Source organism: Hyla sarda, chromosome 9, assembly GCF_029499605.1.
Source record: "Hyla sarda isolate aHylSar1 chromosome 9, aHylSar1.hap1, whole genome shotgun sequence".
Lineage (NCBI taxonomy): Eukaryota > Metazoa > Chordata > Amphibia > Anura > Hylidae > Hyla > Hyla sarda.
The window spans coordinates 160,790,497-160,862,585 of NC_079197.1; the positions used below are offsets into that span (position 1 = coordinate 160,790,497).

The 72,089-nt window shown below is 41.5% G+C and overlaps 3 protein-coding genes across 3 annotated transcripts; 2 read left to right on the top strand and 1 right to left on the bottom strand.

Moving 5' to 3' along the window:
• The first annotated feature begins 8,918 nt into the window (after positions 1-8,918).
• Positions 8,919-9,857, top strand: LOC130291962 (olfactory receptor 150-like). Its single transcript, XM_056541393.1, has one exon. It carries the CDS (start codon positions 8,919-8,921, stop codon positions 9,855-9,857), a length of 939 nt encoding a protein of 312 aa, XP_056397368.1.
• A 25,447-nt stretch (positions 9,858-35,304) lies between these two features.
• LOC130291963 (olfactory receptor 8I2-like) lies at positions 35,305-59,501 on the top strand. The gene is made up of 5 exons (XM_056541394.1): positions 35,305-35,391; positions 38,421-39,336; positions 42,240-42,385; positions 59,231-59,353; positions 59,493-59,501. Exons 1-5 carry the CDS (start codon positions 35,305-35,307, stop codon positions 59,499-59,501), a joined length of 1,281 nt encoding a protein of 426 aa, XP_056397369.1.
• An 8,166-nt stretch (positions 59,502-67,667) lies between these two features.
• Positions 67,668-68,591, bottom strand: LOC130291964 (olfactory receptor 5B12-like). The gene has a single exon (XM_056541395.1). The coding sequence runs from the start codon at positions 68,589-68,591 to the stop codon at positions 67,668-67,670; it is 924 nt and encodes a 307-aa protein (XP_056397370.1).
• Between the last annotated feature and the right edge of the window lie 3,498 nt (positions 68,592-72,089).

Below are 72,089 nucleotides of genomic sequence, written 5' to 3' on the forward strand. Positions count from 1 at the left end.
AAGGTATCATCTTCTTCCCCCCCAGCCACATACAACACCACGGGAACCAGATAGGTGACAAGGAGCACCCTGGGATGCCTGCTGTGGTTGGTCTTCCTCCTCCTCTTCAAAGCCACATTCCTCCACATGACTCCTCTTCCTCACAATCCTCTTCCAGTGTTGCCACAGGTCCAGCAAGCGATGCTGATAAGGCTGTTTTTGGTGGTGATGGTGTCCACAACTCTTCCTCTTCATGCTCATCTACTGCCTGATCCATCACTCTTCGCAGGGCACACTCCAGGAAGTAAACAAACGGTATGATGTTGCTGATGGTGCCTTCGGTGCGACTGACCAGGTTTGTCACCTCCTCAAAAGGACGCATGAGCCCACAGGCATTGCGCATGAGCCTCCAGTAACGTGGCACAAAAGTTCCCAGCTCCGCAGATGATGTCCTGGCACCCCGGTCATACAAATATTCGTTGACGGCTTTTTCTTGTTGGAGCAGGCGGTCGAACATTAGGAGTGTTGAATTCCAACGTGTCGGGCTGCCGCAAATCAAGCGCCTCACTGGCATGTTGTTTCGCCGCTGGATATCTGACAAGTGCGCCATGTCCGTGTAGGAACGCCTGAAATGGCCACACACCTTCCTGGACTGCTTCAGGACATCCTGTAAGCCTGGGTACTTGAGCACAAAGCATTGTACAATCAGATTACACACATGTGCCATGCACGGCACATGTGTCAACTTGCCCAACCTCAATGCCGCCAACAAATTTGTTCCGTTGTCACAAACCACCTTGCCGATCTCCAGTTGGTGCGGTCAACCCCAAGATGGCGTGACACTGCCGTATCCGGGATGTGGAATAGCACCTGGGGAGCTGGGGAGGGGGGGGGGGGGTGCCGGTGATGTGGAGCAAGACGCAGCAGTGGAAGAGGCCTCGGCCGAGGATGTTATGGAAGAGGATGGAGTAGGAGGTTGGGGATTGCCTTTTGTGCAAAAAAATTTCGTCCGGGTACCTTCCACTGCGGTGTCCCAATGGCTACAAATTTTTTAAAGGCCTCAGACTACACCAGCTTTAATGGTAAAAGCTGGCAGGCTAGCAGTTCCGACAAGCCAGCTGTCAGACGCTGGGCTAGGGGGTGACTTTGAGACATTGTCTTCTTGCGCTCAAACATCTCCTTGACAGACACCTGACTGTGGGCAGATGAGCAGGAACTGCTCAAGGCAAGAGACGGAGAGGCAGATGGTTGAGAGGGGGCAAGGAGGGCAGCAGTGGTTGACCTGGCTGAAGATGCTGGACCAGGAGGAGGATGGCGGCTTTGACTTTGTGTGCTGCTTGTACTGACGTGTTGATCCCATAGGCGTTTGTGATGTGACATCATGTGCTTTCGCAAAGCAGTTGTGCCTAGGTGGGTGTTGGACTTCCCACGACTCAGTTTCTTCTGGCACAGGTTGCAAATGGCGTCGCTGTTGTCAGAGGCAGACACATAAAAAAATGCCACACTGCTGAGCTCTGCCATGACGGCATTCTGGTGGTGGCAACAGCATGCGTTGATTGGCGTCCCGTCTGGCTGACCCCGGGTGCCGATGCATGTTGTCTGACTGTGCCACTAGATCCTTGCGACGACCTCCCCCTGCTTCCAACTCGTCTCCTCCTCCTCTCTGTCTCCCCATCTGAACTTTCCCCCTCTTCTTCTCTTCTAGCGGGCCCCGACGTGGCATCCACGAACACATCGTCATCAACACCTTCACCGCTATCTGACACCTTAAGAAAGGAAGCAGCAGCGGGTACAACATCATCATCACACCGTAAGTCCATGTGTGTAATGCTGTCTGACTGAGATATATCCCTGTTAACTACATCCTCTGGCAACAATGGTTGCGCATCACTCATGTCTTCAAACTGATGTGTAAATAACTCCTCTGACGGATCAAGTAAAGCTGCTGTGGTGCTAGTGTTGGTGGTGGCGACAGGCGAGCAAGTGGTAGCATGAGAGGTGCCCGAAGCTAAGCTAGAGGAGGAGGACGGTGCATCAAGGTTGCGAGCGGAAGCTGTAGTAGATTGGGTGTCTTGTGATAGCCAGTCAACTAAGTCTTCAGAACTTTGGGGGTTCAGGGTACGTGGCCTCTGAACACTGGCCATTCTAGGGCCAAAGGGAATCCCAGCACCACGACGGCCCAAATTTTTTTGGTTAAATTTGCACAAGTGTCACACCAAATGTGATTTGCACTAGGCTGACACAATTTGCCCTGCAGGTAAAAAAATGGCAACTGTGACGTGAACTGACAGTGACGACTGATTTTATTTAACAGTCAAAAAAGTTTTTTTTTTTTATCTGCACAACTGTCACACCTAATGTGATTTGCACTAGGGTAACACAATTTGCCCTGCAGGCAAAAAAACTGGCAACTGTGACGTGAACTGACAGTGACGACTGATTTTATTTAACAGCCAAAAAAGGTATTTTTTTTAATTATTTGTACAACTGTCACACCTAATGTGATTTGCACTGGGCTGACACAATTTGCCCTGCAGGCACAAAAAAATGGCAACTGTGACGTGAACTGACAGTGACGACTGATTTTATTTAACAGCAGCCAAAAAAGTTTTTTTTTTTTTTTATTTGCACAACTGTCACACCTAATGTGATTTGCTCTAGGGTAACACAATTTGCCCTGCAGGCAAAACAAAATGGCAACTGTGACGTGAACTGACAGTGACGACTGATTTTATTTAACAGCCAAAAAAGGTATTTTTTTTTTATTATTTGTACAACTGTCACACCTAATGTGATTTGCACTAGGGTGACACAATTTGCCCTGCAGGCACAAAAAAATGGCAACTGTGACGTGAACTGACAGTGACGACTGATTTTATTTAACAGCCAAAAAAGGATTTTTTTTTTTCAATTTGCACAACTGTCACACCTAATGTGATTTGCACTAGGGTAACACAATTTGCCCTGCAGGCAAAAAAAAATGGCAACTGTGACGTGAACTGACAGTGATGACTGATTCTATTTAACAGCCAAAAAAGGTATTTTTTTTATTTTATTTGCACAACTGTCACACCTAATGTGATTTGCACTAGGGTGACACAATATGCCCTGTAGGCAAAAAAAATGGCAACTGTGACGTGAACTGACAGTGATGACTGATTTTATTTAACAGCCAAAAAAGGTATATATTTTTTTTTTATTTGCACAATTGTCACACCAAATGTGATTTGCACTAGTGTGAAAATGAGCAAAAAAGCTTGCCAGCGGAGTTCCCCTTTTAAGCAGTGGTCCCCTACCAGGGTGCCTCCAGCTGTTGCAAAACACACGGACTGATATATTTCAGCCCTTTGAATACTGTAGTAGTTAGTTGCTTTAAAGAAAAAAAGCTTGCCAGCGGAGTTCCCCTTTTATGCAGTGGTCCCCAACCAGGGTGCCTCCAGCTGTTGCAAAACACACGGACTGATATATTTCAGCTCTTTAAATACTGTAGTAATTAGTTGCTTGAAGGAACTTAAGTTTGATTCTGGAGTACCCCTTTTAACCAGCGGTTCCCTCCCAACCAGGGTGCCTCCAGCTGTTGCAAGACACACTGACTGATATCTTTCAGCCCTAAAAAGGGCTTTTTTAGGTGCTGTCCTTAAAGCAGATGTTACAGTAGTGCTTTAGAAGTAAACTGGACCCTGAATACACCACCTAGCAGCAGCCTAGCTATCGCTTTCCCTATGCAGCAAGAGCAGCTTCTCTGACCCTCCACTTCCTAAGCCTGCAGCATGCTGAGTAAAATGGCATCCGTGCAAGAGGTAGGAGGGTCTGGAAGGGAGGGACTGCTGCTGATTGGCTGTAATGTGTCTGCTGACTCTGACTCACAGGGTCAAAGTTTACTGCAATGTTAAAGTATAGGGGGCGGATCGAACTTCACATATGTTCGCCCGGTGATGCGAATGCGAACATGCTAAATTCGTCGGGAACTGTTCGCAGGCGAACAATTCGCGACATCTCTACTGCAGTATGTGTACAATTAGTGCACTACAAATCCCAGGCTCAAGTAAACGAGCCCAAAAAAGCTTTCACATTACAAATACCTGACAAACTGAGCAAAGCAGTGGGATGACCTGTGTTTTAGCATTAACAGGCATTAATAGAGTAGTGAACATGACATAGTCATCTAATGCTCAGTTATGTGTATTTTCTGGATTTTATCTATCACTTATCACTTTACGGTATCCTTTACGGTATCCTGCATGTGGAAATGATTTTCTTACCAGATTGAGCAAACTATGGAACAAAGAAAGTAAGGCATAGCCAGGATCATGGCTCTACGTAAGTACATGGAGCAGCATCCCAATGGCTACAATTATTAGTAGTCCACCAATGACTGCTGTCCGTTGGATACTGCTAACACAAGTTTACCAATGCCTGCTGACACTGACAGGCATATTGTGTGCATGAGGGAAAGAAATATAGCCAGGATAAAGACAGAAATCGTTTTTTTTTTCACCTTTTGAGAAGAAGGCTAAACTGGATAATAGGGACAAGCTATGCAGCCAGCTTGCCACGGCTTTCCAACAGCAAGCATGTTCCAAAAGGGGGCCATTATCCGCTCTTTGCTAAGTCAACGCTTTGTCTACGCTACCCCTAAGAGGCAGGTGCAGTAGCAGCATCTTCATGTTGAAGTCCATGATGGTGAAGAAGTTTTAAAATCTATTATTCCTACCTGACATAAACCGTCTCCAAAGGGATGTACTGCTACTTCCAGCCAGACCAGGCCTACACAACCCACTATGATCCCAACAAAAGCAATCATTTTATATATATATATATATATATATATATATATATATATATATATATATATTTTAAATGTCAAAAAACTATTTCTACTGTGAACAGGTTTATTATCTATTCTTTAACATCATATTGCAACTCCCAAAAGGAGAATTTTGTATATATTTTTTTAAATGTAATGCATAAGCAAACACAATTATCTGCCAGCAAAAACTCATAATTGTTAAAGGGGTACTCGGGTGGAAAACATTTTTTTTCAAATCAACTGAAACAGAAAGCTATACAAATTTGTAAATTACTTCTATTTAAAAATCTTTAACCTTCCAGTACTTATCAGCTACTGTCTACTACAGAGAAAGTTCTTTTCTTTTTGAATTTCCTTTCTGTCTGACCACAGTGCTCTCTACTGAAGCCTATGGGGTATGTATACTACATTTATAGGGACAGAACGTTGATGCAGGGATTTATTCTGATGCCATATTTGGAGTTAGGAGGAAATTTGTACTTCTAGTATGAGGGTTTTTTGTCTTCCTCTGGATCAACTCAGTAGGGACTCATTAGGGATATAGGTTGAACTTGATGGACTCTGGGCTCTTTTTTCAACCTTATGAACTATCTTACTATGTTACCTTTGTCCATGTTAGGAACTGTCCAGAGCAGGAGCAAATCCCCATAGCAAACCTATCCTGCTCTGGACAGTTGCTAACATGGACAGAGGTGTCAGTAGAGAGCATTGTGGTCAGAAAGAAAATAAATTCCTCTGTAGTATACAGCAGTTGATAAGTACTGGAAGGATTAAGATTTTTTAATAGAAGTAATTTACAAATCTGTTTAACTTTCTGGCACCAGTTGATTAAAAAAAAATCCACTGGAGTACCCCTTTAACCCTTTAAGGACCCGGGCTTTTTCCGTTTTTTCCTTTTCAATTTTTCCTCCTTAACTTAAAAAAAATCATAACTCTTTAAAATTTTCACCTACAATTCTATATGATGGCTTATTTTTTGCGTCACTAATTCTACTTTGTAATGACATTAGTTATTTTACCCAAATATCTACGGTGAAACAGTAAAAAAAATCAATGTGTGACAAAATTGATGAAAAAACACTATTTTATAAGTTTTGGGGGCTTCCGTTTTTATGCAGTTCATTTTTTGGCAAATTGACAACTTATCCTTATTCTGTAGGTCCATACGGTTAAAATGATACCCTACTTGTATAGGTTTGATTTTGCATCACTTCAGAAAAAAATCATGAATACGTGCAGGAAAATTTATACGTTTAAAATGTCATTTTCTGACCCCTCTAACTTTTTATTTTTCTGTGTTCAGGGCGCTATGAGGGCTCATTTTTTGCACCGTGATCTGAAGTTTTTAGCGGTACCATTTGTTCTGATCAGACTTTTTGATCACTTTTTATTCACTTTTTTGTGGTATAAAAAGTGATCAAAAATACGCTATTTTGGACTTTGGAATTTTGTTGCGCGTACGCCATTGAACGTGTTGTTTAAAAAGCAGTATCTTTTTATAGTTCTGACATTTCCGCACGCGGCAATACCACATATGTTTATTTTTATTTACACTGTGTTTTATTTTATTCTTGGAAATGCCGAGTGATTCAAACTTTTATTAGGGGAAGGGATAATTGAAAGGGTTAATGATTTTTTTACACTTTTCTTATGCAATATTATAGCTCCTGTAGGGGGGGGCTATAACATTGCATTAACTGATCTTTTACACTGATTGATCCATCTCCATAGGAATGGATCAATCAATGTTTTCGGCGATTGATTGCTCAAGCCCAGATCTCAGGCTTGAAGCATTCATTCGGCGATCGGACTAGAGGAAGGATGGTAAGAAGACCTCCTCCTGTGCTACAGCTGTTCAAGATGCCGCAATTATACCGCAGCGATCCCGAACAGCTCCCTGAGCTAGCCGGGCACTTTTACTTTAGTTTTTAGCCACACGGCTCAGCTTTGAGCGCGAGGCTAAAGGGTTAATAGCGCGCGGCACGATCAGTGCCGGGCCCGCCGCAATATGATGCGGGGTCACCGTGTGACCCCGCGTTATAGCGCAGGATCAGGACTCAGGGCGTAAGTTTAACAGGTTAAACTAAATCAGATATGGATTGACGATGAATTTAAATGTCCTGTGTCTGATTCCACTGATTAGACAATACTATCACCACCCCTGCTGCCTGCCTACTACAACACCACTCAGTTTACCACTACTTGCTGTATGCTGGATACTTCTACCCCCACCAGTCTGCCACTGTCTGCTGTCCGCTGGCCACTACAACTTCTACCAGTCCACCACAGTTTTCTGTCCTTTCCACTTGGCTACCACATCTTCTACCAGTCTGCCACTGTCTGCTGTCCGCTGGCTACTACAACTCCCACAAGTCCACCAACCTTGCTGCTACCGCTACTTCCTGCCAGGCCTGCACATACACAATTCACTAACTCCCTAAATAAGGGATACTTTTTTTGGCTTTTCATACAAAAGCAATTTCTCTCTCTCTCTCTTTTTTTTTTTTTTTTTTACAATTTTGGGACACAACTCCCAAAAGGGATAATTTTTGGAACGCTTGAAAAAAGCCATTGTGACTTTCAATACCTTCATGTTCATTTTAATGCTGAAACGTTTGCTCATCTCTATTTGTGACAATGTACACTTATACTAGAAACACTGGTTGACACAGAATTGAAAACTTTTTATGTTTCCTATACACTGACTTATATTTTCCCCATGAGAGAATAGGATTAATGAGCATTTTATTAGTGAAGATATTATTAGGTCTAGTGAGATTTGTAAATCTCAGAGGATATTTTCTGTGCTTGTCAGGCAAGGATATAAAGCGATGCATTGTAGAGTAAAGGATATGAAGACGCTGATGACATGACACCTGTAAGCAGTAACGTCTGAGTATATATTATGTATATGTATAACAGTATGAGGAACACTGCTTAGTATGCATGCATGTGTTCTGAAGCCAAAGGGTTCCAAGGGACACAGCAATTTTTTATTTTTGCATTTTTGTTTTTTTCTCCCAGCCTTTTAATATACATAACTCTTTAAATTCGTAACCTACAGACCCATATGAGGCTTGTTTCTTTTCATGGCACTTTTTGATCACTTTTTATAAATGACGCCATTCACTGTGAGGTGTGATTAACATTATATTTTAATAGTGCAGATATTCATTCACACCGCGATACCATATATATTTATGTTTATTTTTACATTTATATTGTACATTATATTTACATTTAAAAATTGGGGAAGGGGGGGGGGTGTTGATATAAACTTTTATTAGGGAAGGAGCTTATTCACATTTATTAACTTTTTTTCTAAATCACTATTTTTTTGTCTTTATGGGATGCTGTTACATGCAATATTTCAATTCCATGGCACAGCATTGATCAGTGTCATCGGAGCTCTACTTCCCTAGCCTGCAGAAACAGACTAGGCCGGCAACTGCATCTGAAGGGTTAATGCCAGGCAAGGCAAGTTTACTGATGCCTGGCATTAACGGTATGTGTCGGCTGCTAATAGCAGTCAGGACTTACTGAGTATTAGGCACACTTGCGAGCGTGCTTTATACACCCTGACCCTGACCAGGGCCTACATGTGTGTCCTTTGTTGTCTAATAATTGTTTATTATCTTATCTAAAAGTAGTCAACACATGACTGTAGGACCAGACTGCACATAGGGTTTGTTTATATTATGTATGGCAGTGGTCCCCAACCCACTCTTCAGGGCCCACTAACATTCCTTTTTTTTTAGTTACTCAATTGGAATGGAACAGAGAATAATTAAATTCCTGAATGGTTGGTGGGCCTAAAGGACTGGGTTAAAGTATGGATTAGGACTTTCCGAAGAAAGGGATTCTAGCCTTGGTGTCCATCCTTCTATTACTTTCTATGGTTCATGTGCATGAATTAATATTAAAAATATAATGTGTATTTGTTTTTGTCTATAGAATGTTTCATTTCTACCAGCTATGGTGTATAGTTACACCTTAATGGCAATGAGTGTTTACTCTGTTTTTTGTATATCATGTCTTATCAACAATGCAGTTGTGTTCTCTAAGGATATTATAAGTTTCTTAGTCATATATTAAACCATAAGATCACATTCTCCTATTAATCTTTAAAATGAATCCAGGACATATGGTCAACGTTACTAATTTTATCATTGTGGGAATTTCCAGTGTTCCGGAGTTACAGCTCCCAATTTTCCTTCTGGCCCTTGTCATCTATCTTCTCACTCTTAGTGGGAACATGATCATTCTTCTACTGGTCTGTCTGGATTGTCACCTCCATACACCCATGTACTTCTTCTTGGCCAATTTATCTATTTTGGACATGTCTTCTTCTACAATCACTTTACACATGGTGCTTATTGGCTTCATATCTGGAAGTATAATGGTATCGTATGGTGGCTGTATACTACAGATGTATCTTTGGGCATCGTTGATAGGACTTGAGCTGTTAATATTGTCAGCCATGAGTTATGACAGATATGTTGCCATATGTAAGCCACTGCAATATAACATGATGATGAGTTATAAGTTATGTGGTCTTTTGGCTTCAGTCTGCTGGGTTTCAGCCTTTCTTCAGAGTCTACCTCATACCATGGTCATCATCAACTTCTCCTGCTATGAGTCTATTGAAATCAACCACTTCTTTTGTGATATTCTGCCTTTGAAATATATCACCTGTAGCGACACATCACTTTTGGATCATCTGATCTTTGCCAGTGTCCTCTTTCATCTATTTTTCTCTTTTCCTTTGACTTTTACGCCTTACGTTTTCATTATTGCCACCATACTGAGAATACCTTCCACCATCGGTAGACGTAAAGCCTTCCACACGTGCTCCTCACACCTGACAGTAGTCATTCTTCTCTACGTGGTTCTTCTCTGTCAGTACCTGAAGCCTGGACAGAAGAATAACTTGGACTCCAGTAAACTTTTCTCATTGTTCAACACGGCTGCAGTCCCAATGCTTAACCCTTTAATATACAGTTTGAAAAACAGAGATGTAAAGCTGGCTATTCAACGGGAACTAAAAAGATTCAAAGGTGGATATTGAGAAGGACTATTTTTTTTTGGTGGGAAACCAATTAGGCTGCAGAAGCCTAGATTGTGGCCGAGCACAAAGGCATCATGACAGGGTGCAAATTATACATTTAAAGGTGTCACCCATAGAGGGAGTATAGAGCATCTCCTGATATGGCTGACTTAATGTTCTTCACCTCAATGGTCTATGTGATAATACAGTTACCTGTATGGGCTCACACCATTAGAGAGGCTGAAGGATACACCTGACCTCCAGTTCTGTGATGTAAAATGGCCCTCACCATTATCACGTGCCATTTAGAGATTTGCTACCTATGAAGCAAGACATCATATATAGGTCCCCTTGGGCACTAGGGTCTAGATACAACTGTACCCCTATGATTCACCCCTGCCTGCAGCTTAATTCTAAGAGGGGTTGTCCTGAGAGCATAACTAGTTGAATATGTGTATGTATTAATTTAACCCCTCCCTGCCACAGTGATTGGTGATAGAGTTTTACTTTTCTTCTCAAAGACAAAACTATTGTATCTTTTAGTTGACAGAGCTTATTTTTCATGGGACATGTTGCACCCTATAACTTTTTTTCTATATTTTTCCATTTATGGTCCCGTTTACGTTTTTACTATTATGGATGTTTAGCTGTAGTTTTTATTGATATGTAGATTATTTTGAAAATGGGACTTTTTTTTTAAGGGGTTATCCACTATAAGGTGATTGTAGTACGTACCTGCCAGACAGTAATGGACATGCTTAGGAAGGATCCGCGCTTGTCTTGGGGTTAAATGGCTATGTTATGAGATTACCATAACACTGTGGCTAGCTTTTTGTGAACTGGTATTTCCTGTTTGAGTTTTCTTCTTTGCCCACAAATCCCATAATTCCATTTCCTCCCTCTCACACATCAGCCACCCCACCCATTGAAACATAAGTGAGCAGCATCCATTCAAGACCTGTGTTTTTCAATCAGGGTGCCTACAGCTGTTGCATTAGTTGCAGATTGATCTCTCTCCCACCAAGCGATCGCTCCACCCATTGAAGCAGACAGGCTCCCTGTCATCAGCTGACTAGTGAGTCAGGTCTCAGCCGCATTGCAACCTGGGAAAAATCTGAGACAACAATAATTTTGTATGCTGTTAAAATAAATATTGGGGTAAAAATCACACAGTCACACACAGGTACAGACACTATATTATGAACTTCACTAACTTTACAGCCCCTGTAGCCTAGTCAAATAAAAAAAAAAAAAATTCCTGGAATACCCCTTTAATCACTTTCTGATTTTTTTGGTAGGTGAGATGACCAAAAAAGCAGCTATTCTTGCCCTTGTTATTGTTTTACTCTGAAGGCCTTTACCGAGCTTAAAAAATAAAAATATTTTGCCACCTGACTGTCATCCGAATTGCACAACACAACATAATCATTGTTATGGGGGTGAATGGATAACAGAGGGTGTCTAATCGCCAAGACAACCTTCACATCTAGGTAGTTAAAAGGTCAGAATAGGAGTTATCCCTGATCCCTTAATAGCAGCCGACAATTGTAACACTCAACCAGCGCCCGCTGTGGGTCGAGCAGGCCCATCTGTTGTCCCGGTTCCATACAACTTTATATACTAATTTCATGTGAAATGTGGAGAAGGGGTGTATATTTTGGAACTTATCTTTCAATTTTAATTTTTTCTCGAAATGTAATTCAAAATTGTGCATTGATGTGTAAGTTATCTACTCTATTTTAAAGCATTTGACAATGTAAAGATCTTTTGGGAAAATGTATCAAAACCTGTGAAGAGGAAGAATAGTGCAATTGCCCATAGCAACCAATCAAATTGCTTCATTAATTTTTAAAGAGGCATGTGAAAAATAGAAGGGCAATCTGATTGGTTGCTATGGGCAGCTGCACCACTCTTCCTTCACACAGGTTTTTATAAATCTCCTTATAGCGTTTGAACATTATGTAAAAGAAATATATTTGAGCTAAAAAGCAGATTGTGAAACATATTTTTTTTAAATAATCTGATTAATCTTTTTGTAAATCTATTCTTCCATGGTTATAGGGGTGACCATATTACCAGAGCTTCTGTTTTGAGCTGTGAATGGCAGTACAGAGGTCTAATTTAAAGTAGTCACTTGGAGACCTCAGGAAGAAAACAACCTATAACTTCTATTAGAGAGTGTTGTAGGCAGGCTCTGTGACAAGAGCGGAGGGCAATGTGCACAAAGAGGGCTGACAAGGGATGTCTCTTGTGAATAATGTGGCCATCTATTGTACAGGGTGGGCCATTTATATGGATACACCTTAATAAAATGGGAATGGTTGGTGATATTAACTTCCTGTTTGTGGCACATTAGTATATGTGAGGGGGGAAACTTTTCAAGATGGGTGGTGACCATGGCGGCCATTTGAAGTCGGACATTTTGAATCCAACTTTTATTTTTTCAATAGGAAGAGGATCATGTGACACATCAAACTTATTGGGAATTTCACAAGAAAAACAATGATGTGCTTGGTTTTAACGTAATTTTATTCTTTCATGAGTTATTTGCAAGTTTCTGACCACTTATAAAATGTGTTCAATGTGCTGCCCATTGTGTTGGATTGTCAATGCAACCCTCTTCTCCCACTCTTCACACACTGATAGCAACACCGCAGGAGAAATGCTAGCACAGGCTTCCCGTATCCGTATATACTGCTATATACTACTATATACACCGCAGGAGAAATGCTAGCACAGGCTTCCAGTATCTGTATACACTGCTATATACTACTATATACACCGCAGGAGAAATGCTAGCACAGGCTTCCCGTATCCGTATATACTGCTATATACTACTATATACACCGCAGGAGAAATGCTAGCACAGGCTTCCAGTATCCGTAGTTTCAGGTGCTGCACATCTCGTATCTTCACAGCATAGACAATTGCCTTCAGATGACCCCAAAGATAAAAGTCTAAGGGGGTCAGATCGGGAGACCATGGGGGACATTTAACTGGCCCACGACGACTAATCCACTTTCCAGGAAACTGTTCATCTAGGAATGCTCGGACCTGACACCCATAATGTGGTGGTGCACGATCTTGCTGGAAAAACTCAGGGAACATGCCAACTTCAGTGCATAAAGAGGGAAACACATCATCATGTAGCAATTTCGCATATCCAGTGGCCTTGAGGTTTCCATTGATGAAGAATGGCCCCACTATCTTTGTACCCCATATACCACACCATACCATCAATTTTTGTATTCCAACAGTCTTGGAGGGATCTATCCAATGTGGGTTAGTGTCAGACCAATAGCGGTGGTTTTGTTTGTTAGCTTCACCATTCACATAAAAGTTTGCCTCATCACTGATCAAAACCTTCTGTGTAAACTGAGGGTCCTGTTCCAATTTTTGTTTTGCCCATTCTGCAGCACCTGAAACTATGGATACTGGAAGCCTGTGCTAGCATTTCTACTGCGGTGTTGCTATCAGTGTGTGAAGAGTGGGAGAAGAGGGTTGCATTGACAATCCAACACAATGGGCAGCACATTGAACACATTTTATAAGTGGTCAGAAACTTGTAAATAACTCATGAAAGAATAAAGTTACGTTAAAACCAATCACATGATTGTTTTTCTTGTGAAATTCCCAATAAGTTTGATGTGTCACATGACCCTCTTCCTATTGTAAAAACAAAAGTTGGATTCAAATGGCCGACTTCTAAATGGCCACCATGGTCACCACCCATCTTGAAAAGTTTCCTCCCTCACATATACTAATGTGCCACAAATAGGAAGTTAATATCACCAACCATTCCCATTTTACTAAGGTGTAGCCATATAAATGGCCTATCCTGTAGATCTGTCATCTGTTCATCCTGCCTTATGATAATAGGGAAATTGCTCCATGCTCTTTCCTGAAACATTACCTGTAAAAAAAATAACAACTTTTGACATGTCCTAGGAACAAGGCAAAATTTTTTTTATCAGTTGGGATCTGAGTGTTCAAACCCAGAATGATAATAAAATTAAGCAAGGAGAGAAGTAGTGGCCACAGCTCCTCTCAACCCTCTGTGTCTATGAGACCTGGATAGCTCCATATAAGTACATTATAAGTCAGTCCAGGTCACGTGACACAGCAACCTGGATCACCACCTACCAGGTACTGTAATGGAACATGGCAGGTGGTGGATCCTCTGGGCCTGTGCGGATGATGACGTGAGCCGTGTCAGGGAGTGAAGTCTAAGGTGCCGCTGGTTTTCACCAGAGTCCGCCATAAAGCAGGATGGTCTTGCTGCGGCAGGCAGCACCCAGGTCGCTACCTCTGGCACGACTCGTCCACACAGGTAGCTGGAAGGTGGCGTGGCACAGAAGGAGACTGGCAGGACGTGGCAAGATGGCAGTAGGTCAGGGCAGGTAACACAGGTGCAGGGGAGGTAAGGTAACCAAAGATCCAACAGGAAAACAAGGGAGGAGCTGACATTTAAGGACAGTGGGCAGGTGTAGACACTTGATTAATAGAGCAATGGCCCTTTAAGTGAAAGAGCTCCTGCGCGCATGTGCCCTAGGAGGCGGGGCACGCGCACCAGGGCTGCAAAGACACGGAGAGGCGGAAGATGAGGGAGATGAGTGAAGGGCTGGGATTCGCATGCGGGTGCATCCCGCGATGCGAATCCCAGCCCCGCCGGCAGCGGGGACATAAGCAGAGAGTACTCATGGCCGGCATTCAGGTTTACAGGTACCATGTAAAATTCTACTATCTTCTTATGTAGCAAAGCTGCCCATGGGTCCCCAAACGCATCAAGGACCAAATGCAATTGCCTCTTCACCCTCTACACCTACAGCCTCTTTCTCTATTGATTTTTATAGGGAACTATTGCTTTCTAAGGCTATGTTCACATGGTGGAATGTCTGCATGGAAAATTTCCTTGCAGAAATTCCACCAACAGCAGAGCATTGGCAGAACATGGCGGCGCTAGGTCCACTCGGAAATTCGCTGACATATAGATGGCAATGCATTTTTGTGTGGACTTTGCAGAAAGAGTAGATATGTCTATACTTTCTGTGGATACCGGAATTTAATGTTCTGCGCCAGATGTTTCTGCTGTGTGAAAATTGCAGCAGAATTCCATGGGTGTGGGGAATCCAGATGATCCCTTGAAAAGTGAATACATATAATGGCACCAGATGGATATTGGTAATGTAGCTCAGTGTGAGTGAAATGATCGTAGGGTCAAACGCCTCTGTGGATGGTAAATAACATATGGCTGAATGCTTTCTTTATTTTTTCAGGTGTTGTTTATGCTGTATACAGACTGTCATACTTACTTATGTATGTATATGCCTCAATTTATATCGATTGTCACCTTTTCTGTATTGTTACCAACCCTGTGTTACTGCACAGCCCATACTTCTTGAGGTGTTGACTTAGTTAGGTGTTGCAATTACGTACATCCATTTTTGTGTGTTTTCTTGTGTGTGGGGAGGACAGGTGCTCATTATCTTTTTATGTGTTTATTTACATTTTCAATAAATAACTATTTTCAAATTTTTCTAAAATATGTTTGGCATTGCAATTTTTTCAGGACTATTATCAGCCTTGTTGCAGTTTGCATGGTAGATCACAATATTAGTTGATCTACGGGTTCTACATTTTTTTGTGATTTACTAAGATAAAGGTGCAAAAACTATCCCTATTTGTTGGCAGAATCCTGTTTGTGTAAAAATGCACACAGATGTATTGGAAGACTCATCGGCTTTTTCCAAGCGTTTTTGAAAGTAGCAACAGGATTTGTGACAGTGTTTCAAAATAGTGAAATAACATGTAGATTGTGAAGAAATTGCTTTTGTAAATATTGAAAATCTGAAAAAAAAATATAAACAATTCTTGGAAGTTCCAACAGGTTTTGTGGCTGGCAAGTGAGGAAGACGCATTGGTTTTTACCAAGCTTCCCAAAAATTCTCAGTTTTTGGAAGTAGCAATAGGGAATCAAAACAGGATTAGTGTCCCAAAATGGTGAAGAAGAAACAGCCTTTGTATGAAAAGCCAGGACAAAACTTTTTTTTTTTTTTTTGAATCATGAGTTGTGTAGGCCTGGCTGCTAGTAGCAGCAGCAAGGGGTGGTGGACTGGTGGTAGTGGTAGTAGCCAGTCAACAGCAGTAAGTGGTGGACTAATGATACTTCTAGCCAGGCTTTGAGTTGCCACTCCCTGTGTTTACATAGAGCCGTAATTCTTAAAGGGAACCAATCATCAGATTTTACCCTATATAACGCTTGGCAAAGCGTTATATAGGGTAAAATCTTTATTTTCACCATTCCCGGGGGATGCTCCTGCCCCAGGGATGGTGAAGATTTGAAATTATAAACTAGTCACCGCCGCCGTAAGTAGTCACCTGGGCGGGGAGCTCTTCTCATCTACTCCCGTTCTTCGGCCGGCAGCGACGCCCCCTCCGCTTGATTGACGGGCTGCGTCATCACTCTGCTCCGTCTGTTCACTGAGCGGAACGATGACGCTGCCCATCAATCAAGCGGAGGGGGCGTCGCTGCCGGCCGAAGAACGGGAGTAGATGAGAAGAGCTCCCCGTCCAGGTGACTACTTACGGCGGCGGCAGTGACTAGTTTATAACTTCAAATCTTCACCATCCCTGGGGCAGGAGCATCCCCCGGGAATGGTGAAAATAAAGATTTTACCCTATATAACGCTATGCCAAGTGTTATATAGGGTAAAATCTGATCATTGGTTCCCTTTAAACTCCGACCCTGTCTATGCCTTACTTTCTTTTTGCAGAGACGGCACTGTGCCTGGTTTTCTGCATCTGGTAAAATAGAAATTAATTGACACATGGCAGGATACTATGACATGCCATGACATTTAACTGTGGATGATGAGGAATCCACTGACATCTGGCTCACCCTTATATCATCAGATTCTTCTTTATCCTCCTGAGAAGACCTTAAATCAGTCAACCTGTCCACAAGGGCCATACTATCCTCCAAAACCACACAACTCCTGGAATAAAGTAACAACATTTGCTTGCTGATGCTTCTGCTATGGCAATCACAAGGCACTTGGTTGCTGCTGCTTCCTGTACTGGTGCTGGTACTGCCACCAACATTCTTACTGGTAGAGGACATGGCAGGGGTGCTCTGTCATCTACGCCATCCAACAATTACTTTACCAAAAATATTTTTTATTGAAAAATAGTTAAAGGTTATTTTTATGTTTTTGAGATAACTTTAACTTGCAATGCTAGAAATGTGAATTTATGTGAAACTCGGCTGGGTTTAGCATAAAAATTATATGTTTTTTTTTTCTTATTAAATTCAGAAATGTAACTTTTAAATTACCGTATTTATCGGGGTATACCACGCACCGGCCTATAATACGCACCCTCATTTTACCAAGGATATTTGGGTAAAAAAAGTTTTTTACCCAAATATCCATGGTAAAATGAGGGTGCGTGTGTGCGCGTGTATACCCCGATACACTCCCAGGAAAGGCAGGGGGAGAGAGGCCGTCGCTGCCCGCTTCTCTCCCCCTGCCTTTCCTGGGGTCTAGAGCCCTGCTGCCGGCCCTTCTCTCTCCCTGGCTATCGGCGCCGCTGCCCGTTCTGTCCCCCTGACCATCGGTGCCGGCGCCGATAGCCAGGGGGAGAGAAGCGGCGCCGACAGCCAGGGGGAGAGAAGGGGCAGCGGCACCCATTGCCGGCGCCGCTGCCCCGTTGCCTCCCCCCATCCCCGGTGGCATAATTACCTGGGTCGGGTCCACGCTGCTGCAGGCCTCCGGCGCGCATCCCCTGCATCGTTGCTATGCACGGCGTGGCGCACTGACGTCATGCGCCGCGCCGTGCAGCGCATAGCAACGACGCCAGGGATGCACGCCGGAGGCCTGCAGCAGCGCGGACCCGACCCAGGTAATTATGCCACCGGGGATGGGGGGAGGCAACGGGGCAGCGGCGCCGGCAATGGGTGCCGCTGCCCCTTCTCTCCCCCTCGCTGTCGGCGCAGCTTCTCTCCCCCGGGCTATCGGCGCCGGCAATGGGGCGCCGGCACCGATAGTCAGGGGGACAGAACGGGCAGCGGCGCCGATAGCCAGGGGGAGAGAAGGGCTGGCAGCAGGGCTCTAGACCCCAGGAAAGGAAGGGGGAGAGAAGCGGGCAGCGACGGCCTCTCTCCCCCTGCCTTTCCTGGGGGGTGTATCGGCGTATAACACGCACATAGACTTTAGGCTAAAAATGTTAGCCTAAAAAGTGCGTGTTATACGCCGATAAATACGGTAAATGCACATTTATATTAAATCCAGAAAATATGGGTAACTTAACATAAGGTGGCTATTCCATGTTTAATCTCAAGGCTTTTAAATGCATTGTTAAATTTAACCTATTTAGAAATAATATGTTTGATTAAACCCAGAAATGGGTTTTGTTAAAATACAGGTCTGCCCACTGCTTTGCTCAGCTTGCAATGAAAGCTTTTATTGGCTCATTCACTGCACCTGTACACAGTCCTGCAGGTGACAGGAAGTCACAGTCTGAGGTTAGCCCAATGAACAATGTTTTGCTTTGCTTGTTCACTGCTGGCTGAGATTAGTAGTGCACTAACTGGACACAGCACTGCAGGTGACAGGAGGTCACTGTCAAAGATCAGCCCTCTGATTAATGCTGTGCTTAGCTTCCTTTGAAATTCAATTGGTTTTGTGAAGGCTTTCTGGGATCATAGAAACATAGAATATGTCGGCAGATAAGAACCATTTGGTCCATCTAGTCTGCCCAATAATCTGAATCCTATCAATAGTCCCGGGCCCTATCTTATATGAAGGATAGCCTTATGCTTATACCATGCATGTTTAAAATCCTTCACTGTATTTGCATTGACCACTTCTGCAGGAAGGCTATTCCATGCATCCACTACTCTTTCAGTAAAGTAATACTTCCTGATATTACTTTTAAAACTTTGCCCCTCTAATTTAAAACTATGTCCTCTTGTGGTAGTTTTTCTTTGTTTAAATATGCTCTCCTCCTTTACCGTGCTGATTCCCTTTATGTATTTAAAAGTCTCTATCATATCCCCTCTGTCTCTTCTTCTTCTATACATGTTAAGGTCCTTTAACCTTTCCTGGTAAGTTTTATCCTGCAATCCATGTACTAGTTTAGTATCTTCTCTGAACTCTCTCTAGAATATCTATATCCTTCTGGAGATATGGCCTCCAGTACTGCGCACAATACTCCAATTGAGATCTCACCAGTGTTCTGTACAGCGGCATGATCACTTCTCTCTTTCTACTGCTTATACCTCTCCCTATACATCCAAGCATTCTGCTAGCGTTTCCTGCTGCTCTATTACATTGTCTTCCTACCTTTAAGTCTTCTGAAATAATTACTCCTAAATCCCTTTCCTCAGATACTGAGGTCAGGACTGTGTCAAATATTCTATATTCTGCACGAGGGTTTTTACGCCCCAGGTGCATTATCTTGCACTTATCCACATTAAAGTTCAGTTGCCAGAGTTCTGAACATTCTTCTAGTTTGCCTAAATCCTTTTCCATTTGGCAAATCTCTCCAGGAACATCAACCCTGTTACATATCTTTGTGTCATCAGCAAAAAGATCAATACCGAACCATCGAGACCTTCTGCAATATCACTAATGAAGATATTAAACAATATTGGTCCCAGTACAGATCCCTGAGGTCCCCACTGGTAACAAGACCTTGCTCTGAATATTCTCCATTGACTACAATCCTCTGTTGTCTGTCACTCAGCCACTGCCTAATCCACTCAACAATATGGGAGTCTAAGCTCAATGACTGTAGTTTATTGATAAGTATTCTATATGGGACAGTGTCAAAAGCCTTACTAAAATCTAGATATGTGATGCCTACTGCCCCTCCGCCATCTATTATTTTAGTCACCCAGTCCAAAAAATCAATAAGATTTGTATGACATGATCTCCCTGACGTAAACCCATGTTGTTTTTCATCTTGCAATCCATGGGATTTTAGTTGTTCCCCAATCCTATCCTTTAGTAGGGTTTCCATTAATTTCCCCACTATTGATGTCAGACTTACTGGCCTATAGTTGCTTGATTCCTCCCTACTACCTTTCTTGTGAATAGACATTTGCTAATTTCCAATCTTCCGGGACGACTTCTGTTACCAGTGATTGGTTAAATAAATCTGTTAATGGTTTTGCTAGCTCACCACTAAACTCTTTTAATAATTTTGGGTGTATCCCATCAGGCCCCTGTGACTTATTTGTCTTCACTTTAGACAGCAAACATAGAATCTCTTCCTCTGTAAAGACACATTCATCAAACGATTCATTAGTCTTCCTCCCTAATTGAGGTCCTTTTCCTTCTTTTTCTTCTGTAAAAACTGAACAGAGGTATTCATTGAGGCATTTGGCTAGCCCTTTATTCTCTTCTACATACCTTCCTTCCTTTGTTTTTAATTTAGTTATTCCTTGTTTTAATTTCCTTTTTTCATTTATATATCTGAAGAATGTCTTATCCCCTTTTTTCAAATACTGAGCTAGTGTTTCTTATGCCTGCGCTTTAGAAAAAATAGCTCAGTCTGTGAAAAAGGGGATAAGACATTCTTCAGATATTTAAATGAAAAAAGGAAATTAAAACAAGGAATAACTAAATTAAAAACAAAGGAAGGAAGGTATGTAGAAGAGAATAGGATCAGCAGTCCTTGCTTTCTCTCTTCAAAATTAAGGCCACAATGCAGTTCTTAGGGCTTTATTGGCCTCTTAAACCCACCCCTATATTGTCTCCTGATTGGCCAAGGAGCCGTATGACACAAAAATACAAACAATGATTGGAACACCTGGGGCCATGTGATCATGCTAAAACTGAAAGGTTTGCTGGGCTACTCTGACATAATTTCCGTTATCCCCCAAAAGTTTTGAGTGACACCAGGTTCACTAAACTCGAAACGTTCATCTCTACTTTGGATATTTTTATTGCTATAAAAGTATAGGATCGCTCATCCCCCAAATGCTGTGTCAAGGACTGAATGGTGAAATATTGTCATTTTCATACCTTTAGTTTTAAACAGCACATTTTGATCACTTCCTTTTAATATAATAAAATCATAAAATATTCATTGTCAATCATATGTAAGCTGTTATCCCTCTCCTGGGGTATGTGAGCTCTACAAACAACAAGCATCTACTAATGAGTTAAAGTTTCCCATCTGCCCCGTTTAGTACCCAGGGGACCTCATTAATAAATAAATATATATATATATATATATATATATATACACACACACTTTGTGCACCGACTTAATTGAAAGCTCTGTAACTGTCACATAATTTGTTGGCTTCATCTGCCATTTGGTCATCTCTGGGTCTGGTAAGTAACATTTTAAAGATTGCACACATTGCAGTTCATCTTCACAGTGGTCCTATCAGCAACTCGTCATGGTGTTTTCCTGCTATGGAGATGTGTCCTGCAGTGACTGTTCAGTAGGAGACAGGTCCTTTAAGTATACATTCGGTTTGTCAGTGTGTGGAGCCCCTCTGGTTGAAGCAGCATACTAGCATGGACTGTGTGGATCAGGTGGTAAAGCTCTTGGGGGTCAATGCCGCTCACACAAAGTAGAAGTTGACGAGGCACTAAGCACTCCTAGAAAAACATAAAATAGGTGGAAACCCCCTTTAAAACCACTTGAACAACACGGTCGCCTTGATTTTTATTCCTACCAACTTACTTTTCAACCAGTCACTGTCTGATCCCATCACTCTACTGAAACTGATATAACTAAAATTTCTATTGATTTCCTCTCTGCTAAAGCTTTCTAGTCCTAACCACTGCCTGAAACAGCTGACTGTTCTTTCATCCCATGTGATTACAGGCTTGGCCCTCATCAGGATCTTCTCATACTTTACCAACAAACATTTAATGTTACCCAGTCACACATAACCTCCTCACCTTGCCCTCTTTATACATAGAAACATAAAAGGTGTCGGCAGATAACAACCAATTGGCCTGTCTAGTATGCCCAATATTCTGAATACTATGAATAGTCCCTGGCCCTATTTTATATGAAGGATAGCCTTATGCCTATCCCTTTCTTTTATGAAGGATAGCCTTATGCCTATCCATATCTTATATGAAGGGTAGCCTTATGCCTATCCCTATCTTATATGAAGCATAGCCTTATACCTATCCCCATGTTATATGAAGGATAGCCTTATGCCTATCTCTATCTTATATGAAGGATAGCCTTATGCCTATCCCTAACTTATATGTAGGAAAGCCTTATGCCTATCCCTATCTTATATAAAGGATAGCCGTATGTCTATCTCTATCTTATATAAATGATAGCCTTATGTCTATCTCTATCTTATATAAAGGATAGCCTTATACCTTTCACACACACCTTCTATTCATGAGGGGGGTAGTTGCCTAGTATTAAAATTGCACACAGATAAGGCATATACAGGGTGACAGTAACATGATAACATGTAGTGCCCTATGCTGGCTTACAACCTATTAGTGACGCCCATACTATTCGATCAGGCGGGCTGCCCAGCATCTTCTATGTGCACCCCACAACACACTGACACCCTGGGTTCCCCCAGCATCAGAAGGCCAGGCCACCTGATCGAATAGTATGTGTGTCACTAATAGGTTGTAAGCCAACAGAGTGCACTATACATTATCTGTCACCCTTCTATATGCCTTATCTGTGTGCAATTTATATGAATAGAAGGCGTGTGTGAATAGTATTTTGCACCTGTGTGACTTCCTCTTATATAGCATTGTGGCTGATCTGTATCATAATGGGAACAGGAGCCTAACCTACCCTTGTATCAGTAACCTTTAATCAGCAAGTGTGGGCTTTTTTCTGGGAGTCATTCAAAAACCTGTTTATTTCCCTATGATTTGGAACAGCTCATATAATTTTTTGGATTGAGGTGCCACTTTTACGCTGCTGACACTCAAATTTACCTCTCTGTTCAGATGTCCCCCCTCTGTTATCCAGAGTGTCTTTTGCCTACATGCTCATTTTTCTTCCCCGGCTTTCTACAACTTAAAGGGGTAATCCACCATAAAGTGATTTTAGTACGTACCTGCCAGACAGTAATGGACATGCTTAGGAAGGGTCTGCGCTTGTCTTGGGGATAAATGGCTATGTTGTGAAATTACCATAACACTGTGGCCAGCTTTTTGTGAACTGGTATTTCCTGTTTGAGTTTTATTTTTTGCCTACAAATCCCATAATTCCATTTTCCTCCCTCCCATACATCAGCCACTGCACCCATTGAAACATAAGTGAGCTGCATCCATTCAAAAGACCTGTTGTTTTCAATCAGGGTGCCTACAGCTGTTGCATTAGTTGCAGATTGATCTCTCTCCCACCAAGCGATCGCTCGAACCATTGAAGCAGACAGGCTCCCTGTCATCAGCTGACTAGTGAGTCAGGTCTTGGCCGCATTGCAACCTGGAAAAATCTGAGACAACAGTAATTTTGTATGCTGTTAAAAATAAATATTGGGGTGAAAATCACAGAAGAATTGTGAGAAAACCATCACACACAGGTACAGACACTATATTATGAACTACACTAACTTTACAGCCCCTGTAGCATAGTCAAATAAAAAAAATTCCTGGAATACCCCTTTAGTATAGAGGAAACTGAATTTATCATCTTTCTTCCAAACTCACTTTACCTTCTCTACCAGGATTTTTCATCTCAGTTATGAGTTCCTTTGACCTTTGACCCTGCCCTGTCTCTCTCAAACAGCACATTCTAGCACCTACTGCTGCCTCAGAAATATTTTTGTAATCCACTCAATTCAAACTTAATACTTTTGCCTGTTCTCATGATATCCTGTCTAGACTATTAGAACATCCTTCTCTGTGGACTCTCATCTGAAATTCTTTCACCCCTTCAAATAACCCTCAACTTTGCAGCCCAGCTGACCTTTATTCTTGTTGCTCCTTGGCCTTTCCCCTTTGCCAGCCCTTTCACTGGAACCTCTTCCAAAGGACGGGGTCATGGTGAACTAAAAAAAAAAAAAAGAGAGCCCAAAAGGGGCCTGTACGCATATCTGGAGAATAATAATATACAGGTTATGGATAGTAGATTAATAGGGACAGAACATTGATCTAGAGATCACTAGAAAGGAAAAGCAGGGTGGCACTACTGGGAACAAATAACAGGATTTCTATTGGTCCTCCTCACACATATAATATCACTGTACCCTCCAAAACTAGCAATGGCATAAAGTGGCAAATCAAATCAAAGGTAGTAGATTTAGGGGTGCAGCAATGACAAAAAATAGTAAATAGTAGCTAACGTTGTAGTATCAAAAGTAGAAAAAACGTATCATTGGCACTCACCTAATAAAAACATAATTTATTTCATCCATTTAAAATCACTCATACCGAGACAGGTGAACAGAGCGCACCACCAGCAGCGAGCTGAGCTCAGAACAGGCTACGGCAATGAAATAAAGGTTGTATTTATTAGGTAAGTGCCAGTGATATGATTTTCTACTATTGATCTAGAGATATATTCTGATGCCATATTTGGAGTCAGGAAGGAATCCCTCCCCCCCCCCCCCCCCAGTATGGGGCAATTGGTACCAGTCTCTGAGTGGGTCCACACTACGTTTTGTCCCATACGGGAGCGCATACGGCAGGAGGGAGCTAAAACCTCGCGCTCCCGTATGTGACCGTATGCGCTCCCGTATGTCATTCACTTCAATGAGCCGACCGGAGTGAAACGTTCGGTCCGGTCGGCTCATTTTTGCGCCGTATGCGCTTTTAAACCGGACCTAAAACTGTGGTCAACCACGGTTTTAGGTCCGGTTGTAAAAGCGCATACGGCGCAAAAATGAGCCGACCGGACCGAACGTTTCACTCCGGTCGGCTCATTGAAGTGAATGGCATACGGGAACGCATACGGTTACATACGGGAGCGCGAGCTTTTAGCTCCCTCCTGCCGTATGCGCTCCCGTATGGGACAAAACGTAGTGTGAACCCACCCTCACAAGGGTTTCTTGCCTTTTTCTGGAATAACACAGTAGGGGCACAGTCGGGTTATAAGTTGAACTTGATGGACTTTATGAACTATGTTACTATGTAACTCCCTATTGCCTAGTCAATTCAGTCCTAATACAGTGACCCCCCGACCTACGATGGCCCCGACAAACGATAATTTCAACATGCGATGGCCTCTCAGAGGTCATTGCATGTTGAAGGCAGCATCAACATACGATGCTTTTGTATGTCGGGGCCATCACATAAACGGCTATCCGGCAGCGCAGACTGCTTCAGCTGCCACCGGATAGCCGTTTTGCGGTGCCCTGTGTGGTCCGCTGACGATCACTTACCTGTCCTCGGGGCTCCGGCACGTCCTCTTCGGGATCCCCTGCATCGTCGGCGCTCTCCATCGTCTCCACCGTCCTGTCATCCAATAGGAGCGGCGTGCGTAGCGACGTGATGGCGGCGACGGAGAGCGGCGACGGAGAGTGAGGGTGCCGGAGAAGCAGAGGCATTGCCGGATCATCGGGACATCCCAGGGACGCGGCAACAGCGATGGAAGGCGACATCCAGGGCAGCGGTGAAGAGCGGTGACGGTCCAGAGCGGCGGGGACAGGTGAGTACAACTTCCTATACCAGTGGTCTTCAACCTGCGGACCTCCAGATGTAGCAAAACTACAACTCCCAGCATGCCCGGACAGCCGTTGGCTGTCCGGGCATGCTGGGTGTTGTAGTTTTGCTACATCTGGAGGTCCGCAGGTTGTAGACCACTGTCCTATACTTTACATTGCACAGATCCCTCAACAAATGATGGTCCATTTGGAACAGATTACCATCGTATGTTGAGGGACCACTGTATTAAGATTTTAAGAATTACGTGGCTCTCCATAACCTGTTCCCTTTATACATCTCTGACCTAATGTCCCATTACCTCCCCACACTTACACACTTAATCTTCCATCCACCAGTGTTGTCTGTAGTCTATGTGGTCTATTGGGACCGTCAATGTCCCTGTGGTCCTGATTCAGTTGGCTCCAACCACCCTTGGAGACTCCAACCGGATTATTTCTGGCCAGAGATATTTCAGTCTGAACCTATCCTAGCTGTTCTGCCACACTGCCATATAAGTAGCTTCTTCACCCACCTTCTGTCTGCTTCCCTTGTAGATTGTAAGCCCTCGTGAGCCAGGACCTCTCCCCATTATCCAGTCTGCCAACTATTTAGTTCTTGATAGTTTTGTAGTTGTTTTTTGTCTTATGTTCTGCATTTTGAGATATAACTGGTGACTTTCGCAATGCGTAAAGGTGACTTCAGTAACTTATGATGACTGTGCTTCCAATCTGTATGCCGATTACGTTTTGTAGAGTTAGATTTAAAAGAACCAATGACTGATCTATTAATAATAAAGCATCTTTGGGGTTTAGAAATTTGGTCCTACAGATGTACACGAACAAGACAACTGTTGAATATTTTATCCTGAAAGGATTCTCGGATACTCCAGAAATGCATATTCTAGTTTTTGTTATAGTTCTCCTTGTATATCTAATGACTTTTGGAGGAAATATAATGATTCTCATCCTGATCTGCCTGGAACGTCATCTCCACACTCCCATGTACTTCTTCTTGGCCAACCTGTCCATCATTGACATCTCTTTAACCACCACCATGCTACATAAGATCTTCACCAGTTTTATGACGGGGGATAAAAGGGTTTCATTCTATGGGTGCATGATACAATCTTTCATGTCCGGATCCTTCTCAGTTCATGAGTTATACATACTGACCGCCATGAGCTATGATCGCTATGTGGCCATCTGTATCCCGTTGAGGTATAAAATGATTATGAACCAAAGAATGTGCGTAGTGTTGGCTTCTCTCTGTTGGGCCTTGGGATTTTTCTTTGTAAGTCCTCTTGTTTGGATATTATCAAGTTTCTCATGTTATTCTTCCATTGTAGTTGACCACTTCCTTTGTGACATTGTCCCTTTGATGAAGATGACCTGCAGTGACACCTCTTTACTGGATTTATTATTCTTCTTGGAAGGATTTTTTCTCTTCATTGTTTCCCCATTTCTTCTTACATTTCTGCCTTATGTTTTTATAATAGTTGCGATAATGAAGATCCGTACCACTGTGGACAAACGTAAAGCCTTCTACACGTGCTCCTCACACCTCACAGTTGTCACCCTTCTCTATACAATTAATATTATTCAATACATCATTCCAAGTAATCTAGAATATAAAAAAGGTTATACTTTGATTAACACTGTTGTGGTCCCTTTGCTAAATCCACTGATATACAGCTTGAAAAACAAAGAATTGAAAAATGCTCTAAGGAGAAAAAGAAAGCCATGGTGCAACATATGAGTTTAAATGGGTTCTCCACCATAAGTAATATTAGTACTTACCTGCCAGACAGTAATGGACATGCCTAGGAAGGATCCATGCTTGTCTTGGGGCTAAATGGCTGTGTTGTGAGTCGACCATACTGCTGCTTATTTCTTTTTGTGAAATGGCTATTTCCTGTTGGAGTTCCCTCCCTCCAACTACAAGTTCCATGACCCCTTGTTTGTAAGTTTGAGTTCACTTTTCTCCCTCCACACATCTGCCATCCCGTCCATTGCAGCACACCTGGGACAAATCCCTGCAGCCCTGTAGAGAATGATCTCTCCTCCACTCAGCGGTCGCTCCACCTATTAAAGCAGACAGGCTCCTTTTCAACACCAGAATAGTGATGTAAGGTCTCGGGCACTGCAACCTGGGGAAACCTGACAAGACGTTCATTTTGTATGCTGTTAAAAATAAACATTGGATGCAAAGATCACATAAGAATTGTGAGACCGGCTGTCAAACATACAGACACTATATTATGAACTACAATAACTTTACAGCGCCAGTAGCTTAGTCAAATAAATACAAATCCTGGAAAACCCCTTTAAGAACAGTTCAGCTCAGACTTCACCGAGTTTCCATTGTGATGGCAATTGTCTCTTTTCCAACTTGCTTTTCTCCTGTTTCTTCATATCCGGTCTTCAATACATATTATCAACTACACTTACTTTACAGCCGCTGTAGCATAGTCAAAAAAAATAAATAAATCCTGGAATACTCCTTCAATTTATTCAGCCTTGTATGAAATAGAGATTGTTAATGCAAAGTGTTATTTCTTTTTTTTTTACAAATTTGTATAGGAAACTCTAAAACTCATATTTGCAATACATGTGTATTTTCATCTTTCCATTTATTTGCTTTCAGCAGTGATGTCTTCCTTGATCGCCTTTCATTAATGGGGCACGCTAGTACTCCAGGTTCTGAACATTTTGTTCAGAACACTTGGAGCCGGAGGCCGTGATCGTGATGTAACAGCCATGCCCCTTGTGATGTCATGCCACGCCCCCTCCATTCATGTATATGGGTGAGGGCATGTCACAGACACGCCCCCTCCTATAGACATGGATGGAGAGGCGTGGCATGATGCCACAAGGGGGTGTGGCAGTGACATCAAGACCACTGCTGCAGAAAGCCGGCTGTTTTTTAGAACGCCGGGTGCTGTGATAGATTGCAGGGGCCCTAGCAGTAGGACCACCCACAATTAGACATCGTTTCCCCTATCCTTTGGAGAGGGGATAAGATGTCTAGCAGTGGAGTACCCCTTTGAGTCCACTTTGGCTCGAAGAATGACAAATGGTGCAATCTAAAACCGATGTAGCTTGAAGATGTAAATTGTTCTGGGCTCTTTGGGTGCAATTCTCATTTTCAGTCTCTTCGATTTGTCACTCATTTTTCTTGAGAATGGCAACAGTCCTTCTAAATAATATGTGCAATTGAAGTCACAGGAACATCAAGCTGTTCAGAGATGGACTTATAGTCTTAAGGGGGTATTCCTGTTAAAAACTATTTTTTTAACAACTGGCTCCAGAAATTTAAACAAATTTGTAAATTACTTCTATAAATAAAAAATCTTAATCCTACCAGTACTTATCAGCTGCTGAAGTTGAGTTGTTCTTTTCTGTCTAACAACAGTTCTCTCTGCTGACACCTCTGTCTAACCAACCAAATACTCCTAAGTGTCTCAGGGCCAAACAGTAAAAATTTAAATTTTAGGGACAAGTCCCCAAGGACTGCCCTAAACTAGAGACCACTTAACTAAATTATTAAAACTTAACTTTTATTACAACTATTTAAATATAAATTGTTAAAAAGTCCGGTCATCCACTCTGTGACTACAAATAGATTAATACTTCCAATGTACTTTGTGACCAGTGTCACTGTGGGAAAGTCTAGTTCTTACAGACAGTGCTACCACCACTGACTAGGAAGAACTCCCACCCAATTGCAGTATTACTCTTGTGTCACTAGGATGCCGTTTTTTAAAAACATTATAGCCCCTCCTGCTCAAGCAGGATCTGTCTATTAATGCAGGTACTACAGCTCCCAGCTGTCCGCATGGAAAATCTCAGCACTTGGAATAGTGACAGGGAGGGCTCTATTGGGGGAGGGCCATTGCCCCGTTGTTCCTCCTGGATCCACCACTGGCTAGGCGGTAGGAGGTCCCTCTCATTCATCGGCAGCACTGGGCAGATAAAATTCCTCCTCTGTGTAGTTCCTGTGTAGTAGATGGGGACATTAGTATGGCACACCAAAGCAAAGTTAACCCATGATGAGGAGTTTAGCACACACTCTTCACTAGAGTCCAAGGGGTGGTTCCACATTAGATAGACCGCTTCAGTGTGGCAGGATAGGCGGACAGCAGTACCTTGTTCATCATGCCAGAAGTAAAGGGGATGGAACCTGTGGGCAGGCTGAGCCTTGCAGTGCCAGAGGATGAGAGCAGAGGCTATGCTGTGGATTGTGTGGGAGCCAGGTGGGGGCTGTTGCTACTGCTTCCTAAAGGGGGATGCTGCCATTACTACCTAAAAGTGGCTGCTACTACTACTACCTAAAGGGGGCTACTGCTACTACTCCTAAAGAGAGATGCTGCTACTACTACCTAAAGGGAGTTTCTACAACTACTACTACTACTACCTAAGGGGGGTTGCTTTCTATGGAACTACATTGATCTGTGTGTTCTGCGCTCAATTGATAAAGCCTGGTCCAGCCAGGCTTTATCAATCACAGAGCTAGGACCTGCACAGGATGAGATGTAAGCCATCTGGCTACCTCCACATTTGATCGCTCCCCCACGATCATGCTGCAGAGGGTGGTGGTGCGATCCACCCCATTGAACCACTAGGGACTGTTTAACCCCTTAAGAACCAGGCTAATTTTTGCCTTGAGAACCAGGCCAATTTTATTTTTGCATTTTCGTTTTTTCCTCCTTGCCTTCTAAGAATCATAACTCTTTTATATTTCCTTTCACAGACCCATATGAGGACTTGTTTTTTGCTTCACCAATTTTACTTTGTAATGGCAGCACTTATTTTACCATAAGATGTACAGCGCAACCCAAACAATATTATTTGTGTGGGAAAATTGAAAAGAAAATCGCAATTCAGCAAATTTTTTAAGGCTTTGTTTTCACGGTGTGCACTTTATGGTAAAAATGACATGTTTTCTTTATTCTGTGGGTTAATACAATTAAAATGAAACCCAAGATATATGCTTTTCTATAATTGTACTGCTTTAAAAAAATCTCAAACTATTTGAACAAAATTAGTGTTTGAAATAGCTCTAAATTGGCCACCTATAACTTTCTCATTTTTCCGTATACTGTGCGGTATGAGGGCTCATTTTTTGCACTGTGATCTGTAGTCTTTATCGGTATCACTTTTGCTTAGGTTTTACTTTTTATTATTTTTTTTATACTTTTTTGGGGAATAAAATATGACAAAAATGCAGCAATTTTGGACTTTTAATTTTTTTTTACGTTTATGCCATTCACCCTATGGGATAATTAACAATATATTTTGATAGTTCAGACTTTTATGCAGGCAGTGATACCAAATATGTTTATTAATAATTTTTTTCACGCTTTTTTGGGGGTAAAATGGGAAAAACGGAGGGGATTTTTCACATTTTTTTTTACTTTTTATTTTTTACATTTTGTAACTTTTTTTTTTTACACTTTAATATTCCCCATAGGGGACTATTTATAGCAATCATTTGATTGCTAATACTGTTCAGTGCCATGCATAGGGCATAGCACTGATCAGTGTTATCGGTGATCTTCTGCTCTGGTCTGCTCGATGTCAGACCAGAACAGAAGACCCCGGGAGACAGACAGAGGAAGGTGAGGGGCCTCTGTACGCCATTATCGCCATTGCGGGCGATCCAATCATGCATTTGAAGTACCGCACTGCAGCAGATGCGGTGATCTGTATTGATCACGGCATCTGAGGGGTTAATGGCGGACGTCCGCGCGATCGCGGATGTCTGCCATTAACGGCAGATCCCTGGCTGCTGATAGCAACTGGGACCTGCCGCGCATGACGTTAACACCGGTGTGGTGCTTGCGGTCATGGCGGAGTGTAAATGCACGTCATGGTGCGTTAAGTGCCACGGCACCATGAACTACATTTATGTCCATTGTCGTCACTGCTAGAGATGAGCGAACTTACAGTAAATTCGATTCGTCACAAACTTCTCGGCTCGGCAGTTGATGGCTTATCCTGCGTAAATTAGTTCAGCCTTCAGGTGCTCCGGTGCGCTGGAAAAGGTGGATACATTCCTAGGAAAGAGTATCCTAGGACTGTATCCACCTTTTCCAGCCCACGGGAGCACCTGAAAGCTGAACTAATTTGTGCAGGAAAAGCCATCAACTGCCGAGCCGAGAAGTTTGTGACGAATCAAATTTACTGTAAGTTCGCTCATCTCTAGTCACTGTTGTCAGCTTTCATAGTGGCGATCTAAAGGGTTAATAGCTGGCAGCGGTGAATCAGCTGAGCCAGGAATAAGAATCAGCTGAGGGCCGCCCGGTATGGTGCAGGCTCAATTCAGGAGCCGCGTCATACACTGTTTTGCCATCTTAGTTAATGTATACTGTATCTTAAAATACAAAGGACATGCATATACCATATAAGATAGCTCACAAAAGGTGTTCACCCACATAGCTAGTAGGTTACATAAATGTAGGTTATAACAATGAAGGAAGGAGAGGAAGCGGAGAGTGACTCCTATTGTCCCTCTGTCCCTATTGTTTGAGGTACCCACCTCCTTAATAGGGTGGCATCAACCACTGTGACCGTCCCTGACTTATATAAAGTGAGGGAGAAAAACAACAAACTAAAAGAGTTAGTGAAAATATAGTAGTATGGGGAGGGCTCGCTTTTTCTGTATACAAATAACCCGAGCACCTAGGGTGTAAAAAATTTTTTTTTAAAGTAGTATGATTTTGGCGCTCAAGTGTAATGGAAATCGAGGTCAGATAAAATATGTGAGGTATTAATTTATTCTTCTTAAAATAGATATACAGTGGTCCCTCATATTAATTGGTTCTGGGACGACCATTGTATGTTGAAACCATTGTATGTTGAGACCAGAACTCTATGGAAACCTGATAATTGGTTCTAAAGCCCCAAAATGTCATCCAAAAATAGGAAAAAGGGAGAATTAAAGAAAAATAAGTAGATCATTAATATAGATAAAGCAAATCCTTATATATAAAAGTAAGAAAGATCTGCTGGGAGCTGTAATCACTGTCTATTTCAGTGTTTTCCAAGCAGGGAGCCACCAGCTGTTGCAAAACTACAACTCCCAGCATGCCCGGACAGCCTTTGGCTGTCCGGGCATGCTGGGAGTTGTAGTTTTGCAACAGCTGGGGGCACCCTGCTTGGGAAACACTGGTCTATGTAGGGGACAGGAGCTTCTTCAGGGTCCTATACAGAACACACAGTGTCCTAATAAAGTAACATGGAGTCGCCCTCACCCGGTGTCCAAAGGAGCAGCTAACCCTGGCACAGGTAAAGAGTACAGAATATGTAATACCTCTCTGTACTGTAGGGGGCGCTACCAGACACCAGTCAGTGCATACGCTTCAGTAATACAGGTGTTTTACCAGTAAATTGCCCATTCTGATTGGTCAGTTCTTCTGGCCATTGACATGTTTCGCAAATCTGGACTGTCTGTACATTGTATGTTGAGTCTTTTTTCAACTTACAATGGTCCAGAAAAGACCATTGTATGTTGTAACTATTGTATGTTGACGCCATTGTAAGTTGAGGGATCACTGTACTACTACAGTGGGAAAAAAATCTCAAATGCAAATGTATTAATAAAAACTCTTCAAAGCTAGATAATGTAGTCACAGGGCCCTTGTGACTCACCTCCAGTATCTACACATAAAATATACGATAATAAAACTTAATTGAGTACCAATATATAATATATAATAAATAAAATATGATAACAAATCTATTGATTGCTGCTTATAAAAAATATGGGGGAGATTTATCAAAACCTGTGCAGAGGAAAACTTGCCCAGTTGCCCATAGCAACCAATCAGATCGCTACTTTCATTTTTCACAGGCCTTCATAAAAATGAAAGAAGCAAGCTGATTGGTTGCTATGGGCAACTGGGCAAGTTTTCCTCTGCACTGGTTTTGATAAATCTCCCCCTATGTCCTTAATTCATCTGGGGTAGGCTGCGATCTGTAGTCCTCCCACACCAATTAATAGTGTAGATATAGCTCCAGATAGATCAAATCCTCAGTAGTAGTTATAGGGCATGCTGGGACTAGTAGTAGACGTTTCAAAGTAAGTCTTTTATAGTTAGGTCTCCAGCTAGAAGAAATGTGTAGTCTCTATTCAATATATCAAACTGTTGGTGGTATAGTGAATGTCTAGTTAAAATAGCTGATGCCCATAGAAACACTGGCGAGCTCCTTCGCTGCCAGCCACACTACGTAGTGTATATGCCCGAAATAACAAAATAGGGTTGACCTGCTCCTCGTTATTGCTCACTGGTCAGCAAGTGGTGGCTGCTAGGCCGTTCCTCCAGTCTCACTGTGCGATATGTCTGCCGTTTTGCCAGATTGCGCATGCAGCACTGGCTTCTCTGCAGTTGGTGGTCTGCGGTCTGTGCCGCAGTTGGTGGTCTGCGGTCTGGTAGGATAGTGATGATTGGCAGGGCAATTCCAAAGGGCAGTTTGGCAATGAGTTGATAATGATTATAGTAGCAGACAAAATATTAGCAGCAATAATAGTCTATGGTATATAAAATCCTGGACGTGTTTCAGGACCACCCTTAGGTCCTTTCTTCAGCAGCAATTCAGTATAATAAAAGAGTTAGTGAGCAAACATGCAGAACACTACAAACAAGTATTAAACAAAATGGGGACACACATAGTCTGTGGTCACCATATAAGTATATGTACCTGGCTAATGTGGCCCATTTGCCTAAATCAACATACGGTACTTATTATCAAGTTTCCTACTTAGGTTTTTCCAAAGCATTTCCCGCTACTGTTCTATTAGGGTTCATCAGGGAACCGATCAACAGATGCAAAACGTATTTGTAAATTTTTTTACCCTGTGATACTAACTATGATTGACATTTCACCGCTCCTCTTTCTGGATCCACCGTCGAATAGCCACACCCATGACTGGAATGAGCTATTCAGTCTAAAATCCCTTTTTTTGGCCACAGTCCGGCCCTGCTTTAAATGTTACTTTTTGCTGCAGATTTACAAAATTGAAAGATTCTGGTGTGCTGTTAGCATATGTAAGTGTGACTAATGCAGGTGCAATTCACTTGTTTACTACTGATGAGGATCTACAAAGGTTGGCTTGCCATGATTTACTTACAATTTACAAACTAAGGTTTAGAGCAAAATATCCAGACACACGGAGGAAAACTTTCGATGATGTGAAAGCCACAAAAAAGTAACTCTGACCATGAGTCACTGAAAACATGAGTGCACTGCAGTGGGACCCTTGTTCAGCCTTGTTACTCTCCTCTGATGAAAATGAAAACTCCTTCTTGGAGCTGAAGACTTTAAGCCCTTTATCCTCACAGCACGGACTGGAACACAAACAGGACAGTAACTTACTTGTAGAACCGGAGATAACCCAGCAAAAATACTTTGGCCTAGATGTATGTATGTCTAGCAAGAGGAGGGCTAGGAGATGTTCACACTTTGCTGGCCTGGCCAAGATTCTGAATAAATGATGGGTCTGCCCTTCTTGGAAGTGGAAAACAGTATCTCTCAAATTTTTTCCCAAGGAATAAAATGTTGACAACCACAATTTAATGATTAATGTGTCACGTATGGGCAGGGAAGCGTGAAGCCCTAAACTCACCCGCTCAAACTTGCCCTGCCAAATTGTGTACCCGCCCTAGGTGACAGGTCGACAACCATGGTGACAGTCCCTGCAGGGAGTAAAATGTCAACAAAATAAACTTACAATACAGACGGAAATACTGTATAAACTAAACATACACACATAATAAGTCACAGTCTACAAGCCAAGTCAGTACCAAGAGATAACAGAAAAGCCAAATCGAAGAGACAGGAGAGGAGTCAGAGAGCGGAGTTAATGGGTCAAACATGCCAGAAATACAAGATACAATGCTAGCTAAGAGTATGAGCTCTTTCGCAGGTGAGGTATGGAAGCAGACTGCCAGCTTAAATAAGGTAGGTGCTCTCATCAGGGTCAGCTGACCAGCCAGAGAACAGTGCTTTTCCACAGTAACCAAAGTAACAAAAGACCTCATTGAAGATTAACCCTTTGGGTTGTTACACAGTGATGATTAAATAAACAACAGACGTTCTGGCCATCACCTTCGGAGATGATCTTTAGTGACAGCCTGCTTAGCAAATCACCAGCTCAGCCAATGAGCAGGTGTCACAGAAGCACAGGGTGAGGACCAGGCCTGCCTGCACATTATTGATGAATAAGGCGCACGCTAGTCAAAGAATAGACAAAAAAAATGGTGGAAATTTGATCTAACATAGAAATTTCTTGATAAATCTCCCCCTTCGTGTTTGGATGTAGGTTCATGTTTAGGGATAGAAAGAGTAAAAGATTAGGGATAGCTAGGGTCGGTTTTTGAAGTTATTCCTGTTCATCATCTTTGCTTCAATTCTTGACCATCATGATCTTCATCCATTAAAGCGCAACTGTCATGATTTTTTTTTAGCCCCCCAGACTACTACTGTGTTGTTACAGATGTCCATAACATGAGTGTAACCATATCTTTATCGCTTTCCCTCCTTCTTTTATAACTTATATAATACATTTATCCAGCGGTCTGGCACAGTCGGATAGGCGTGGCTTGGGGTTCGCAAAGCCCCGCCACCACACCTATCCTCTCCTTTCAGCCTGGGATCACTGTGTAGTAAGACACAGCGCATCCACAGCGCATGTGCCCCTCCTGAAGTGCGCACGGCAACGCCCTATATTGACAGAGCTTCCGCTCGCCCCTGCTGCCTATATGCTCACTGCACAGGTGCAGTACAAGAGGAATGGAGGGGCGCATGCGCTGCATCTTACTGCACAGAGGTCCCATCGTTGAAAGGAGAGGATAGGTGTGGCGGCGGGGCTTTGCGAACCCCAAGCCACACCTATCCGACTGTGCCTGACTGCTGGATAAATGTATTTTATACGTTATAAAAGAAGGAGGAAAAGCGATAAAGGTATGGTTACACTCACGTTATGGACATCTGTAACAACATTTTAGTAGTCTGGGGGGGTTAAAAACTCATGACAGTTGCGCTTTAATACATTTTTATAGGGAATATCTGCAGGTTACCACTAGCTGCATTTCTATACATGCATTTCCTGGGTTTGAATACATATTGTGTTGGAGCACCCCCTAACTAGGTATGGCATATTGGGTGATCAAAGGCCGTCCCCTAACTCTTTACTGAATAAACTACTATTCCTGAGCTGATAAGTAAATTAAATACTGAATATTTATATCCCATCTTCTATCTTGTTCCATAACTCAATAATAAATACGTAATAAGATCTTAATCATCATTGTCAGTCATGTGTAAGTTGTCATCACTTCTCTGTAAACAATAAACATCTACTAATGAGTAAATATATTCCATCTGCCCCATTCTGCAGCCAGGGGACCTCATTAACCTTAGTACCTAGTATATACAGAGTATATATATGTGTGCATATTGTGTGCACTAACTTGATTGAAACTACAGTAACTGGAGGAGTCACATAATCCATTGGGTGCATCTACCATCTGGAAACTCTGGGCTTTCTTTGAGTCTCTTTGACCACTCACACTGTAAGTAACACCTCTCTGAATAGTTAAAGGGGTATTCCAGTCCAAAACTTTTTTTTAATCTATCAACTGGCTCCGGAAAGTTAACCAGATTTGTAAATTAATTCTATTAAAAAATCTTAATCCTTCCAATAGTTATTAGCTTCTGAAGTTTTATGTCTAACTGCTCAATGATGATGTCACGTCCCGGGAGCTGTGCAGTTTCTATGGGGATATTGTCCCATCATGCAAAGCTAATAACTATTGGAAGGATTAAGATTTTTTAATAGAATTAATTTACAAATCTGGTTAACTTTCCGAAGCCAGTTGATAGATTAAAAAAAGTTTTGGACTGAAATACCCCTTTAACTGATGTATCTATTGTGCATTAATGCTTTATATATGAGAATATTAAAACAAAGTAATTGACAATAGATATAAAACATATATATATATATATATATATATATATATATATATATGTATATATATATATATATATATATATATATAGAGTCATATTTATTTACTTTTATTTTTTAAAAGACAATATCTACATTCATCTGCACAGTGGTTCTACCTGAATCTAGTCATTGTGGACCTTCTGCTATGGAAGTGTAAAGCTGATGCCCATATTAGCTTAAACATAAGTATCTAAAGATGCCCTTTAAAGATCATCCATTCCTTTACATTTACTAGGTTTTCCAGTGGTTTGAGACACTTTGAACAAAATGTTAGTAATGTCCTTTTAAATCAATTATGCCTGTTTAGAGAATCTTGAACTCTGTGTAACATTGCCGTGGTACTAAAAGAAGCATAGCTTCTTATTTTGGATCAGGACATGATACATTTTCAGAACCATATTATTGTAAGGGCCAATAGAAGAATTATCATAGACCCATGACTTTAGGGCCAGTGAGGCATCCACAACCCTTAAAAATCACTAAAGTGATAAATGTTATCTGCTAAAATTGTTTATTAGTGTATAATATAATGCTGGCAAAACACATTCATCAAACTGCTGGCAAAGACATTTAAGTAGTAAGAATCAATCCTTAGTTTGACTGTCAGTAATGGACAGGGTGCTACATATACACCTTTGAGTATAACATACTAGTGATACCATAACCCCCTAGACATGGCATGAAAAATTGAAGAGGCCCCAACCAAAAATTGGTCTATGGACCTCCATCCATTTTTAGTTCTGTAAATTACATATGCAATGCTACCATCAAATTTTCTTACAAAACCTATAACAAGATCCTTACCATGTGCCATATATGCAATATTATTAGTACCTAATATATATATATATATATATATATATATATATATATATATATTTATTTATTTATTTTTATAATTTTTTTTTAAGAAGCAACCTATGGCTGATCTACTCATAAAACATAATTTCTGGATTTTAGAAATTTGGTCCTACAGATATACATGAATACGACTACCATTGAATATTTTGTCCTGAAAGGATTCTCAGATATCCCAGATTTACAGATTTTGGCATTCGTTGCAGTCCTATTTGTCTATCTGATTATTATTGGTGGAAACATGACGATTCTCATCCTAATCTGCTTGGAACGTCATCTCCACACTCCCATGTACTTCTTCTTGGCCAACCTGTCTATTGTTGACATCTCTTTTACCACCTCCACATTACATAAGATCTTCACCGGTTTCATGACTGGGGATAGAACGGTTTCATTCTATGGGTGCATGGTACAATCTTTTATGTCTGGATCCTTCACAATCCATCAGTTGTATATACTGGCGGCCATGAGCTATGATCGCTATGTGGCCATCTGTATCCCTTTGAGGTATCAAATGATTATGAACCAAACAACATGTGTAGTGTTGGCTTCTCTCTGTTGGGCCTTGGGATTTCTTTTTATAAGTCCTTTTGCTTGGATTCTTGGAAGTTTTTCATGTTATACCTCCATAGAAGTCAACCACTTCTTCTGTGACATTGTCCTTTTGAAGAAGATGACCTGCAGTGACACCTCTCTATTGGATATGTTAACCTTCATTGAAGGATCACTTCTTTTCCTTGTTTCGCCGTTTCTTCTTACATTTGTGCCCTATATTATTATAATAGCTGCAATACTGAAGATCCAAACCACCACAGGCAGATATAAGGCCTTCTACACGTGCTCCTCACACCTCACTGTTGTCATCCTTCTCTACACAATTCATATTATTCAATATTTGATACCAAGCAATTTAGACATCGAAAAACTTACTACTTTGATCAACACTGTTGTGCTCCCTCTGCTGAATCCACTGATCTACAGCTTTAAAAATAAAGACATAAAAATAGCTCTAAGGAAAAAAAGGACGTTTTGGTGTAACGTGTTACTATAACTTATTTTATCTTGATAGCATAGTGATGTTATAAAATGCATAGGGTGTTTTTACTAGTCTGTATATGATTTCAGGTAATATTCTGTACAGCACTGCCAGGTACTTAGATACCCCAGGCAGTCCTGGGGGCTTTCACGAGATCTCTGACTGCATTGTAAACCAGTCTCCCTCAGTGAACATGTCACCGGGAAGCCCATAGGGCAAATGGCGCATGAAGACTTCTCACATGCAGAAGATATTATCTGACCATGACATGTGAAGGGTTAATTTACCAGTAGCGGCGATATCTCTTCTTCTGGTAGTTACAGCAGGAGCCTGGCTAGCATACTGAAAGCTGAGTGCTTGCGATCCCTTCACAGGAGTCCTGCACCAGCTTCTTGTAGCTCTGACCTTAAAAATAGCAGACTAGAATAAGACATGTGGCTTTCACATCACAGATATTACAGATCTGCACACTACAGCTAGGAATTGCTGTACCCTAGGTATCAAGTTACCTTGGCTTGGTGATTTATTACTGCACATGCCACCACTTCCCTCCTGCTCTGACAACGTCACCTTCTCATCACCTGCTTCTGACTTCCAGTCCAAGACGGTCCACCAGTCCCACTACTACAGCTATGCATTTTGGCCACTGCTTCCCCCTCCACCACTTCTGCAACATACTCCAAAAGGTGACTGTCCCAACAGAACTCCTTGAACATATCAGCATACAAATTGTCACCAATTAGGCCTAGAGAAATTTATGAAACTTTATCTTAAGACTAAAATAGAAGTACGCTATATTCTGTCCCTCACTGCGCCTCTACCTAAAATGGCAGCTGCATGCATTGACTTTTCTGATGTATCTAACACCCCTCTACTGCCTACTGATTAGCTTGAAGCTGTTTACAAGGCATGTTTGGCTTCCCTGAGGTTAGGTGACCCTTTCTTCTTCTTGCAAGGCAATTGGTTAACTAAAAGGTCATGTGATCCTTCCTCCTGCTTGCAAGGTATTCTTGGCTACCTTGAGGTCATGTGAATCTCCTTCCTCCTATTCTGACATGGTGCCAAAGCCATGTTACCAGGTTAGACCAAAATTATCTTTGTCACTATTCCTAATGGTGGGGAGGAAACCAGGTTTGCCAGTTTTGCCTAGCTCAACTCTATCCATAGGGAACAATCCAGCTCCATAGAAGGATACTCCTTTTCTCCCCTTCTCTTCACGTGGCCTGTCTAATAATGGCTTCTCATGTGGACAATATTAGAGTGCCGAGGGATGGAGAGCAAGAGCTTATTTCCCAATATGCTGACGATATATTTTGTTATCCATGCAACAGAATATTGTGCAAATTATTAGAGAGTTTTTAAAGCCTTAAGGATTGACAAAAAATTGGAGAAAGTCATCTCTCTTTCCATAAGAAATTTTTTCTTCCCATCTCTAACTAAAGGCTACTCAGATGTAGGTAGTATTTTTAACATTTGGAAGATACTGTGGTACATGGGTTGCATGATTTCCTATCAGATAATTTGTATCTATAATTGGGGACATTTGTGCTTAGGATAAATATTTGTGTTGGCTGCCCCCAAACCCAAAAGTCCAGGGCAATTTGTAATAAAAAAAAAAAAATGTGTTACTTATACAATGTATCTGTGCTGCTCTATTTCTCCCACAAGGTTTAGGTAGATGAGAGTTGGTACTGTGTTAGCCTTAGAAATATAGAAGATTAGTGGAGTAGTGATGATACCTTTATTGGCCAACTGAGAAGATATGGATTGTAAACTTTCAAGACCCCTTAGGTCCCTTCATCAGGAATCTTACCTGTAACATGCCTGATGAAGGGAACTAAAAAGGTCTTGAAAGCTTACAATCCATATCTTCTCAGTTAGCCATTAAAGGTATCATCACTACACCACTTATCTCCAAGGTTTATTAGGAAGACCGGGCAACGTTGGCTGCTCAGTTAAAACATTCAATAAAATGTATCTGATTTAAAAAGAAAAAAGAAAGAAAAAAAATCTTCCACCTGATTCTTTTCTAGACATAAAAGCTCTACACGCAATAAATATTTTCTAATGAGTTCATGTGTTCCATCTGTCCTGTTTAGCACCCAGGGGTCCTCATTACCTTGTATTAACTAGTATATACACTGTATATATATATATATATATATATATATATATATATATATATATATATATATATATTTTTTTACCTTTATGTATTGTATGCACTAATTGGATTAAAATCCCAGTACCAGAAGTCACATAATTGATTCGGTGCCGTCTGACAGTCTGTGGTCTTGTCTTCAGCTCCTTGGACAACACATACTGTAAGTAACTTCAAAAGTGAATATATATATACGGTATATAAATTACATACTGAAGCTTTACATATGAGAATATGAAAATAAAGACGATATTAAACAACTTATTACCTGCAGGGGATCTTCAAGTAAACTTAAAGGGGTACTCTGATGAAAACAATTTTTATTAACTCAACTGGTACCAGAAAGTTATACAGATTTGTAAATTACTCCTATTTAAAACTCTTAATCCTTCCAGTACTTATCAGCTGCTTTATACTACAGAGGAAGTTCTTTTATTTTTTAATTTCTTTTCTGTCTGACCAAAGTGCTCTCTGCTGACACCTCTGTCCATGTAGGAACTGTCCGAAACAGAAGAGGTTTTCTATGGTGATTTGCTCCGGCTTTAGACAGTTCCTGACATGTTTTCCACCGGAGTACCCCTTTAATTATAACAAGTTGTCCTTCAAAGGAATCCCCACATCCCACATCTACATAAGGTTTCCTAGTATTTACTAATGCCTTTCTGGTTGAAGCACACATAATAGCTAGGAATTATCAATTGTCAATGCCCTTTTGAATGAATGCTGCCTATTGACTTTAGGTTATCTTAAAGCCCTGCATAACATTGGGATGGTCCTAAAAGAATCAGGACATGAGAATGACCAGATCCAGATTAAAGTGAGGACAGAAACAATTGCCCTTGTTCTACCACTTAGGGGCCTGGGGTCATCCTCCAAAAACACTCACGTACTGAAAGTTATCAGTTACAAATGTTTATTGGTTACAATAAAATGCTGCCAAGATATTAGTTTATTTGTTTTAATTACTAGCCGAGACCACCAGGTAGCACTGAGACTTTATCCTTGGTTTGGCCTCTCTCAGTTAAGGTGTTCATACACTTTAAACAAAAGTTGGCCAAACCTGCTGACTTTGGCATGTTCAGTTTTTTTTTATTTCAACAGCCAGACGGTATTGTCCTGGAAGAGATAAGCTGCCATTAGAGCTGTCTGGCAGTGGCTTACCTCTCCTCTCTACATAGAGGACACATGAAGGTTCTAAAGTGCTGGACATTTATGTGTATGGGGAAATCAGGAGAGATATCTGTCAGCTGAATGAACTTTTGGGCGGCAGCAAACGAAAGTGTTTGAGCACCTTTAACGACTTGGTGCTACCTACACCACCACTTTTGCTTTGTTATTGAAACTAACATATTAGGGAAACATAATCCCTTTGTGTATGAAATAGAAAATTACCACCATTATCTTTCTACTAAAGAAACCAGAAAATCCCCAACCAATGTTTTGTCTAAGAGCCTCCATCAACGTAAATGACACAAGATTTAAAAAAGGCCGGGATTCCTCGGCGCAATCTGTGCAAATAAACTTGCATGAAGCAAGGTACTTAAAATCAAAGAGTCATTAATTCCAATGCCAGGATAAAACAGACGCGTTTCGGAGCTTGAACGGCTCCTTTCTCAATGTAAAAAATGGCTTGCGTGGCTTTTTAACATTGAGAAAGGTGTTGTTCAAGCTCCGAAATGCGTCTGTTTTATCCTGGCATTGGAATAAATGACTCTTTGATTTTAAGTACTTTGCTTCAGGCAAGTTTATTCGCACGGATTGCGCCGAGGAATCCCGGCCTTTTTTAAACCTTGTGACATACCCCCATTCGGCAGGACACGATCATGCTGAAAACCCGGGCGGCTGCACCGTGACATCACTAAGGCTATAATAGGTGGCTGTGTCTGGCACACAACCCCGCAAGGTGAGCAGTTTTGCTGTTGTTTCATAAACGTTTACCGCTCCCATCACGAGATATTGCCCCATGAGAAGCTCTGCTGTCTTGTTTCAGATTTACTTGTCCATCAACGTAAATGACAAATAGCATAGCCACCTCTAAGAGAGATTAAATGGGAGTGGTGTCTTTGCAGTTAACCTCCTAAAATGCACGGAGGTACCCCTTTAATTTCCATTGCTAAATGAGGTATTTAGCAATGGAAATTAAAGGGGTACTTCCGTGCCCCAGTCTTCTGAACATGCGGTCCAGAAGGCTTGGAGCAGCAGCCACGACATCACAGCCAGGCCCCCTCGGGACCTGACGTCACGCCCCGTCCATTGATGTCTATAAGTCACGCCCCCTCCCATAGACATGAATGGAATGGGTGTGACGTGATGTCGTGAGGGGGTGTGGTTGTGATGTCGTGGCTGCTGCTCCAAGCCTTCTGAACCAGATATTCTGAACACGAGAGTACCCCTATAAGTGACGCTTCTCTCCACAGCCCAAGCAGCAGTATATAAGGTCAGGATTTGTCTCTGGAGCCACAGCTCTCTTTCTGTACCCTCCTTTCCGTGGCCTCACAGTGATCTGCATTAATTTCTCACTCTTGTCTTCTATAGCCACTGTGTAAGGGGACCCTTCAAACTGTTTTGCCAGCACACAAACAGGCCCAAACTAGCAGGTCTCACAGTCCAGTAGTCCGGGATTTGTTGCAATAATTTACATACAGCAATGGGTTCCACTTGCAGCGTAAAGAAAACAGAAATGTTAATGTCCTTCACACCAGGTTCTGGTGCTTCTCATCAAATCTTGGCAACTTTAGTGCAAACGCCTTTTTGATGCAGTGTAGGAATATAAAATGTAAACTGATTTACCTAAGACCAGCCACTCTCTGGCAGTGCTCACACACCTGTAAGATCAGGTTCAGGACTACAACAACACTACAGAACTGAAGTATGGGAGTGACTTTATGTCCAGAACCTTTAGGACTTTAAAACCAGGACCCAGACTCCAGTCTTATGTCACTAAGGCAAGTAGCCTCAGTGATACACACCTCCCATTCACTATTTTACCAGCTGCTTGCTTACTTATCCCTAACTTTCTGCCCAAAGATGATGGGCTTTGCACCTATCCCGGCCAAACAGTGGACTCTTGACATGGCATTGGCATTTTCATGACATTTACCTGGTCTATGCAGCAGAAAATCTAAATCCTGTAATGCCAGAAAGCAATGTGTTACCAAAGTCCACAATTTTATCAGCTGCTTGCTTACACCATCACTATCCTCACCTTTAAAGGGGTCCTCCGGTGGAAAAAACATTTTTAAATACCAACTGGTGCCAGAGAGTTAAACAGATTTGTAAATTACTTCTATGTAAAAAATCTTAATCTTTCCAGTACTTATCAGATGCTATATGCTCCAGAGGAAGTTGTGTAGTTCTTTTCAGTCTGACCACAGTGCTCTCTGCTGACACCTCTGTCCATATCAGGAACTGTCCAGAACAGGAGAGGTTTGCTATAGGGATTTGCTCCTACACTTTGGCAGTTCCTGACATGGACAGAGGTGTCACAGAGAGCACTGTGGTCAGACAGAAAATAACTACACAACTTCCTGTACCCCTTTAAGGAGATAAGCATCCCCCCTTTTATTTGTGGCCATAGCAGCTGATACAGGATGTGTTTCCCCTTGTTAAAGTATTTGCTGACACCTAATAATGGCTGCAACAACCATAGTAGACCTAATCTATGCATGTAGCCCATCTGATTGCCCCCTTGAGGCAAACACAACATTAAAAGACGAAGCTCTGAAATGTTCTTGTCTTTTACAATATTATTGGCGTCTATACAATGTGGACAGCTTTGGTTAACCTAAAACTAAATTCTCTTATCTGTATGCAGTAGTGTTGCTCGCGAATATTCGCAATGCAAATTTTATTCGCAAATATAGCACTATATATTCGAAATTACGAATATTCATTATTTTTTTTTCACAGTACACATCACAGTGATCATCCCTCTCTGCTTCCAGCTTGTGTGGTGTAAAGAAGGCTCTAATACTACTGTGTGAGACCGGCGTACGAATTTTCGCATATGCGAAAATTAGCATATGCAAATTTTCGCTTATGTAAATTTTCGCATATGCTAATTTGCGCATATGCGAAAATTACGAATATGCGAATTTAGCTTACATATGACGAATATTCGTCCATATATTCGCAAAATATCGCGAATTCGAATATGGCCTATGCCACTCAACACTAGTATGCAGATTACATTATGTGGATTAAAGGGGTATTCCGGGCAAAAACATCTTATCCCCTATCGAAAGGATAGGGGTTGAGATGTCTGATCGCGGGGGGCCCGCCGCTGGGACCCCCGCGATGTCCCTGCAGCAGCCCGCATTCTATGCGTAGCTGCGTGTGAAGTTTCGGAAACTGCTGGGTTTCTGAGACGGGGACGTGATGTCATGCCATGCCCCCTCCATTCATTTCTATGGGAGGGGGCGTAACGGCCACAACACCCCCTCCCATAGACATGAATGGAGGGGGCATGGCGTGACGTCACGTCCCCATCTCGGAAGCCCGGAGGTTTCCGAAACTTCAGACGCAGCTACGCATAGAATGCGGGCTGCTGCAGGGAAATCGCAGGGGGTCCCAGCGGTCCTTTCGATAGGAATAAGATGTTTTTGCCCGGAATACCCCTTTAAGTTTTATTCTAATATTTCTGTAGAAGGACCAATTGCTGATTTACTCATAAGCATGAGGAGAACATATGGTGGCAGAATGTGAAAGCCTGGAGGTGGCATCAGCATGAGCAGAACATATGGTGGCAGAATGAGAAAGCCTGGAGGTGGCATCAGCATGAGCAGAACATATGGTCGCAGAATGAGACAGCCTGGAGTTGGCATTAAACTTTTAATAATATTCTTAGGATAAAATATATGGCCCCAAATTTTTTTTTTTTTTTATCAAACAAAAGGAAAGGTGTATAAAAAACACCATGTGCCACCTACATCACCAAGTATTGATGTGATGCAAAGACCTCTAAAAGGTAGAAAGGAACAACGTATGGTTCATTGTAACCAGTGGGGGTAAAAACATCCCCTGTAAGGCCCTACTCTCGCATTATTAATTCTCTTCTTGGCAAGTGTTACTCGCCCTAAAAAGGGCGGCCCCACACAGGAATCACTCCCTATATCCACCTAGAAACACTGACATTTACCAGGGTTTTTAGATGGAAATAGGGAGAGGTTCCTGTGTGGGGCCGCCCTTTTTAAGACGAGTAACACTTTCCTCGAAAAGGTGGAAGGGAACAATGTATTGTCCATTGTAGCAAGTGGGGGTAAAAAATTCCCCTGTAAGGCCCTACTCTCGCCCTATTAATTCCCTTCTTGGCAAGTGTTACTCGCCTAAAAAAGGTGGCCCCACACAGGATCCTCTACCTATTTCCACCTGAAATGGTAGTGTTTGTACAGTAGGGAGAGGTTCCTGTGTAGGGCCGCCCTTTTTAGGGCGAGTAACACTTGCCAAGCAGGGAATTAATAATATGGGAATAGGGCCTTACAGGGGAAGTGTTTACCCCCACCTGTAACAATGGACCATACGTTGTTCCCTTCCACCTTTTAGAGGTCTTTGCATCACATCAATACTTGGTAGTGTAGGTGGCACATGGTGTTTTTACACACCTTTCCTTTTCTTAGATATGAAAAAAAATTGGGGTCCATATATTTTATCCTAAGAAAAGATAAGTTATAGCTAATGCATATCCTCAATATTTACTTGTGGTCTGATGCGGAGGAATGTCTGTAACTGAGGAGCAGCACCTTAAAGGGTACCTCTCATCAAAAAAACTTTTGATATATTATAGATTAATGTATGCAGAATAACTTTACAATTGCATGTTATTAAAAAATATGCTTCTTTCTATTTAATTTTCCACTTTGAAGAAATGACCACTAGGGGTCTCCCTACCAGTCCTGGCAGCAAGCATTTCAGACTCATGCTGGAGTCCTAAACACTACGAGCTGCCAGTCTGCTTTGTTCACAAAGGAGAACACTCAGAGCTGCCAGCCTGCTTTGTTCACAGCCTGTTTGGCTGTGAACAAAGCAGGCTGGCAGCTCTGAGTGTTTAGGACTCCAGCATGAGTCAGAAATGCTTGCTGACAGGACTGATTGGGAAAAATACAATAGAAAGAAGCATATTTTTCATTAACATGCTATTGGAAAGTTATTCAACATTCATTAATCTAAAATATATCAAAAGTTTATTTGATGAGAGGTACCCTTTCAATATGTTTTGCACTATCCATATTTGTGAAGTGTTGTTGTGGCACCATGCACAATCTCCTCTGATGCATCAGGCATTGGTGGGTGGAAATCCTGGCTGATCCATCCCTGATTCATCTTCACAAAGGTCAGTCCCTCCACATTTTTCGTGAACAGACAAGTTCTCCTTGGGGTTAGTATGGCCCCCGCCGCACTAAACACCCGCTCTGATGGCACACTACTGGCCAGGCAGGACAGCTTTTCCAGGGCAAACTCTGCTAGTTGCAGCCACAAATCAAGTTTGGCTGCCCAGAAGTCCAGCGAATATTCAAGGTGTATTGGCATGGTCATGTCAAGGTATGCCATCACCTGCTGGTTCAGGTCCTTCTCCTTCAGTCTACCTGCTGCTGATGAGTTGTTTCACTATGTGGGTGAAGACAGGTACTCATCAGCTACTGTAGACTCAGGCTGCTGATGATGGAGCTGGTACTGCTCCTGCCACCCCACCCCTCCCCAGCAGCCATGGCAGTGGAAGGTGAGCGCAGAGGGCCCCCGAGTCAGACCTGCAAGAGGATGGACAATGGCACAGATCACTACCAACTCACTACGTAGGATTTCTCTGTAGAAGGTCAGTTTGTCCTCCCTCTCAGTGGGTGTAAAAAAGGCCCCCATTTTGTGCCGGTAGCGAGGGTCCAATAAGGTGGAGAACCAGAAGTCATCCTGGTATCGAATGGTGACAATTCTGCGGTCACTATGCAAGCAACTGAGCATGCATCGTGCCATTTGTGCAAGTGACTCGGAGGGACTCCCTGCCTCCATCTCCACTGCATACTGCCACAGTGTGTCTGAGACCTCTGTCTCACCTTCCTCATAACCCTCTAGCTCCTCTGGCTGCTCCTGCTTCTCCTCTCCTGTCAGATGACTATAAAAAACACCCATTTCATTAAACCTAAACTGTGCTCCACTGTGCCCCTCTCCCTCCTCCTCCTCCTCCTCCTCCAGTTCAGCCCCCACAGGGTTCATGTGGCTGTGAGATGTAGGTGCCACGTCTCCAGTGCCCTGACCAGCCATCGTTTCCAACACGTGGAACGCAGTTAAATGACATCGTTCATCCCGTAGTCCTGGCGACTGACTAATAATGTGGCTTCCTCAAAGGGCCTGAGCAAACGGCAGGTGTCACGTATGAGCTGCCACTGGTTGACATTGAAGCATTGAAGTTACACAGGGAAGTTCCCCTATCCGCTTGGATCATCAAAAAATTGGTGATGGCTTGTCTATGTTTGTATAGTCCGTCCAACATATGGAGGGTGGAATTCCAATGTGTGAAAATGTTGCAAATCAGACTATGTTGGGGGATACCGTTCTGACGATGCAGCTCAAGAAGGGTGTGCCTTGGGGTGTACGAGTGGCTGAAGTGCATGCAAAGTTTCCTTCCCATTGTTACGATGTCTTGCAGATGGGGGGGGGGGGAAACACTTCTGGAACTGCTTGACAACCAGATTGAACACGTGTACCATGCAGGGTGCATGGCTCCGGTTTCTTTGTCGCAGTGCAGAAAAGATTTTCTTCCCGTTGTCAATCACCATAGTTCACATTTCCAGTTGTAGTGGAGTTAGCCATGAGTTGCGTGACACTGCCGTGCCCTTCACACATGGTATGCTGGAGGGGCACTGAGATTTGTCCATGCAGTAGAGGCTGAGGACATGATGGAGGATGAGGAGGCGGAGTCACACACTGTCAAAGGACCAACGGCCTGAGAGCATGGAGGCAGAAGTGGCGTGACCTGTCCAAGTTGCTGTTGTGGCTATGCAGGAACCACATTCAACCAGTGCGCCGTAAAGGACATGTATGGTCCCTGCTCGTAGTTACAGCTCCACATGTCGGCGCTGCCGTGCACTTTGGTACACACTGACAGGCTCAAGGACTGGCCCACCTTCTGTCCCACAAAATTATGCAGGACTGGTACTGCCTTTTTCGCAAAGAAATAACGGCTTGGGACTCTCCCCCTTGGCTCGTCACACGGCATCAGTTCTCTGAAAGGTGCAGCATCTGGTGCCACATAAGATGGGTATGACACAGCTCCCGTCAGCTAAGGTAATGGAGCCTTGGCTGACTGAAATAGGGAGCGGCGTATCACTGGGTGATGCAGCAGGCTGGACCACTACATCAGAGCCACGGTTCTCCCAGGCCGCTTTATGGTGACGCTGCATATGTTGCCGCAGGGCTTTGGTGCCAACATTGGGACACTGGCAATGCTTCACCTTCTGCTGACACATCTTGCATGTGGCCAGGTTAACATCCTCCGGATGCTTGATGAAAAATTGCCACACCGCCAAGTAGCTGATTTTCCAACCAACAGTCCGCACTGATTGACTGCTACTGCCACCAACTCCAGGAACCCCTGTTCCACTAACTCCCGGGAAGGTAGGCTGCTGCAAAACAGGTAGTCTACCCCAGGCACGTTTGCTCCAGAATTTCCACTTCTGCGACCATGCTGACTGCCAACCATCCTATCACCTTGTTGGCTCAGCTGCTGCCTCATGGGCAACCTGAAACCCTCTTCTCCTGATGATGATGAAGCCTCTTCTGCTCCCAGCTCCCATGTGCGATCAGCTTCATTATCATCGAGTTGTGTCTGCACTGTCACTGATGTCCTCCTCAGGTTCCTCAACAGTGTCTTCAGGAGCCTGAATGCTGCCAACACGACCTCCCACACCACTCTCCTCATCACTACTTGCCCACATAGCGGATGTGTCCTTCACTTCTTAGCTGGACAGCAGCTGCTGACTGTCCTCTAGTATATCGTCCTCACTAAATAGTGGAGTTGAACCCACAGCATGGGACAGAGGCAATGGGAGGACACTGACTGCTCCCGGGCCATGCCAACTGAGGGTTGTGTCTGATGAACCCACCAACTGATGACTGGGGGTGTCAGATGTCACTTGTGAGAAAGTAGATGACCGTTAACAAATCGATGACAGCAGATGGGTTGCTGGTGGAGACACGACCGCTAGCTGATACCGAGAGCTCAGGCCTCTCGCTGCAACTCCTGCTGCCACTTGCCCCTAGCCTGCTGCAACCTCTGCCTGCGCCTGATGAATTAAGGCCTCTGCCACTCCTCTGTGCACTTCCTGGCACTTCTCTGCCTGACATACTTAGTGCATATATGAGGGGAGTACAATGCACTCCACTATGCTTAAAACAGTATTTGTCACCAGCAGGTGTGTACTTTTGGCTGGCCTTTCACAGTAACTAGGCCCTTAGGACTTTAACAGGAACAAAATGATACACCACTTAGATTTACGTATGTGGTATGCACTTATGAGGGGAGTACAATGCACTCCACTACACTTAAAACAGTATTTGTCTACAACACCAGCAGGTGTGTACTTTTGGCTGGCCTTTGACAGTAACTATGCCTTTAAAATTGTAACTGGAACAAAATGGTATACCACTTAGATGTACGTACGTGGTATGCACTTATGAGGGGAGTACAATGCGCTCCAGTACACTTAAAACCGTATTTGTCTACAACAGCAGCAGGTGTCTACTTTTGGCTGGCCTTTCACAGTAACTAGGCCCTTAAGACTTTAACAGGAAGAAAATTGTATACCACCTGTGTACGCACAGTTTGCACTAATAGCAGGTGATTATGGCTTTTAGTGCTCTGCTCACCTTAACTGGCTGGCTACAGCTTTTCAGTTGTTGTTCATACCAGTGCTGCATCACACAGTCGCTGTGTACTACACCCAAAATTGCACTTTCTCTCTCAATCTCTCTTCCTTCCCTATCAGTGCTTCTAGGCTGGATTTGGGCTTGAGGTGAATCGCTGCTGTAAAAATGCTTTTCTGTGCAACACACACTGCTCTCTGGCCCTCTCTCTCTCTGCAATAGAACGCTGATGTGACTGGCCGCAAGATGGCTACCGATTATATAGGGCTGTGACATCACAGGGGTGGCTGGCTGCTGATAGGCTGCTTGCTGTCTGTCATTCAGGGTCATCTCGCCTACCCGCCTTGCCACCTTCCCAGCGTTCCTTGCCCCATGTCCTCACATACGTAGCCGCCATCTTAGATGCCCTGGAGCCTGGACCGCACTAAATGAAGTTTAATAAAGCGATTTGTGCAATTGAATCGCGGCGATATTCGCATTTATTGCAAAACTAATTTCTCCTGAAATTCGTAACGAATTCGGATTTGTCAGATTCGATTCACTCATCCCTAATTATGGTCATTGTAATGGTTTTATTCATCTTGACTTACAACTCAAAACATGTGAGAATCAATTGGTGACCAATTTATACTGTAAAGACACAGCGACCAACAGTTTACTACATTTCTCCTCTTTTCACCCATTTCAAACCTGCTGTGGAATACCAATTTGGCTATTCTTGAGGGTCAAAAGAAATTGCAACACATCAGAATCATTCAAGACACATTCTCAGGACCTTACTCCAAGATTTCGAAGCTATCCAAAGAAATTGGTATCGAGAGCATACCAGCGGGCAGCCCAGGCTGACAGACAACTACAACTAGGGCACAAGATGACAAACCTCGTATCATTACGACCTCCCATAATCAGTGGAGCGGTATGAAGTCTATCTTTAAACAACATTGGAACATTTTATTGTCAGACAGTCAGATTTGCACTGTCATTCCTGAGAAACCCCTGAAGCACCAAATTTACGGGATACGATGAAACGGAGCCACTTCCAGAAACCAACTGTGAACCTCAGCAGGGGAAGTACAAAGGATCTTTTGCATGCGGTGATTGTAATGTCTGCCAATATATAGTGACAACAAAATTCTATTGAGAGCAATTTCCAATTAGAGGATGTATTACCTGTAGAATGATCAATGTGATTTATGCATTGATCTGCCCCTGTCAGAAGGTGTATGTCGGGCAAACCAGCCAACAACTTCGCAAACGCATGCAAAAAAATTTGTCTACCATAGGTTTAGCAAGAAGAGATGCGGCACTTGAGAAGACCTTAAAACAAATATATATATATATATATATATATATATATATATATATATATATATATTAAAGGGGTATTCTGGTGAAAAATTTTTTTTTCTATCAACTGGCTCCAGAAAATGTAACAGATTTGTAAATTACTTCTATTAAAAAATCTTAATCCTTCCAGTACTTATCAGATGCTGAAGTTGAGTTGCCATTCTCTGTCTTACAACAGTGCTTTCTGCTGTCACATCTGTACAGAGCAGGAGAAGTTTGCTATGGTGATTTGCTCATACTCTGGACAGTTCCTGAGACAGACAGAGGTGTCAACAGAGAGCACTGTGGTCAGACAAAAAAGAACAACTCAACTTCAGCAGCTGATTTTATTCTATTTTTTATAGAAGTAATTTACAAATCTGTTTAACTTTCTGGAGCAAGGAAAAAAATTGTTTTTCACTGGAGTACCCCTTTAAATGGAATACAACTGGGGCAGGGCTCAAGTCCTGAAGGAACGCATGGAAATGGAGCACTGTTCCCATTAGCATGAATCCTGCAGGGCCAGTCCTTGAGTGGAAATCTTGGGTGAGTTCCCACACTTTTTTCCCAGGATTTAACCCCTGAATTGGGGGTAACAGAAAGGACTATTCTGGTTACAAATACTGTAAACCAAGCCTAAGCAGTGGTGCTCAATGCCAAGCAGCAGATGAAAAAGGAGAGAAGACTGGGAAATTGGATGAGAGGTAGCGCCTTCAAAAAGAGGCTGGAAGTTTTGGACTTGTTCAGCTTAGAAAAAGGCGATCAAAATGGGGGACACTGACTAATGTGCGCCTATAAATTTAGCCCAAATGTCCAATGTAGACCACGAATCTGTGTTCACTGCAATTATTATGTGAATATCCAACCGCGCACATTGGCTCTCATTTACTTAGAAAATCGGGTTGTAAGTCTATCTTGCTTTCTTACTCGACTGCTTTTTTCCCCTGGTATTTATTATTATGTTGCATCCTGTTTGTCGCACTGGGTTTTGTTGGTTTTGGTTTCCAACTCCTCTGAGTTGTCGGGAAAAAATCCACAACAATTCAACATATTCGGGTTGGAAACCTTTATAAATACGTGGGAAAGCTCAGAAATGTCGGGTTACGCCCCTTTTTCGGGTTTGGGAGAATCCACATCGGGTCCGTCGGGAAAAAATGTTGCATTGTGTCGCAGACTGGCGCACGATGTCTGCGACATGTCGCAGACAAAGATGCGCCAAAAAAACCTGACAAAACAAGTCGGGTTTAGAATAGTAAATGAGGGCCTTTGTATTTGCTCAATGTGTGTCAGAGGGCCTGCTTAGAGGACAGAGTGATCATGGTTTCCCCGGCATATTTTTTGGCGCCGACTAAGTTTCACAAAACTGCATGTTTATTTAAAAAAAAATACAAACCTGTTAACAAAGAGAGTCTGTGACATCTGGTTCAAATTTCAACTTTATCCATAATTGACTATTTTTTATGCCACTTTAGGTTTAATTTGAGACTTTACCACAGAATAGGGGGTAAGTTGTAAATTGCTGGATAACCCATTTGAGGTTGTGTACATGCCAATCAGTGCCACATTCTTCCGCTATTTTCCAAAATTCTGAAGTCTTTTCCAAAAAGATTGCACTTTTTTTTTTACAGCAATTTTGGAAAATTGCAGTAAAGTTGCTGAGTAATTCTTGGTGTTATCGCTTCTTAAACGTCCTGTGTGAACACATCTTAAAAGGGGATTAAAAGGAGGATGCATCCACCACTTCATTCTGTGGTAACATGCTCTCACTGGTTGGAGAAATTGGTGCAGTTCCAAAAGCCTCCTTTCTAAAGTCACTGTCCACACAATGGCCAAATAATCTCACCAATATAGCTTGTTTTTTCGCCTATAGCTCTCTCCTTGGAAAGTACAGCATGTACACTAGGTGCATAGTTTTGTGCACCAAACCGTAATTTACAACTAGTTAGAATTCATTACAAGGCATCTCCCTCATAGTACATTCTGGCAGCTGGTAGACAATCAACATTCTGCAGAATACTTATAGCTATGGATTCCTTAGGAGGCAGTAATAGCTAATTAAGTAACATAGAGAAGAAAGGTGGGATCCAGGATCCGAAAAATCGCGGTGCTATGAAGTGCTCCTTTCCAGTGTAGAAGTGTAGAATTATCCACAGACTCGGGTATTCCACAAGGCAAAGAGGTGTTTATTCATGCAGGTAAATACAAGGGATAACACGTTTTGAGAGGCGAAGACCCCCTCTTCATCAGATCCAATACTGATCAGGGATAGGTTCCCTTCCTATTTATACAAAAAAAAGCCTGTTTGATTACCTCAACGGATCGTATTACAAAATTGGCGTGTACAACATATAAAAAAAAACTATTGGGTTTGTTACACATGTTAGAACTCAAGAATACAGATAAAAGATACCTGTTACAAACCTTACTATAAAAAGTAGTAAGGTTTGTAACAGGTATCTTTTATCTGTATTCTTGAGTTCTAACATGTGTAACAAATCCAATTGTTTTTTTTTATATGTTGTACACGCCAATTTTGTAATACGATCCGTTGAGGTAATCTCGCAGGCTTTTTTGTATAAATAAGAAGGGAACCTATGCCTGATCAGTATTGGATCTGACGAAGAGGGGGTCTCCGCCCCTCGAAACGCGTTATCCCTTGTATTTACCTGCATGAATAAACACCTCTTTGCTTTGTGGAATACCCGAGTCTGTGGATAATTCTACACTTCTACACTGGAAAAAGCGCTTCATAGCACCGCGAATTTTCGGATCCTGGATCCCACCTTTCTTCTCTACTAACCAGACGTCCAGGACCAATTCCCGAGACGACCAGGTGCCAGCAGCCCTTCCACCACTACATGCTTCCCAGGGATCTGGGATTAAAGCCTACTACAGTGTTGTGTCTGTAACACAACACCCTCAGGTGAGCATATTTAACTCTGTTCACCTTTATATATTTTCATCACAGAATCATGGCACATTAGTGCGCTTTTTTCTGTTTCCCTTTTTTTCATATATCTGAGTTTCATAATTTAGTAACATATAATACATAATTTAGGGCTGAATAAAGTAAAATGGATTTGGAGAAACTATTTAACCAAAGTAAGACAAAGTTAACAATAGATGGTCAAGAGTTCTAAATGGCGCCTTCCCTTGGGCAGGGCCGGCTCTGCCTATAGATAAAGTAGGCAGCTGTCTAGAGTGCCCTCTTGAGGGGGGCGCTGCTCTGGCCGCCCCAAGAATCTTAGCCAGCCAGCATTTGAACTATCCCCTCACAGCTAGCACCACTCCCCTGATGCACCCCCATATTATAAAAATTTGCATTCTTTAGCCTGTTAGAATAGCGCATTACCCCTCCTCTTCTTAGTTCTCTGAGGCACACAGGTGCGATCACCCAGGTCAGGTTTGTCCAGAATCCTGACAGCGTGCGCACACCCACAACATCCCCCCCGATACTGTAATAATTAGCATTCTTGCGACTGCAAGAGGAGCGCAGCGTCACCCCAGTAATAAGGAAATTACATGGGGAGGGGAGTTGCTACAGTGTGTCACTCTAGTAATAAGGTGATAACATGGGGAGGGGGTTTGTCACAGTGTGTCACCCCATTAATAAGGAGATTACATGAGGAGGGGGTTTGTTACTGTGTCACCCCGTTAGTAAAGATATTACATGAGGAGGAGGTTTGTTACAGTGTATCACTCCAGTAATAAGGAGATTACATGAGGAGGAGGTTTGTTACAGTGCGTCATCCAAGTAGTAAGATGATTACACGAGGAGGATGTTTCTTACAGTGTGTCACCCCAGTAGTAAGGTAGGGCATGTCAAAGGGCGGAGACAATGGGTGGAGTCAAGGGGCGGAAAAATTAGCTTTCGCCTAGGGTGGTAAAAATCCTTGCACCAGCCCTGCCCCTGGGTCAACCAGTTGGGCCTCATTCACATCAGTGTTGGTGCTCAGTTTGCTAAAACTATTCTGATGATGGTACATTTGTGGAAAATATACTGCCCATAATTTTTTCCCCCGCTCAACTCTTACATAACAATGGTCACCAAAAGGAAACCCAACAGACCCCATTCAAAATAATTGGGACCTGTCGGGACCTGTTAATGTCTATTGTGCACTGGACTGTCCATTCTCATATTTTTCGTGCCGTTGTAGCGCCCCCCTCTAACTGTTGCTTAATTTACATATATGGTGCATAATAAATTAATCATCATTCAAATCATTTTAAGTGGTTATATGACGTTGGAATTGTTTCATTTTGACACGATAAAGTAGAATGCTATGATTGAGAGCCAATCCATACATTTTCAAAGGCATAAGCCTGTCGATTGTTTTTGTCAGACTATGATTTAAACCTGTAGAATAGAAAGTGTTTTTTTCACATAAGGATTTGATGCATGCCTAGTGGGATGGACTTTTTTTTACTCGTGATTGACAAATGGAGGTCAATTGGTAATTAAGAAAGCCTTTGAACCATGGGAACTAGGTCAATTGGCAATTAACTGAGTGTTAGAACCGTGGGAACTAGGTTAATGGGGTACCAACTATGGGTATTGGGGTTAATTGAAACTGGATGTAATGTGTAAGGCTGGGTATTCATCAAAACTTGTCCAGAGGAAACGTTTCTGAGTTGCCCATAGCAACCAATCAGATCGCTTCCTTCATTTTTCAGAGGCCTTTTCAAAAATGAAAGAAGCAATCTGATTGGTTGCTATGGGCAACTCAGAAACTTTTCCTCTGGACAGGTTTTGATAAATCTCCCCCATAGGAGAGATTTATCAAAACCTGTGCAAAGGAAAAGTAGTCCAGTTGCCCATAGCAACCGATCAGATCACTTCTTTGATTTTGCAGACACATTGTGAAAAATTAAAGAAGTGATCTGATTGGTTGCTATGGGCAACTCAGCAGCTTTTCCAAGAAAATCTGCTGTTGCCCATAGCAACCAATCAGATTGCTTCTTTTAATTAGCAGAGGCCATGTGAAAAAAAGCGATCTGATTGGTTTCTATGGGCAACGCAGTAGATTTTCCAGGAAAGGAAAGATTAACCACAACACTGTAACACTGTAACACTCCGTCCCACCCCGGGACTCGAACCACCGCATGGTCTCCCATACACTGTACTGCTGAGACCCTCCTGCTTATCTTACAGTTTAACATACCATGAGATCCCTATATACTACAATGGGCCTATTGGTTTCAGTGGGCAAAAAATCACAGAGTTAATGCACTAGCCCATAATTTCCCTATAAAGAAGGGAGGGCTCTATATTCGCGAATATGCACATATGCGCAGATATTTTCACATATGCACATATATTTTCGCATATTCGCATAAAAAAGGAAATATAATGAATATGCGAATTTTGCGAATATATGACAAATATTCGTCCATATATTTGCGAAATATCGCAAATTCGAATACGGCCTATGCCGCTCATCACTAATAGGCACAAAGAAATGCTGCAGGCGCTCTCCTGTTTGGTTGCAATTATTTAAAAAACCAAAATACATACAAGTAAAATAATAAATACTGATTTCATTTAGCAGTAATAAAAGTAACAGCACTACGGATTACGTGTTTCAAGGGGTGGCACCCCTTCTTCATCAGGTCCAATGATAGGTTGGCATAGGGTGACATTATTTATACATAAAAAGCCAGCGAAAATGGTGGATCTTATTAGAAAATTCCAATAGTTTACAATACAATTGATAAGAAACAAAACTGTATTAAATAGAAGATAAAAATGAACATATAAATGTATGCATGACTTTAACATAAAGGAACTAGTCAGCGCATTCCAGAGAAACATGTATATATAACACAATTGTAAGTGTGTTTTTTTGACCCCCGGTATAATCAGACTTCACTGTATCAGTGGTGAGGCGAAAGTCTGTTTGTGCTAACTTCCACCAGCTGTTGGCTGGCAGAGCAGGCGATGTTGTGGTTATGGCTGTATGGGAGACCACAGGTCGCTACCGATGTCTTATCCAAGACTGGACATCAGACAGGAGCTGCAGTGCAGGTATCATTGCCTGTGCCTACAGCTCCCTCTGTAAATGAATAAGCAGTCGGATGCTATATCATGTGGCATCTAGGATATTTTAACAAATTTATACAGAAATCAAGCTACTTGAACAAATTATATATCAAACTTGGCATAACAGATAGCAAATTGTTCTAACAAGCTGTATATGACATGTTTTAGGTATATTGAATGGCTTCATGGATTTGTAAGGGGAAAAAAACTGTTTACAATGGGGTTGTCAGGGTTTATAATAGTGTATATAGAAGAACTAGGTACACATTGGGAGGTAAGGATAGCCTCTATCGTTAACCTCACAACTTGTACCTAGTTCTATATACACTATTATAAACCCTGACAACCCCATTGTAAACAGTTTTTTTCCTTATAAATCCATGAAGCCATTCAATATACCTAAAACATGTCATATACAGCTTGTTAGAACAATTTGCTGTTTGTTATGCCAAGTTTGATATATAATCTGTTCAAGTAGCTTGATTTCTGTATAAATTTGTTAAAATATCCTAGATGGCTGGAGGTGTCCTGAAGGAGCAGGCGAAAGATTCCTCATTGTGGTGCTTACACGCCCGTCTTCTTGAAGTGGATGCAGGAGGAAGATGTGTCTCCACGGCAAATAAGCAAAGCGGACAGGTAAGTAAATAAAACGAAGTGCGCTTTATTGTATTAAAAGTGTACGGACTATGCGTTGCGAGGGGATAGACCTCCTCTTCATCAGGTCCAATAGACTATTGGACCTGATATTTGGAACCAAACTTTTTCTTTATTAAAGAATGCTTAAAGGAGATATCCAGCCAAAAGAGGTAAAAAAACAACTTAAATAAAGATATATATATATATATATATATATATATATATATGTATATATATATATATATATATATATATATATATATATATATTAGCTCACCATGACTCCACAAGGCATCCAAGCTAATTTGTTTCAAAATCAGACCCCCATTGCCCCCATAAACAGCCTTTGGAAATCCTGCTGAGTCAGCAAAACTCCACAAACTAGGCTTGTTTCCTGTGTCAGCTGCAGGGAGGGGCTGCTGTGGGAGCTAGCAGTGAGGGGTGTGTGTTGCCCTCCAGCCAATCAGGGGGCACTCAAACATGGTAAACTGAAGCTGTCAGCTCCCTGAGCTGAAGAGAAGGGAATGTAAAATGTCATCTTTGGTAGACGCTAGTCATCAGTGTGATAAGATATCCTGGACTTCCTGCCTGGAGAGAAACAGGTTATGTTCTCATCAAAGATTACACTTCACATTGCAATGTTATTTAACTTTATCATGTGCAGCTATATAAAGGTCATTTCATTTGGCTGGAATTCTCTTTTAACTTACAACTGACTGGCTTCCTCTCTGCACCCCCATGGGGTACACACATTATAACTTTCCTAGACATTTGGTGACCTGGACAAACCTACAGTAGAGAGAGCAGGAATTATATGCAAAAATATATGGAAAGTCCCGCTCACCCACTTGCTCCTGTGCTCGGATCTGCACCCAGGCTCCGTGTGTCCAATGGCAGAAGAAAAGACAAAGTGATCCAGCACTTGGAAAAACAGCCGACTTTATTGTACAAATCCTCTAAAATGGTACAAGACTGTGGCACTTCACAAAATCTGAGATTTCTTGACGCGTTTTGAGCGCATGCGCTCTTTGTCAAAAGATACCTGCTCTACTTCCTGAAGCCTAGTTATAGGCAAATATCAGGTGAGTGCAATTAATTAAAAAGACAGGCTGCTGAAGAAAAGCAAACCTTCAATATGTCAAGTAAAACGTGAGAGAGATAGAGAAAGCATTCAACGTATGAGATTTCATTCAGAGAGCGATGTATGGTAACGGCACAATTATACTAATTTGTATAAGTACATATATATATATTGCAGTAATGCATATTAATAAAGTTTGGCATAAAACACACCATAAAATCGCAACAACTGAATTAAGTTCATGTGGGAGAGGAATCATCCATCTCCGTCAGATCTCCCAATGCAACCAAGGCTTGTTGTTCCTGAAAATCCGTGCCTCTATGTTCATTGTTAACATTTGGTGCAACTTGCATAGAATCTGATTCAGAATTAAAGAAATTACGTTTTATAGTGAGAGTGCGCACAAATCTATTTATGTCACATAAAGTGCTATAAACATCAATGGTATTTGTAGGCGAAAAATTTAAACCACGCTCTAGAACTGAAATATGATATTTTGTTAAATTCCTATTAGATCAATTTAGAATGTCGGGAGTATCCCTATCAACAGTCCCAGAGTGTGGAAAATGCTTGGTATGTTTTCGACCTCCTCTTCACCTTTTCTTTTTGTTTTGGTTTTACATTCGGTTTCTTCACTTTCCGAAAATAAGAAATTCTGCCTTCAGAATGTGAAGAGGGATTGTCAGATTCCGAACTAGCTCCCGTGCCTGACTCATGTTCAGATGAACTAAAAGTTACATGCGGTTTCTCTGCGGTTTGCATTTTATGTTGTTGATTTATTTTTTTAGAATTGATCTTGGGGTGGTGTTCTGTTTCTCCCACCTGCCCCATTCATAAACTTGATTAAGTGCATAGTCATTGGTGTCCAGTTGGAATTTTATTTTCTTGACCGGCATGATGTACTCTTCCAGTTTATTGATGTTATCATTGGTTTTTTGCATGAGTTCATCATAATTGCTTAGGTCCTTGAACATAAAGCATCCTGTTGTAATTTTATGATCGCTGGTTCCAATTCTTGTAATTTGATGGTTTCATATTTTAGAATAATGCCAATTAATTTCAAAGAACATGCATTTAAAGCTTCATTCCATTCATTGATCATTTCTTGGCTGTAAATGGTTGTGGGCATTTTTTTGATTCGTAGCCCACGTGGGATCATCGCAACATCGGAAATAAGTTCATGTACAGATGTAAAGAATAAATGTATCAACCCACAATATAATGCAGCATATACAAAAAATGATGGAATAAAAAAGAGAGAATGGAAAAAAAAATAAAAAATAGAAAAAAGACATTTTGAAAATGAAAAAGAAGAATGGCATTTTGAAAAAAAGGGGGGAAAAGAAAAACGGAAATGGGATTAGAAAAATTTGAATGCATTAAAAAGTTATTAATAATGAAATAATAATTATCTACGCAAATTGAGACCATATGGTATTCTTGAGTTCAATGTGAACTGCCAGAAATTACTTGGAAAAATGCATGATCCCACGTGGGCTACGAATCAAAAAAATACCCACAACCATTTACAGCCAAGAAATGATCAATGAATGGAATGAAGCTTTAACTGCATGTTCTTTGAAATTAATGGACATTATTCTAAAATATGAAACCATCAAATTACAAGAATTGGAACCAGCGATCATAAAATTACAACAGGATGCTTTGATGTTCAAGGACCTAAGCAATTATGATGAACTCATGCAAAAAAACAATGATAACATCAATAAACAGGAAGAGTACATCATGCAGGTCAAGAAAATAAAATTCCAACGGGACACCAATGACTATGCACTTAATCAAATTTATGAATGGGGCAGGTGGGAGAAACAGGACACTACCCCAAGATCAATTCTAAAAAAAAGAAATGAACAACATAAAATGCAAACCGCAGAGAAACCGCATGTAACTTTTAGTTCATCTGAACATGAGTCAGACACGGGAGCTAGTTCGGAATCTGACAATCCCTCTTCACATTCTGAAGGCAAAATTTCTTATTTTCGGAAAGCAAAGAAACCGAATGTAAAACCAAAACAAAAAGAAAATGAGAAGAGGAGGTCGAAAACATACCAAGCATTTTCCACACTCTGGGACTGTTGATAGGGATACTCCCGGCATTCAACCTGCGGGAGTTATAAATTGATCTAATAGGAATTTAACAAAATATCATATTTCAGTTCTAGAGCGTGGTTTAAATTTTTCGCCTACAAATACCATTGATGTTTATAGCACTTTATGTGACATTAATAGATTTGTGCGCACTCTCACTATAAAACATAATTTCTTTAATTCTGAATCAGATTCTATGCAAGTTGCACCAAATGTAAACAATGAACATAGAGGCATGGATTTTCAGGAACAACAAGCCTTGGTTGCATTGGGAGATCTGACGGAGATGGATGATTCCTCTCCCTCGATATCCCGCAACATCGGTTTCATCACCAAAAATCCATACTTCTATCCTTTGCAATCCAGAACAGATGGCATGGACAAGTTCAAGCACCAGATTGAAAAAGACTTGGTGGAATTCAAATCTAAATTAGACTCTCACCCTTGTCATAAACATAATTTAAATTTTAGGGAACGCATTGCCTTAAAAGAGTTACAATCATTCCATGATATTACTATAAAAATGTCAGACAAGGGGGGTCTGGTCACAGTTATGAATAGATCAGATTACATTCTATCTATTAAAAATTTACTAGCTGATACCTGTACATATCAATTTTTAACTAACGATCCCACCAAGACTTTTCAACAAGATTTGAAAAATTTACTCACAGAAGGAGTCACTTCAGGCATTTTGAAGCAAAAGGAGGTTGATTATTTATATGTGGAACATCCCAAGACACCTATAATGCATGCACTTCCTAAGACCCATAAAGGTCTAAATCCATTGGGTATGAGACCCATAGTCTCCAGCATAGGATCTTAAACAGAAATATTATCATCATGGTTAGATCAATTGCTACAACCTTTAGTCAAAAGAGTCCCTGGTTACCTTCAGGACTCAAAAGATGTCCTAGGTAACTTGCAAAATCTCACTTGGCAATCAAATTGGCATTGGCTCACGTGCGAAGCCACTTTGTTGTACGCGAGCATTCTGTGGCAAGTTGCCATGGATGCCCTTAAATTTCACCTATGCAAGTACAGTGAATACAATCACATTTTAATCAATTATATCCTGAAAGTTACATGGTTTCTAATAACTCACAATTTTTTCACTTTTGCTAACAAATTTTATCTTCAGATCAGTGGAGTTTCAATGGGGGCCCGGCATTCCCCCTCTCTCACGAATCTGACAATGTCACACTGGGAAGAGTTGTACATCTATGCGGTATCCAACCCGTATTCAGATCACATAAAGTGGTACGGGAGACACATAGACGACCTCCTCCTCATTTGGAGGGGGGGACGTCTCTCCCGTACCACTTTTTGTTGACTATCTCAACTCTAATCCCTTCAACCTCAAATTCACCTTTGAGCTCCATTATATCCACTTATCGTAACCCTCTTTCAGGAAACACCATTTTGAGAGCAGACTCTAACCATCCCATTCACACAATAAAAGCAATTCTGGTAGGAGAATTAACTAGACTTAGACGCAATTGTTCTGACACAAAACAATTTGAAAATGAAGCAATCCATCTAATAAATAGATTACGACTACGTGGTTACAAACACAAACAGTTACAAAATGCATTTCAGAAAGTATCCAAGAAAAACAGAAATTAGTTACTTACCAGGAAGGACATTGTTCAACAAGAGGGTGCCTCCACTCCAGCTCCGGTCTTGAGCATCACATACACACCTCAATTCAATCAGATCAAAAAACATTGTATATAAAAATCTACATTTTTTAAAAGATGATCCCTGTGTATCTGAAATTCTCAAGACGGGCTGTCGTGTTGTAGCCAAAAAAGCACCCACACTGGGTGACTTATTGTCACCCAGTTTAATTTTGTCCGACACCAAAATTACATCCACTTGGTTACGCATCACCGGCTTTTATCATTGCGGCTCAAATATTTGCCGTACATGTAAATTTGTCAAAGTGTGCAAAAAATTCACCGATGCGGATAATTCTAAAACGTATGAAATAAAAAACTATCTAAACTGTAACACCACTCATTGCATTTATATCATAGAATGTCAAGCATGCTGTTTAAAATATGTAGGTTTCACTACACGCAAAATAAAAACACGATTCTTGGAACATATAAATGATATCACTAATTCATCCATAAGAAATCGGTCAAGTGCTTCATTACATTTTATACAAGAACACAAACGAGAAACAAAGTCTATACAAGTACAAAGCATTGAAAAAACTCATAAGAACATAAGAGGTGGTGATATTGAACGCAAATTAATGGACAGGGAAGCTTTCTGGCAGTTCACATTGAACTCAAGAATACCATATGGTCTCAATTTGCGTAGAGAATTATTATTTCATTATTAATAACTTTTTAATACATTCAAATTTTTCTTATCACATTTCTGTTTTTCTTTGTCCCCCTTTTTTTTCAAAATGCCATTCTTCTTTTTCATTTTCAAAATGTCTTTTTTCTCTTTTTGATTTTTTTTAAAATGCCATTCTCTCTTTTTATTTTTCATTAATTCCATCATTTTTTGTATATGCTGCATTATATTGTGGGTTGATACATTTATTCTTTACAACTTTACATGAACTTAATTCAGTTGTTGCAATTTTATGGTGCGTTTTATGCCAAACTTTATTAATATGCATTACTGCAATATATATATATATATATATATATATATATATATATATATATATACTTATACAAATTAGTATAATTATGTTGTTACCATACATCGCTCTCTGAATGAAATCTCATACGTTGAATGCTTTTTATATCTCTCTCACGTTTTACTTGACATATTGAAGGTTTGCTTTTCTTCAGCAGCCTGTCTTTTTAATTAATTGCACTCACCTGATATTTGCCTATAACTAGGCTTCAGGAAGTAGAGCAGGTATCTTTTGACAAAGAGCGCATGCGCTTGAAACGCGTCAAGATATCTCAGAATTTGTGAAGTGCCACAGTCTTGTACCATTTTAGAGGGTTTGTACAATAAAGTCTGCTGTTTTTCCAACTGCTGGATCACTTCGTCTTTTCTAGAGCAGGAATCATACAGTACATTCTAGACTTTTGTATATAAAGATTACGGTGATTTAATTGATTAAAAAACAAACAAACACCAAAGGAATTTGTAGGTATTTATTTAAAAATATAAAAATAAAATTATATATGCCATTTATATGTGTCAAAATTAAGTGTACCCTCTGCTCTTATACCTAGTATTGTCCCCAGTGGCCCAATATTATACAAAATATTTCATACAACTGTTAATTAGTCTTTAACTTCAACCACAGGAATAGTTTCCCCTCTCTTCTTTGGAATCTGTGATATTGTTGGGGTGCATCCTGCATGAACATCTTGGTAAGAAGGCTGATAAAGTGGGGATCAAAAGTTTGGGCACCCCAGGTAAAAATTTGTATTAATGTGCATAAAAAAGTCAAGGAAAGATGGAAAAATCTCCAAAAGGCATCAAATTACAGATTAGACATTCTTATATGTCAAGAAAAGTTAGATTTGATTTCCATCATTTACACTTTCAAAATAACAGAAAACAAAAAATTGGCGTCGCCAAAAGTTTGGGCACCCTGCAGAGTTAATATCTTGTATTGCCCCCTTTGGCAAGTATCACAGCTTGTAAACGCTTTTTGTAGCCAGCCAAGAGTCTTTCAATTCTTGTTAGAGGTATCTTTGCCCATTCTTCTTTACAAAAGTCTTCCAGTTCTTTGAGATTTCTGGGCTGTCTGTCACGCACTGCTCTTTTAAGGTCTATCCATAAATTTTCAATTATGTTGAGGTCAGGAGATTGTGAAGGCCATGGCAAAACCTTTAGTTTACGCCTCTAGATGTAATCCCCCGTGGATTTCGAGGTGTGTTTAGGATCATTATCCATTTGTAGAAGCCATCCTCTCTTTAACTTCAGCTTTTTCACAGATTGCATCAAGTTAGCATCCAAAATTTGCTGAAATTTTATTGAATCAATTTTTCTTTCTACTCGTGAGATGTTCCCTGTGCCACTGGCTGCAATACAACTCCAAAGCATGATTGATCCACCCCCATGCTTAACAGTTGGACAGAGGTTCTTTTCATTAAATTCTGTTCCCCTTCTTCTCCAAACGTACCTTTGCTCATTCCGGCCAAAAAGTTAAATTTTAACCTCATCGGTCCACAGAACGTGTTTCCAAAATCCATCAGGCTTGTCTATATGTTCATTTGCAAAGTTCAAACACCGATTTTTGTGGTGAGGATATAGAAGAGGTTTTCTTCTGATGACTCTTCCATGAAGACCTTATTTGTACAAATATCTCTTTATAGTGGAATTGTGTTCCACAACTCTAGTGTCTGCCAGATCTTTCTGGAGGGATTGTGCAGTCAAACATAGGTTTTGAATTGTTTTTCTCACAATCCTGCAAGCTGTTCTGTCTGATATTTTTCTTGGTCTTCCAGATCTTGCTTTAACTTCCAATGTTCCTGATGACTGCTATTTCTTAATTACATTCCAAAAAGAGGATATTGGCATCTGAAAATGTTTTGCTATCTTCTTATAGCCTTCTCCAGCTTTGTGAGCGTCAACTATTTTCAGTTTCAGATTTCTAGACAACTGCTTAGAAGAACCCATGGTGCTGATTGTTGGGGCAAGGTCAGATGAGTCTGAACATTTAAAACCTTTGAGATTGACATCACCTGGTCTTTCCATTTGATAATTGAGAACAATCCATGACACTGGCAGGTCTCAGCTTTGCAAAGGGGACAGTGCATGCTATAAATTCTGCAGGGTGCCCAAACTTTTGCAGATGCCATTTTTTGGTTTTCTGCTATTTTGAAAGTGTAAATTGATGGAAATAAAATGTAACTTTGGTTGACATATTATAAGAATGTCTAATCTTTAAGTTGATGCCTTTTGGAGATTTTTACATCTTTCCTTGGCTTCTTTATGCACATTAATACAAATTTTTACCTGGGGTGCCCATACTTTTGATCCCCACTGTTTGTGCTCAAGAGCAACGGGATAGCCCTAATAAAACTTGGATGGGAGCTCAGAAACCCCTTGAATATAACAACATATAATGTGATTTGAGGGTTAATCTTGAGAATATCCATCAAGCTTAAGGACCATCATGTCTGTTTGGATTTAAAAACAAACAAGAAATTGGGCACAACCCTTTCCTAGATTTCTTCTAAAAGCTGTTTTTATGTCTTTGTTCCTCAGGCTATAAATTAAGGGGTTAAGTATGGGGACCATTGCAGTATTAAATAGTGAAAAAAGTTTTTTTGAACCCATGCTTTTACTTGGCACTGCATACTGGAAGGTCAAAGTTGTGTAAAGCAACATAATGACTGTGAGGTGTGAGGAACACGTGTAGAAGGCTTTTCTTCTACCAATACTGGAACGGATCTTTAGTATGGTTATAAGGATATACATGTAGGAAATAAAGGTAAGAATAAATGGGGAAATAATATAGATGATCATTCCTTGTATAAGGGTCAAATTTTCAAGTAAAAAATTGTAACTGCAGGCAATGTCCATGAAGGGAACAAGGTCACAGAAAAAGTGGTCAATTTCATTGGAAGAATAGCAAAAGATCATGGATATTATCCAAAGGTAAGGAATGACTTGAATAAACCCAAAAATCCAACAAAAAGAGGCCAATAGAAGACATGTCTTGAGGTTCATAATAATGTTATAATACAGAGGCCTACAAATAGCTACATATCGATCATAACTCATGGCTGTCAATATGAAAAGTCCTTGTCCTGATAAGGATCCAAACATGTAGGCTTGTACCATACAGGCCACATAGGGCACCATGTTATCTCCAGTGATGAAGATTTGAAAAGTCTTATGTAGGGTGACAGTGGGAGACATCATGTCCACTATAGACAAATTAGCAAGGAAGAAATACATGGGAGTGTGAAGATGAGAGTCCAGGCAGACCAGGAGGAAAAGACTCATATTCCCGACAAGAACAATGAGATAAATGAGTAAAACCAGAACAAATATAGGAGCCTGGAGCTCAGGATCATCAGATATCCCCTTTATAATGAAATATGTCATTGTTTGATTGGGCTTAATGTTTCTCATTGGTATCAATAAAGTTCTATGATGTCACCTAAAGCAAACAAATAATAGACGATGAATTCTTCACAAGAACCTCTACCACATCATCTTGACTACATGCATCTTTCAACACATCATCCCTGGTGGTTTGCCACACGTTTTCATCAAGAAACTGTCTGTAATATTACTTATCACTGTATGGTTGCATTATTTAGGCACTGGGCGCGACTATTGTGTGGTCAGTATATTGGCAGTATAATTCCCTGATGTGAAGATTTGCTTTGAGTGTTCCATGTCTTATAAATGGCTATGTGTTTAAAGGGGTACTCCGGTGCCCAGCGTTTGGAACAAGCTGTTACGAACGGTGGAGCCGGCGCCTGGAGCTCGTGACATCATAGCCCCACCCCCTCATGATGTCACGCCCGCCCCCTCAATGAAAGTCTATGGGAGGAGGCACGACGGCTGTCACGCCTCCTCCTATTGACTTGCATTGAGGGGGAGGGGCGTGACATCATGAGGGGGCGGGACTATTGCATCACGAGGTTCCAGCGCCGTCTCCAAAATTCAGAACAGTTTGTTCCAAACGCTGAGCAGCTGAGTACCCCTTTAAGTTAAATACTATAGAAGGCTATGTAGCCACTACATTCCCTCAATAGTAAAGCACTACTGTTATTTAGTAAAACTTTTGACATGTTATTCAGACATGTCAAAAGTTTAGAACACACTGTACACATCACAGTACACATCACAGTGATCATCCCTCTCTGCTTCCAGCTTGTATGGTGTAAAGAAGGCTCTAATACTACTGTGTGAGACTGGCATGCGAAATTTCGCATATGCGAAAATTTGTATATGCTAATTTAGGCATATGCTAATTTTTGCTTATGCTAATTTTTTTATATGCTAATTTTCGCATATGCTAATTTTCGCATACATGGAAATAAAACGCTAATATTACGAATATGCGAATTTAGCGAATATATGCCGAATATTAGTCCATATATTTGCAAAATATTGCGAATTCGAATATGGCCTATGCCACTCAACACTAGCTATTACTAACTGGACAACATGTAACAAAAGTTTTACCAAATGACAGTAAAGCTTTAGGCCTTGCTGCATTTATTCTGTTGTTGATAAATGTCCCCATAGTGTATTAAATTGCCATCATTATTCAGTAAAAATCTATTTACCTGATGATCTGGTAAGTCCTTGTAACCTGTCCTTGTAAGAGGGTGAAATAATTTACGAAATTCATATCTATGCCTGATTGTCTTTTATAGAGTATGTACTGTAGAATTTGTAAAAAATAAAAATAAATAAATAACAGAGTGTGCTTACCGTAAGTCATTCTTTGTCCATTAATTATTGAAAGTGCTTGAAAACCTGGTGGCTCAAGAATTTTGAACTCCATAAAAAAAACACTTTTGGTTTTGTTTCATTCCGTTTAAAAACAAGAGGCAAGAAAAGCTTTCAGACGCATCCCAAGCAAGTGGCTCAGGATCGCTAAATTATCCGTGATTATGATGAGCCATGAAGGTGAAACACGTCTGAAATATTTTCCTGTAACAGTGTATCACCTTCTTTTAAATCAATTGAAACAAAAATAAAATGTTTTTTTATGTGTTTTTTTTCTACACTGCAGATCATTTTTAAGTATAATATGGTTCTATAATTAGATTATTATTTTTATTTTTATTTATTTTTTTGCTGATTTGCTAATATGTAAAGGTGCATCAGACTGCACCCAGGTTAATTTGTTGCTGTGATCCTGGAGTCTGTATAGAAAGTGTTTACATCAAATGGTAGGAGACATTCCGGCAAGACGTTGTTTTATTTTTTAAGGTGCAATTAAAAAATGTATGCAAAATTAATACTACTTTTAATTATTATTTAATTATTAATACTACTATTAATTATTACTTTTATAAAAAAAAAAAAACAGAAACAAATTTAGAGCTACAACTCATAAAAAATAAGTATATACAACTCATAAAAAAATAAGTACCATATTTTTCGTCATATAAGACGCTCCGGCATATAAGACGCACGTAATTTTGTAGGATAAAAATCTAGAAAATAAAGATTCTGAATCAAATACAATGTAAAGTATAGGACAGTGATCTTCAACCTGCAGACCTTCAGATGTTGTAAAACTACAACTACCAGCATGCCCGGACAGCCGTTGGCTGTCCGGGCATGCTGGGAGTTGTAGTTTTGCAACATCTGGAGGTCCGCAGGTTGAAGACCACTGGTATAGGAGGTAGTACTCACGTGTCTCCGCTGCTCCGGACCCGTCACCGCTCGTCACCGCTGCCCTGGATGTCGCCCTCCATCGCTGTCGCCGCATCCCCGGGGTGTCCCCGTCACTCCGGAACGTCTCTGCTGCCCGGTATCCTTGCTCTCCGTCGCTGCCATGATGTCGCTACGCACGCCGCTCCTATTGGATGACGGGACAGCGTGCGTGACGACGTGATGACAACGAAGGAGAGCGCCGGCCATGCAGGGGTTCCCGGCACAGAGCAGACACCGAGGAGGCAGGTAAGGTCCCTCCCGGTGTCCTGTAAGCTGTTCAGGATGCCATGATTTCACCGCGGCGGTCCCGAACAGCCCGACTAACAGCCGGGTTAGTGTTATTTTTGCTTCTGACGCGAAGGGTTAATGCAGTCTGAGGGGTTAATACAGGGCATCACCACGATCGGTGATGTCCTGTATTAGCCGCGGGTCCCGGCCGTTGATGGCCGCAGGGACCGCCGCGATAGGGGTGTATTCGCGGTATAAGAGGCACCGACTTTCCCCCCCCCCCAGTTTTGGGGAAGAAAAAGTGCGTCTTATACGGCAAAAAAAACGGTATATACAGATACGAAAACACGAGAGGAGAGGAAAGCAGCGCCCGTGTTTGGGGGGCCCAATACATGGCTTTATAATAAATGATGATGGGCTCTATTATGGATCCTGCCTCATTGACTAAAAGTCCTTTATTCATATCTTCTGTACAGACATATAGAAATATATATATATGAACACTAACAGAGTCAGTTACCATACAACTCAAGTGCTGTCCATGGATGTGATATTATTGTAAGCTTTGGAGCTCGGCGACTTTATATGGTATTTTTTATGACTATAATGAGTCCCTCTGTTCTTTAAAAGTCCATTGGGATACAATACAGTTAATTTAAATTTTGTGATTTTTTTAAACATTTATATTAAATGTATTACTGATATGCACACACTAGTCACTTTATTAGGTACAACTGTTTAATTGCGTGTTAAGACAGATAGCTAATCAGCCAATCACATAGTAACTCAATTCATTTAGGCATGTAGACGTGGTCAAGGCCACTTGATGACTTTAAATCCGGGCATCATCATGGGGAAGATAGAGGATTTAAGGGACTTTCAATGTGGAATGGTTGGTGGTGCTAGATGGGCTGGTCTGAGTATTGCAGAAACGGATCTACTGGGATTTTCACGCACAACTATCTGTAGGAC

What these genes read in the sequence shown, in the direction of transcription:
- LOC130291964 (XM_056541395.1), bottom strand. Translation starts at nt 68,591, where the DNA reads ATGACATATTTCATTATAAAGGGGATATCTGATGATCCTGAGCTCCAG.
- LOC130291963 (XM_056541394.1), top strand. Translation starts at nt 35,305, where the DNA reads ATGCCAGAAATACAAGATACAATGCTAGCTAAGAGTATGAGCTCTTTC. An exon ending in GAAAAAAAGGACGTTTTGGT is followed by an intron (nt 39,337 to 42,239) that starts GTAACGTGTTAC and finishes TATTGACTTTAG; the next exon opens with GTTATCTTAAAGCCCTGCAT. An exon ending in CATCCTCCAAAAACACTCAC is followed by an intron (nt 42,386 to 59,230) that starts GTACTGAAAGTT and finishes AAAATATCCTAG; the next exon opens with ATGGCTGGAGGTGTCCTGAA.
- LOC130291962 (XM_056541393.1), top strand. Translation starts at nt 8,919, where the DNA reads ATGAATCCAGGACATATGGTCAACGTTACTAATTTTATCATTGTGGGA.